A 71,817-nucleotide genomic window follows, 5' to 3' on the forward strand; every position below is an offset into this window, starting at 1 on the left:
TGCTTTCATTGCCCGGCCGCATCGATATAGTCATGTTGCATTCCACTTATGTGTTGCAAACTGGGCATGTCAGCCGCTCTGCCATGTGTCTATGATCTCGTACTTCACTCGTAGGTAATAACGAACGAGCCAAATGTCAGGCAAAAGTCTGTAGCTTTGCAGGAACCTTGACCATCCACAAACGCTTCTATTCGTAACCATGCTGCTTGTGTATTCGTAGAAAAAGTTCTCCTAAAACTTATATTCAATGGTGAACTTGATAACACATTAGCAATGGTACATCTTTATGTCTCGCAATATTTTAAAGAGATGGGTATTGGTTTGCAAGAGATGTCATTCCTAACCAAGTGTCCTCCCAAAAAGCGAGTACTTTCACCACCGCCTAGGAAAGTTTCGAGGAAAACTCCCTCCCCTGGTCGTTCCCTGCGGCGGCCAAAGGGGAGAAAACCTAGCGCCGCCCACCCGCACCCCCTCTCCCCTCCCTCCCTGCCGCCGCCAGCGTGTGCCGCCGGGCAAAGCCCGCGGTGCCGGCGGCGGCGGGACTTCCCTTACCAGGCGCGTGGCAGGTCGTGCGGGGCGGCGCTTCTCCATGGCGATGGTGCTTCTCGGTGGAGGTCGGCAGGGCCTGGCGCGGCGGCGGCCGGCGAGCTGCGTCAGGGGCGTCCTCTCGCACATGGAGGCGGCAGTGGTTGCTGCAGCCACGTGTGGTGGCTGTGGTGATGCTTGGCGGCCGGGCTCGATCTGACCCTATGCGGGCTGACGTGGGCCGCGGCTTCGGGGCGTGGTGGCGGCGCGTGGAGCTCTGTCTCTGGCGTGCTGCGTGGGCGCGGCTGCAGTGGTCGTTGGCCGGCAAGGGTGGCCTCCTCCCTCGGGCTCTTGCTGGCCGCCGGTGAGGCCGGTGGTGGCCGGCACTCCTCTTCGGCGACGGTGAGGCCGGTGTGGCTTCTTGCCTTTCTGGTGGTGGTCCAAGCCGGTGGCTGCATCTCCGTCCAGCGTCTCAAGTTCGCCGCTGGCGGCATCGTGGGTGCGGTGAAGGACCAGGGTGAAAGCCCTGCCCGGTGCTTCTGGTGCGGATCACGGCGACGCCTGAGGGCGCTGATACGTCCAAAACGTATCTACTTTCCCGAACACTTTTGCTATTGTTTTGCCTCTAATTTGTGTATTTTGGATACAACTAACACGGACTAACGCTGTTTTCAGCAGAACTGTTCTGGTGTCTCGTTTTTGTGCAGAAATCCAACTTTCGGGAAAATCCTCGGAATTTATGCAGAAGGCCCTATTTTCCCAGAAAACTGACGGAGCCAGAAGGACAAGTCAGGTGGAGTCCCGAGGGCCCCACACCATAGGGCGGCGCGGCCCAGGGGGGGCCCGCGTGGCCATGTGGTGTGGCCCCCTCGGCCGGCCTCCGACGCCCTCCTTCGGACTATTTATCGGCCTCGACCTAAAAACGCACGGGGAGAAGTCGAAGTCGCCAGAAACCCTCCAGAACGCCGCCACATCGCGAAACTCCGTCGCGGGAGCCAGAAGTCTCCGTTCTGGCACTCCGTCGGGACGGGGAATTGGAGGAGATCATCGCCATCATCACCGCCAACGCCTCTACATCAACCAGCCATGTTTCCCCCATCCATGTGTGAGTAATTCCCCCGCTGTAGGCCGAAGGGGATGGTAGGGATTGGATGAGATTGGTCATGTAATATCATAAGATTGTTAGGGCATAGTGCCTAGTGTCCGTAATTGGTACTTTGATGATATTGTTGCAACTTGTTATGCTTAATGCTTGTCACTAGGGCCCGAGTGCCATGATCTCAGATCTGAACATGTTATTGTTTCATCATGATATTCATTGTTTATGGTCTTACCTATAAGTTGTATACACATGTCGCTGTCCGAAACCGATGGCCCCGAAGTGACAGAAATCGGGACAACCGGAGGGAATGGTAGCGATGTGAGGATCACATGTGTTCACGGAGTGTTAATGCTTTGCTCCGGTACTCTATTAAAAGGAGTACCTTAATATCCAGTAGTTTCCCTTGAGGCCCGGCTGCCACCGGCTGGTAGGACAAAAGATGTTGTGCAAGTTTCTCATTGCGAGCACGCACGACTATATATGGAACACATGCCTATTGATTGCTTTGTACTTGGACACCGTTTTATTATCTGCAAATGCCCTGCTATGATTGTTACATGAGTTTCTCTCATCCATGCAACGCCCGTCATCCGTCCCCGTGCCTACAGTATTTTAATCCTGCTGTTTACTAAAATCACTACTGCTGTCTCTGTCACTCTGCTGCTGTTATTTCACTACTGCTACTGCTATAAAACTGTTACTACTGATAAACTCTTGCGAGCAAGTCCGTTTCCAGGTGCAGCTGAATTGACAACTCCGCTGTTAAGGCTTCCAAGTGTTCTTTGTCTCCCCTTGTGTCGAATCAATAAATTGGGTTTTACTTCCCTCGAAGACTGTTGCGATCCCCTATACTTGTGGGTCATCAAGACTATTTTCTGGCGCCGTTGCCGGGGAGCATAGCTTTATTTGGAAGTTCACTTGGATTAATATTGTTCGCTGCAAATTCTCCATCATGGGTAAACCTCGCGATACTAAGATCGCCATATTACCATCCACTACAAGAAAAGGTACAATCCTGAGTACCTCCGCTACACTTGATTCACCATCTGTGATTGATAAACTTGTTTCACCGCCACATGCTTCACATGCGGGTACTTCTGCTGAATCTGAAAACTCTCATAATATTGATAATATTTCTGATGTGCTTGATGATAGTGGTTCTTTGGGATCTTTTCTAGATGCTACAATTGCTAGGTCTAGACAAATTGAAAATACTGAAACTCCTAATGCTACTACACCTGTTAATTCACCTGAACTTGATTATTTTAGTGATAATCCTGATGAAGATTATGTGGAGCTTAATGATGATTTTATTGAAAAATGCAATGCTACTACTGATGCAAGAAAAATTAAAAAGTTGCTTGCAGAACATGCTGTTAGATATAAACTGTCTCCTGATCCTAAGTTTGCCACATCTCCTATAAACATTAAGGATAAAGATTATGATTTTTCTCTTGATCTATCTCATATAGCTATTGTTGAGAAAACACCCTTTTGTGGTACTGAAAAAGAAAGTGCTGTTGAACACATGACTGAGTTATCTACTCTAAGTAGCTTGTTTTCTGATGATGTCAAGATGCGTACTTACTTTGTTGCTAAAATCTTTCCATTCTCATTAAAGGATGACGCTAAAACTTGGTATAATAATTTGCCACCTAATTCTATTAAAAGTCCAAAAGAGTTGCTTGATACTTTCTTCCGTAAATACTTTCCTGCTAGTGCTCAACATATTGCTTTGCAGAGAATTTATAATTTTAACCAGGAAGATGGAGAGAAATTGCCTGAGGCTTGGGCGAGATTTTGCTCTCTTATTAGAGCTCGGCCTGATCATGATTTGGAAAAGCATGATTTACTTGATATATTTTATAGTGGACTAACCATTGAGTCTAGGGCATACCTGGATAGTTGTGCTGGTTGTGTTTTCAGGAAAAGAACTCCAGACGACGCTGAAGAATTATTGGCTAAAATAGGCCGGAATCATGATGATTGGACTACGCCTGAACCAACTACAACGCCAATATTGAAGAAGAGGGGTTTAATTAAATTGAATGATGAAGATATGAGGGAAGCCAAGAAGTCTCTCAAGGAGAAAGGTATTAAACCTGAAGATGTGAAGAATCTTCCTCCCATAGAAGATATATGTGAGATAATTCCCCCTTCATCCATGATTGAGGTAAACTCCCTTCAACGCTTTACTAGGGAGGATATTCCATATTCGAAACCTCCTGCACAATGCTTAGATGAGTTTGATAATTATATTGTTAAGCAAGAAAATTTTAATATGAGAGTAGAGAATCATTTAATGGAAAATTCTCGAGCTATTAGTGAATTGCATGATATTGTGGAGAGAACCTCCAATGATGTTAAGATGCTTGTTAAACATTTTCATATGATTCAAACTCAAATTGATCAACTCACTAAAGTGCAAAATGACTTGTTGGGGAATAATTCTAAAGAGAAACATGCTTATGAAGTAACAACTAGAGGTGGTGTTTCTACCCAGGATCCTCTATATCCTGAAGGGCATCCCAAAAGAATTGAACAAGATTCTCAACGCATTGAACCTAGTGCTCCTTCTAAGAAGAAAAAGAAGAAGAAACATAAAAATGTTGTAGAATCCTCTGAACCTGTTAATGATCCTAATAGTATTTCTATTTCTGATGCTGAAACTGAAAGTGGTAATGAACATGATAAAGATAATGATAAGAATGATACTCCTGATAAAGAAGAGGTTGAGGAAGAACCTGAAAAGCATGCTAAAAATAAAAAGTACACTAAAGAAGATTTTATTGCTGAGAAACATGGTAATGAAAGAGAACCTTGGGTTCAAAAGCAAATGCCTTTTCCTGCTAAGAAACTAAAATCAAAGGAAGAAGAACACTATAATAAATTTTGCGCTTGGATGAAACCTTTATTCTTGCAAATCCCTTTGACTGATGCTATTAAATTGCCACCTTATTCAAAGTATATGAAAGATATTGTTACTAACAAAAGGAAAATCCCAAATGAGGAAATTTCCACTATGCTTGCTAATTACTCTTTCAATGGCAAAGTTCCAAAGAAGTTGGGCGACCCAGGTATACCTACTATTCCTTGTTCTATCAAGAATAATTATGTTAAAACTGCTCTATGTGACTTGGGAGCCGGTGTTAGTGTTATGCCTTTTTCTCTTTATAAGAGACTTTACTTAGATAAGTTGATACCTACTGATATATCTTTGCAAATGGCTGATAAATCTACTGCTATTCCTGTTGGTATATGTGAGGATGTTCCTGTTCAAGTTACTACTAACTGCTTGATATTAACTGATTTTGTTGTGTTGGAAATGCCTGAAGATGATAATATGTCTATTATTCTTGGGAGACCTTTTCTTAACACCGCAGGGGCTGTTATTGATTGCAATAAAGGAAAGGTTACTTTCAATGTTGATGATAGGGAGCATACCGTTTATTTTCCCAAGAAGATTGAGAAAGCGTGTGGAGTTAATACTATTTTTAATGTGAGAACTATCAAAGTGGGAACTATTGATTGTCCTATATATGAGCCTAAAGAAGAATATCAAACTCTCGTGATTGGATCCATATCAATACAATTCAAGGTAACATGATTGATTTGAGGTTTATTTCTTCTTATGCTATGTAAAATTTATTTGGTGGCAAGACTTGATCAACCTTGTTAACAAATACTTTTTATATGCATAGAGGAGGTAAACAACATCTCTTTCTTACTCCATTTGCTCTAGTTGCTGTAGCATTTTTAATTTGCAAGGTTCCTTAGTTATTTGGAGATTTCAAAATTTTTCCTGGCCAGTAATAATAAATTAAATACCCAGAAATGTGCATTTTTCAAAGTTTTCAAAAATTCACAAAAATTATACCGTTGGTCCTATTTTTCGACGAGGCACCTGGGAGCACCAGAGGATGACCTGTGGGGCACCAGAGGGTGCCACACCACAGGCCGGCGCGGCCAAGGAGGGGGGCGCGCCACCCTGTGGTGTGGGCCCCTCCTTGCCCCACTATCTCATCTCTTCCTCCCAGCACCTTCTCTTTCCCGAAAAAACTCGTACCAGGTTCCTCTCACTCGCGTTTTTGCTCAAGAGCTCCAGATTTCTCGATCTCCTTGCTCAGCCCAGATTTCTTGCTGAAATTTGGCACATTTGCCCCTTGGTATGTGACTCCTCCACCCATCCAAGTAGAATTTTGTTTGGTTGAGTATATCTTGAATATTTTGCTGCTGTAGGTAACATGTTTAGTGAGCTTGCATGCTTGTTCTAAGTGGTAGAAACTAGTTTTGATGCATGATTAGTACTCTAGCAAGTTCCTATGGTAGTTTCCCTCAATTATATGTCACCAAACCAAATTTTATATCACTTGTTGAAAATTTCAGAGAAGAGATGAAGAAGTTCAACTTTGGAGAGTTGTTCAAGAAAGGAACAACCAGCACCAGGAGGCCTTCTAGGGTCGCCACCCGGATTAGGCGATCGTACAATGAGGATATCATCGCGCCTAGCTTCGCGCCCGAAGAGGACAATGGGGCTCCTAATGCTTCGTCTTTTCCATGCTATGATTTTCTGAGGAATGCAGGGATATTGGAGGATTTCTTCACCCTTGTCAACAGGGCGGGCTTAACCACCTATGTGGGAGATGAAAGGGAGCAATACTACATGCTCACCAAAATCTTCGTCGAGAGCTTCAAGTTCCACAACAAGCAATATGAGCCGACAGTTGCATTCAAGATCTATGGTAATCCTGTTACTATGAGATTGGAAGATTTTTGTCGTGCATTGGATATTGCCCCTGTAGGTACAGCAAGTAGGATTGATGACAACCCCCGGGACTTGTTGGAGCTTTATCGAGGGATTACCGATGATGATTGTCGCACCATTCAGCGTGGCAAGATAAGAAACATTCAACTCCCCGCCATTAAGTATTTTGCATATTATATTGCTACTAGCATTCTTGGTAGGGAGAACACTAGCAATATTTCTAGTTACCATCTTGCTTTCTTGAATATTGCACTTACTGGTCAGACATCTTATCATCTTGGTTCTCTTATTGCTCGCCGCCTTACTAACAGGGGGCCTATTTTTGGAGGAACTATTGCACTGCGCATTTTAACATATCTAAGGCTTCCTCTTGATCCTAATGATGTGCCATTGGCCCCTAGGAAACTTGATATTGCTGCTATGAAGAGTCATCATTTTGTTACCGCTGATTCTACTGTAGATAATATGGTCTATAGAATGTTGTTTTCTGACGGGGATGAGAAGGAAATCCCTCTTCCCCAACCAGGTTTGTTCAGTATTGACAGGCAATCATGGTCGTGCACCAAGGAGGAGGTGGATGAACATATGAAGATACAAGACTTCCACCAGCAGCATGACTCCGAGGACGCCGAGCCCTCTTATGACTACACCGTCACGTATCCGGGTGCCTCTTCTAGCACATACCCGGAAGATGATCCATCTTCGTCGTACTACGGAGATACTACCTCATGGGATCGATGGGATTGAACTCCACTTAGGCCAAAAGCCTAAGCTTGGGGGGAGGTATACCGGCATCACTCATTCTTTGCATATTATGATTGCTGGATACTTGTACATACTTGTTTTATTCGTTTGAGTGGTTTTCTAATGAGAGGAAGATGATATTTGGGGAAGTGCTGCCTGAAAACAGATTCTGGACTGTTACTAGAAAACTTCGTGCGCACAGCCAGAGCGTTATTTTGAGCTTCCAATTTTTGTGCAGGTTCCCCAGGTTGTTATCTAACTTTCATTAGTTGAACACTTTTCGAGCTGAGCAACGTAAGATTTTTGTAAAAATCGATTTCTGTACTGCTGTCAGGTTTTGGCAGATTTCTATCATCCTGCTTTTATGTGTTTCTTTTAGTTTGCTATTTCTTGTTTTTGCTTTGTTTCTTTCCCAAAACACAAAAAGACCAAAAATATTTCTGTTGTTTCTCTTCATAATTTGTTTGCTTTGGTTTCTTGCATTTGTTTCGCTTTATTTGCTATTGCTAGTTTGCTATAAGAAAACCCAAAAAGATTTTGCTTTGTTCGCTTGTTTCCTTTTGTTCTTGTTTGTAATTCAAAAACACCAAAAATATTTGCTGTTCTTCTTTGGTTTGTAAAGTTCATCTTGAGTTCAATGGTCTTCGGTGGCTGGAGCGTGGTTTTCATTTCATATTATCCAAGGTACACAAGTGAAAAGCAATAATGACGATCTACGACAATTGGATTGTGGTGAGAGGCTGGTATGAACTCTATTTGTTTTCATTTTTGTACATATACTCATCCATGTGAGCATGCTTAGTTGGTTCATGTGAGGTATATGTTATTTGAGAAAGTCTAGTAGTTCATGATCTCTCATGTTTAGCTCCAATCTATTAATATGAGTAGCATGTCATGGATGTTTGCTTGCATTGTTTTATTCATAAGTAAGTATGGCATTGTGGTATCCTCCTCTGAATAATTCATTTATATCGACTTGGCACATGCTCACGCATGCATATGACTGAACAAAAAGTCAATTAAGCCTCGATGATCTATATTGCTTCAGAGTTCTTGTATCACTTTTATGCCTCCGTTAATTTATTTTGCCGCAAGCATGATTATGACAGTTACTGCTCTCTTGATTTGTCGCTCCCTAGTCTATTGCTAGCCTTCACTTGTACTGAGCGGGAACGCTGCTCGTGCTTCCAAACACATGAAAACCAAGTTACTCTAGAGTGTCCACCATAAATACCTATGCATGGCATTTCAAACCATTCCAAGTAAATTCTCATGCGCTACCTTTAAAACCTTCAAAATGCTTCTCAATTTGTGTTTATGTTTCATAGCTCATGAGGAAGTATGTGGTGTTTAGCTTTCAACCTTGTCATTTACTTTTGACGGACTCTCATATGGACTAGTGGCACATCCGCTTATCCAATAATTTTGCAAAAAGAGCTGGCAATGGGATTCCCAGTCCCGAATTAATTAACTTAATAGACACTCCTCCATGGTTTGTGATTGTTGGACGGCACCCGAAGGATTCGGTTAGCCATGGCTTGTGTAAGCAAAGGTTGGGGGGAGTGTCATCATCATAATAAAATTAAAATAAAAAAGGGGCACTCCTTCATGGTATGAGATTGTTGGCAGGCACCCGAGGATTCGGTTAGCCATGGTTTGTGAAAGAAAGGTTGGAAGGAGTGCCAAATAAATATGCAATAATTCATGGGAGCCACTCTTGGAAGTCCGGTTGGCGAGGTAGTTGGTGTACCCATTACCATTCGTTGACAACAACAAACACCTCTCAAAATAATTTTACTCCTGATTTCAAAAATGAAAAGCTCTAGCGCATGTTAATCCCTGCTTCCCTCTGCGAAGGGTCAATCTTTTACTTTTATGTTGTGTCTCCATTATTTCTTTGAGCACTATCTTGAGAGCACAACTGTCATTCTTAGTATAATATGCTTGTCTCAAAATATGATTGATTGTGGTATAACTTTGATGCTTTTATCTTTGACAATCACTACTTCTAGTCTTTCTATGAACTCGAGAGGTGTCCGGGCATTTATGTTTTGCCAATCAAATACAGGCAAGCGAGATACCACTTTATCATACTCTCTTATGAACATTGCAATCCTGCTTATATACATGATTCATGATGCTTATTATTAATTGTTGGTACCTCTCCATGATTGACATAGCTGTTAGATGATCTTATTTGCATGTATCTCATTATGAACTGCTTAAGTATTAGCCATAGCATGAGAATATATACATCATTTGAGCAAATGTGTTCGTGAAAGTTCTTTTATCGCTCAGTTGTTAACTGAATTGCTTGAGGACAAGCAATAAGCTAAGCTTGGGGGGAGTTGATACGTCCAAAACGTATCTACTTTCCCGAACACTTTTGCTATTGTTTTGCCTCTAATTTGTGTATTTTGGATACAACTAACACGGACTAACGCTGTTTTCAGCAGAACTGTTCTGGTGTCTCGTTTTTGTGCAGAAACCAACTTTCGGGAAAATCCTCGGAATTTATGCAGAAGGCCCTATTTTCCCGTAAAACCGACGGAGCCGTAAGGTCAAGTAAGGTGGAGGCCCGAGGGCCCCACACCATAGGGCGGCGCGGCCCAGGGGGGGCCGCGCGGCCATGTGGTGTGGCCCCCTCGGCCGGCCTCCGACGCCCTCCTTCGGACTATTTATCGGCCTCGACCTAAAAACGCACGGGGAGAAGTCGAAGTCGCCAGAAACCCTCCAGAACGCCGCCACATCGCGAAACTCCGTCGCGGGAGCCAGAAGTCTCCGTTCTGGCACTCCGCCGGGACGGGGAATTGGAGGAGATCATCGCCATCATCACCGCCAACGCCTCTACATCAACCAGCCATGTTTCCCCCATCCATGTGTGAGTAATTCCCCCGCTGTAGGCCGAAGGGGATGGTAGGGATTGGATGAGATTGGTCATGTAATATCATAAGATTGTTAGGGCATAGTGCCTAGTGTCCGTAATTGGTACTTTGATGATATTGTTGCAACTTGTTATGCTTAATGCTTGTCACTAGGGCCCGAGTGCCATGATCTCAGATCTGAACATGTTATTGTTTCATCATGATATTCATTGTTTATGGTCTTACCTATAAGTTGTATACACATGTCGCTGTCCGGAACCGATGGCCCCGAAGTGACAGAAATCGGGACAACCGGAGGGAATGGTAGCGATATGAGGATCACATGTGTTCACGGAGTGTTAATGCTTTGCTCCGGTACTCTATTAAAAGGAGTACCTTAATATCCAGTAGTTTCCCTTGAGGCCCGGCTGCCACCGGCTGGTAGGACAAAAGATGTTGTGCAAGTTTCTCATTGCGAGCACGCACGACTATATATGGAACACATGCCTATTGATTGCTTTGTACTTGGACACCGTTTTATTATTATCTGCAAATGCCCTGCTATGATTGTTACATGAGTTTCTCTCATCCATGCAACGCCCATCATCCGTCCCCGTGCCTACAGTATTTTAATCCTGCTGTTTACTAAAATCACTACTGCTGTCTCTGTCACTCTGCTGCTGTTATTTCACTACTGCTACTGCTATAAAACTGTTACTACTGATAAACTCTTGCGAGCAAGTCTGTTTCCAGGTGCAGCTGAATTGACAACTCCGTTGTTAAGGCTTCCAAGTGTTCTTTGTCTCCCCTTGTGTCGAATCAATAAATTGGGTTTTACTTCCCTCAAAGACTGTTGCGATCCCCTATACTTGTGGGTCATCAGGCGCCACTTCCTTCCTGAAGGCGTGATCTTTGGTCCCAACCGTGCCTTTCCTCTCCTCTTGGTGCCAGGGGAAACCCTATGTCCAGTCCTTCGGGCAAGGCGGCGGCAGCGCCACGGCATCGTTCTCTTCTTGAAGACGTTGTCGAGGCTTCATGGGGAGAGGCCGATGTGTATTTGGAGGCTGGGCATTGTGATGCGCTGCTGGTGTTGGCTGCTGGCCAGGGCATGGGGCTTCAAGGCGCTATGTATGACGTGGTGGATGCAACCAAGTCAGCTGCAATGGTCGTGGACAAGATGAGGAAGATGGTTTGGGTAAGCCCAAGTTCTCTATACCCAAGTTTGAAGGAGGAGCTGATGTTGAAGAATACCTCACTTGGGAGCTCAAGATTGAGAAGTTGTGGAGCTTACATCCACATTATACTGAAGATCGGAAGATCAAGCTTGCTTCTTCCAAATTTGATGGCTATGCTTTGCATTGGTGGGATGCTTTTGTTCGTAACCGCGAAGAGGATCGTGAGCAACCTATACGCACATGGCGTGCTATGAAGGAGGCGATGACTTCTCGCTTTGTGCCTACAAATTACTTGCGGAATATATATGATAAGCTGACTCTATTGAGACAAGGTGTGAAGACTGTAGATGAATACAACATGGAGATGGAGATGCTTGTGCAGCGTGGCCGTGTCCGTGAGTCTCTCGAGATGACAATGCAGCGTTTTCTCAACGGTTTGAAGTATGATATCAAAGGCATTGTTCGTCACTACAGCTACACCAATATGAATCAATTGTTACATCATGCAAGAGAAGCTGAATCACAGTTGGCTGACGAAGCAAAGATCAAAGGTCGAGCTACAGGAGCTGGGCGTTTCACACCCCGCGCGGCCCCATCTACGGCGGTGGCGCCTTCGACGCGCCCCGCACCTTACTCTACTCCGCCTAGTAAGCCGGTCTCCAATGTGTCTAACACAAAGAAGTCCGAATCTTCTGCAAGTACGAGTGGCTCTAATGTGTCTACTACGCGTAACCGTGATATGGTTTGTCATACATGTGGTGGCAAGGGTCACTTCAAGAGAGATTGTCCTAACCGCAAAGTCATGATTATCAATGAGGACAATGAATACGAGACTGGAGATGATGTTAATCCTAATGCTCCACAAGATGATGACTATGACACTGATGGTGAAGATGCATATCCGTCTGATGCTCACACCATTGTTGTGTCGCAGCGTGCTCTTAATGTGTTGCCTAGTGCATCTACTCAGCGCTGCAATTTGTTCCAAACAAAGGCTTTAGTTGGTCCTGACAAGGCTTGCAAGGTCATTATTGATTGCGGGAGTTGCCGCAATTTAGCAAGCAAGGAGCTGTGTACCAAGCTGAAGTTGAAGTATCTACCGCACCCGCATCCATACTATATTCAGTGGTTGAGCGACAATGGTGAGATGAAGGTAAACCACATGGTGCGTGTTGAGTTTTCTATTGGACCGTATAAGGATTGCATTGATTTGGATGTCGTTCCTATGACGGTGTGTCACCTACTATTGGGTCGGCCTTGGCTCTATGACCGTTCTGTGCAACACAATGGCCGTGCCAATACCTATCACTTGGAGTTCAAGGGCAAGAAAATTAATTTACAGCCTATGACACCACAGCAAATTGTCAATGAGTCTCGTCAGAATGTTGAAGTCAACTTGGAGGATGCTTCTTTAGATAGGCGAGAGAATTGTAATGTTGTGAGTGATATAACGAAAAGTGCGAGAGTGAATTCCTTAGTCTCATTAGCCACCAAAGAAGACATGAGAGAATTTAATGAGGATCCTACAGCCATGCCTCTTGTGCTCTTGTACAGGGGTACGGTTTTGATTTCTAACGACATGACCCCTCTTCCTCTTGGTGTTTCTAATGTTTTGCAGGAATTTGGCGACGTGTTTCCGGATGAGGTACCCGCAGGACTTCCACCATTGCGAGGTATTGAGCATCAAATCGACTTGATTCCCGGAGCTTCGCTACCCAATCGGGCACCATATAGAACGAACCCCGAAGAGACGAAGGAGATACAGAAGCAAGTACAAGCGCTACTCGACAAAGGTTATATCCGTATAAGCCTTAGTCCTTGTGATGTTCCTGTTATTCTTGTTCCTAAGAAAGATGGTACATGGCGTATGTGCGTAGATTGTAGAGCGATAAACAACATTACTATTCGATATCGTCATCCTATTCCCCGTTTAGAGGATATGCTAGATGAATTGAGTGGTGCTGCTATTTTCACTAATATTGATTTGCGAAGTGGTTATCATCAAATTAGGATGAAAGAAGGGGATGAGTGGAAAACCGCCTTTAAAACAAAATTTGGTTTATATGAGTGGTTAGTAATGCCTTTTGGTTTGACTAATGCAACTAGCACTTTCATGATACTGATGAACCATGTTTTGCGTGATTTTATTTGCAAGTTTGTGGTTGTGTATTTTGATGACATATTAATTTACAGCCGCAATGAATCTGATCATATTATACATATTCGACATGTTTTGCAAGTGTTGCGTGATAGTAAACTCTATGGTAATCTTGAGAAGTGCACATTTTGCAAAGATAAGGTCATATTTCTGGGTTATGTTGTCTCTAAGAATGGAGTAGAAGTAGACATGTCTAAAATTGAAGCTATTCAAAATTGGCCTACTCCCATGAATGTGAGTCAAGTCAGAAGTTTTCATGGTCTAGCTGGGTTTTATCGCTGTTTTGTGCCCAATTTTTCTACTATTGCTGCACCTTTGAATGAATTGACTAAAAAGGGTGTTGCATTTGAGTGGGGCATTGCCCAAGATCATGCTTTTGATGAACTGAAACGATTGTTAACTTCTGCACCGTTGCTTGCACTTCCTGATTTCAAAAAGCAATTTGAGATTGAATGTGATGCTAGTGGTATTGGAATTGGTGGTGTATTGATGCAAGAGGGTCGCCCAATTGTCGTGGTATCGTCACGGCATATGCCATAGGGTGGCTAATCGAAGTGGTTCCTGAGGGATCTCACGGCGGTATCCGGATGCGGGTATGGGCACGAGCGACACGGCGACGTACCCAGGTTCGAGGCCCTCCGATGGAGGTAAAACCTCTACTCCTGCTATGAGTGTATATGATGATCACACAATACAACGGTGCTCCTAGAGCTGTGTCCGGCTGCTCCTGAGAGGCTAAGGGAGACGATGGTCTCTCTCACAGGGCAGCTCTGTAGGTGGGAGGAAGCAATAAATGATCGATCCCCTGCACGAGAGGGGGTAGTGCGGCTTATATAGGCGCCGGCACTTTACATATAAGACCCTATAGTTTACTGGCCGGCTTGGCCGGCTCCGGCTTCCGCTCCTTCCCGAGGCTGTGACGTCAGGAGCCGTTGAGGCATCGTGGCCTGTCCCATCCGGTCGCCTGCGGTCAGCGGTATGGAGAGGAGGTGTCCCTGTCGCCGTCAGCCACTGTAGCCAGTACGGATTGTCGTAGGCTCTGACGGCCTGTCCGGCGCGTGGCACTATTGCTCCACAGTGCCCCGCGCTTTACGGAAGATGGAGTCAGCGTGGACTTTAGGAACCCGGACCACCAACCCGGTTCCTTCCAGTGCAAGACTCGCCAGCCTCGAGTCGGTCTGAGGTACAAACCCCAGTCGGATATGGCTTGTAGAAGCCGGCCCAGCTACAGCATTGGTGGCCGTAGCCAGGCCGACTAGGACCTAGAGCCAGCCGGCTTCCGGACCAGCTGGCCACGGCGCCAGCCGGCTGCTCCTCAGCCGGCCTTTGCCGCGAGCCGGCCAGCGGCCAGCCGGCTGCTCCGCGTCCATTGCCCTATCCGGGGTCTTCCCCCCGACATTAGCCCCCGAAGCTGGCAAGGTCCTGCGTTTAGAAGGACCTAGGCAGGTTTTCCTGGCTTCTCGAATATATTTGACGGCACTTGGAGGGGCCGACTGAGAATTTCCATTCAGCCGGCTGCGCCCTCATCCGGCTCGTTCCTGCTGGCTGCTCCTAGCCGGCCGCTTTTTATACTTGTACAATTTTTGCTTTCTCGCAAGATCTGATGGCGTCTCCGCCTCGCTGATGAATTTTGGTTCGAGTGGAACTTGTTGTCCGACTCCGGCTTGCGGCGCGCCGGAGTCTCCGCCGCCTCGGGCCCTGCGCCCGACTTGACTGGTCTGACGCCTGGCCTGGCGGTTGGTTCGTCTGGTCACATCAATGTTCCTCCGGATCCGGTGCGGTAGTGGGCGACGTGGTGTGGCCGTTTTCGGTAACCGTCGTGGTCGTGGGAGGAGTTACGGCGCAGTAAATCCTGATCGTGGCCCACGATCGCCACGTGGCCGCGTAACGGGCGCGCCAGGCGGCTATAAATGCCCCCGGTAGCGGTACCGAGGCGCCCTTCTTCTTCCTCGCGTTCTTTGCTCTCTCGCTCAAACTTTCTCCGTCGCACGCCCACGCTTCTCCTCCAGCAACCTCCTGGCGAACTCCGGCGAGCCGCTGCCCCGACGATCTTCTGCCGGGCCGCCGCCGCCGCTCCATCAATCCAGCGCCACGGGGCCGCGCGTTTCGATGGAGCGTCCTCAGCCGCCGTTGTCGCCGCCGCGGTCGCAAGGCTCTTCCTCGCCGTTTCGCCTCTCTTGGTCATCTTCTTCCTCAACCTCGACAATGGCGTCTCCCAGCGGATCGTGGAGGGGCTCGTATATGCGGGAGGATGACATCGAACGACTGGTGCGCCTCCGGCGGATCCCGCAGTCGGTGGTCACGCGGGTGCCCGGCGAGGAGACGGAGCCCGCGCCGGAGCCCGGCGAGCGCGTCGTCTTCGGCGCGCACCTCGATCGCGGGCTGGGCCTGCCGGCTTCGACATTCTTCCGGCAGTTCCTCGACAACTTTGGCCTGCAGCCGCACCACCTGCCGGCCAACGCGTGCGTCCTCCTGAGCTGCTTCGTAGCGTTCATGGAGGCTTACGCCGGCTTGTGGCCCGACATCGACTTTTGGAGCCGGCTCTTCTACTTGAAGGCGCAAACCACCGACGGCCACCTGCGAGCCTGCGGCGCCGCCTCGATCTACACTCGGCCCGGTACGCCTTTCCCCAAAATCCCCACCGTTGACTCGGTGAAGAACTGGCAAATGTCGTTCTTCTATGTGCGCAACGAGGGGCAGCTCGTCGACCGGATCAACTTGCCGGAGTTCAACCCGGCCCCTCCAGTCGGCCGGATCAACTGGAGCTATAACGCCCGCTCGACGGATCCGGACGCTGAGGTGAACCTGCTCTGGGACCTCCTGGCGACAGCCGTTGACAATGGGCTGACAGCCGAAGACCTCCTCTGCACCATCGCCGAGCGCCGGGTGCTGCCGCTCCAGATGCGCACCCACAAAATCGGGCACATGTCCGGCCGGTTCGATCCGAACCGGACGTCCAAGGCGGTGCTCACCAAGGCCCAGGTGGCCAGCCGGGTGAATAACATCACCAAGGCGAACCTGTCGGAAGACTGGAACTACGGGCTGGCGCCCCACGACAGGGACCATCCGCCGGAGCGGGTAAGCCTCGTGTCTTTGCCAATTTCCGGCTTGCGGCTGCGAGGCCGACTTCCTTTTTCTTCTGCCGACTTCCGGCTTGTTATTTGCTCATGCTTTTTCTGTCTTTCTAGCTCTTTGAGCGCCAGAACGCCGAGGACGGCGACCTGGCGACGAGGAGGTGGACGCCGGATCACGTCGATCCGGCTGACCAAGCCGGCGACCAGGCCGGCGACGATGACCTGCTGCAGGCGCCTGATCTAGGCGGCCAGGGGGAGCACAATCCGCCCCCTTCACCAGAGCAGCAGGAGGAGGAGGAGCCGGCGACGTCCGCCACGGGGCCAATCCCCGCCGTGCCCCTTCGCACGAGGCCGCCCAGCACCACGGCGACTTCGGCGCCCAAGGGCACAAAGCGAGCCGGCTCCACCGCCGCCTGGGAGGCGAAGGCGAAGAAGCAGCGCCGGCAGCAGCCGAAGAAGGTTCCGGAGCAGGCCGGGTGAGTTCTCCTTCTTTTTCTTGTTTGATTCCTTTTCTTTCCTTACTTTTATGCTTATCTTTTCTCTGTTTATCCGGCTAGGGCCCCTATCAAGTTTGCCCAGGGCGGCGGCTCCCGGCAAGCTCCACGCGTTGTGTCGCCGCTTCCGCGCCAGAGGAGGGAGCAGACGCCGCAGCCTTCCTCGCGCGCACCTACGCCGCCTCCGCCTGCGGGTACTCCGCCTCCCGCAGGGGCACCTTCCTTTGCCGTGCCGCTGGCCTCAGCGCCTGATCGCGGCACGCGGGCCAACCCGCCGCGGCAGCCGACGCTGGACGATATGTTCCCGCGCCGGACACGTCTTGGACCCAGCCCGCCGGGGCCGGGCGGGGCATGCCGCCTTCAACCGGAGCCGGAGCCCGTGGGGCTGCTCCTGGAACCGGAGCCGGCATTGCTGCGCCGCCTGCGGCCGGAGCCGGCACCCGGCCCAGCGTGGTGGAGCTGGATGAGAGCCGGAGGGGCGCCTGTGCGCCGGAGATGACTGCGCCGGCTGGGCCATCCGCTGCGCCAGGAGCGACGCCACCGCCGGCAGCCGACGACAGAGGAGCCGGCCAGGCAGAATCGGCGAGGGACGAGCCGGCGCGCATGGAGGGCGCCGACTCGCGTGCGCTGGTGAGGACGGAGACCCCATCGGCGTCGCCGCAGGGCCTGCATGTGGCCAAGGGCACACTTCTTCTTCAGGTGCCGTCCGCCTCCGACTCCAGCCTCGGCTCGGCTGCCACCATGGAGCAGGCGTGGCTCCGCGCCGACTCCTACGAGGTGACCAGCCGGGAGGGGAACCCCGGCCAGGCGTCGGTGGAGATGTTCTTCTCCAGCCTGCAGGCCAACCTCAAGGCCAGGGCGGCCGAGGCCGCGGCTAATGTTGCCAAGGTGGAGGAAGCCGGCAAGGTAAGCTTCGTCCGTTTTTGATCTGATTATTATCCTGGTAGCCCTCCGAGGCATGGGCCGGCTGCTTGAAGCCGGCACGGGTTTCGCCTGTGCGACTGACTTTCTCTTTTCCTTAGGCTGTGATGGACCGGCGCACCACTCTGTATAATCGCGCCGTCACCCATTACCACAAGGCCAAGCTGGACCGGGCCGACTTGGCCCGCGAGCTGGAAGCCGCCAAGGGTAAGCTCCTGCTTCTTTCGACTCGATGTCTTATTTTCTTTTTAGTCTTGGTTGGCTGACATTTCTTTCCGGCCGCCTCGCAGTTGAAGCCGCCAAGGTCCCGCAGCTGGAGTCGGATCTCCGAGCCGCTCGCGCCCAGTGCGCCGAGAGCGAGGAGGCGGGCCGATCCGCCGCCGGCAAGCTCAAGCTGGCTGAGCAGGAGTTGACGCGGCTGCGCCTGCTGGAGCAGAACCATCTCGCCGAGCTCAACTCCCTCAGGACGGCGGAGAAGGAGAAGGTGGATGATCTGAGCCGGCGGCTGACGGAGGTGGAGAAGCAGCGGCTTGTGCTGCAGGAGGAGGTCACCGCTAAGTCCACGGAGCTGACGGCTACCGCCAAGCGCTGGACCGACGAGTTTAGCGCGCTTGATCGCGGCTTGGCGGGTGAGTGCATCTCTATGTTCCTTTCCCCTTTGCCGGCTTTCGGCTGTCGGCTGCCGGCTTTCGTTGGCAGTCGGCAGCAGAAACTTCTTTCTTCGCTATCGCCATCTTCGGGCTGGTGGCAGTCGGTTCTTGCCGGCTGCCGCCAGGCTTTTCCTTTTGGCTTAGGACTTCGAAAATTTGCATTTTTCAGCTTATTTCGGCTTTGATGGTTTCTGACTTGCTCCTTCTTGCAGCGGCCTTCCCGGAGACGCAGGACGCGGCTTTAGCAGCCGTTGGCGTCGCGCGCGACTCCAGGAGGCGGGAGACTGGCGAGGGCAGCTCAGAGTACTTCTCCATGGAGGACCACATGGCGTCCATGGCTGCCCGCATCGAGCCCATCACCAAACTCGGCTGGGAGCTTCGGAAGGCGGCTGAAGAGCTGGTGCCGATGCTGTGGCCTGAAGAGGCGGTGCCGCAAGATATCTCCGGCCTCATCTCCTCGATGGAGCGGGCGCCGGACCGCTTCCTCGACTGGAAGGAGTCGGCCACGCGCGCTAGTGCCGACATGGCGCTGTCCTTCGTCCTCTCCTGGTACAACGAGGTGGACCTGGGGCAGCTTCAGTTCCGGCAAGCCGGCGTGGAGGACAAGCTCCCAGCCGAGCTCAAGGCCGCCCGCCTTGCCCGAGCCAGCGCCATCGCCGACTTCGTCGACAAGGGCGCCTTCGTCGCGGACCCGAACCCTCCTCCATCCGATGAAGATTACATGGACGATGAGGAGGCGGAGGACGCGCCCGAGGACGACCCGGCAGCCGGCTCCGCTGATGCCCCTCCGGCTTAGATTTCCTGCTTTTCAGTTGTTCTTTTGCCAAGACAATTTATTAAATCCCCGGGATGCCGGGTGCAGATGTATGAATATTATCGCCCTTTAATTATGTCACACTTTAATGTGTTGGTTATTCATTTGTGTGCCGAGTTGCTTTCTTTCGACTCGTTCGCTTTTTCCCATCTGCCCCACTCTTTGGCTGTGCTCTTGCCGGTCATACGTCCGACTTGCGATCCGTCGCCGGATCAAGAGCGGGCCGCTGGGTGAGGCCGACAGTATTTCGGTCGAACGAGCTGAATTCGGCAATCCGGCACTTATATGAAAAGTTGCAAGTCAACTCGCTCTTACTCTTTCCCTTAGTCGTTTTTCGCGTGCCGGCTCCCTAGGCCTTACTCCCGCCAGCCGGACAGCCGGGTTGCGGTCTGTAGCTGGATCGGAAGCCGGCTGTCGGAAACCGGATCACGTTACTGAGCCGACCGCGTGAGAGGGTTCAAGCCAATTGGCGAAACAAGGTAAAGTGTGCGAAAAACTTGTCGGAAACGGCGCTCTTGGCGCATGCTTTTTCATAGCTTACAAAAGGGATACAAGGGATACATACATTCCTGCTCTCATGTGTAAAATGGGCGGAGTAACCTGACATTCCAGGGACGTTTAGTCTCCTCGTCAGCCTTGTCCGGCTTGTTTTCTCTAGCCTCTTGGGCATCTATGAGATAGTAGGAATCATTGCCTACTGCCTTGCTCACGATGAAGGGACCCTCCCATGGGGATGACAGCTTATGCTGTCCGGCTGTCCGCTGGATCAGCCGGAGCACTAGGTCTCCTTCTCGGAATGCTAAGGGCTGGACCTTCCAGCTGTGATAGCGTCGGAGGCTTTGCTGGTAGATAGTAGATCTAGAAGCAGCCAGCAGCCGGGCCTCTTCGACCAGGTCAACTCCATCTTCGCGAGCTTCTTTGGCTTCGGCTTCTGTGTAGAGCTTGATCCTTGGCGCGTCGTGCTCGATATCAGTCGGCAGGACGGCTTCGGCCCCGTATACGAGGAAGAATGGTGTGAAGCCGACTGAGCGGTTTGTCGTTGTGCGCAGGCTCCACAGCACATTGGGCAACTCTTCAATCCAGCAGCCGGCTGTTCGCTCGAGCGGCTCCACCAGCCGGGGCCGGATGCCGGCTAGGACTAAGCCGTTAGCCTTTTCCACTTGTCCGTTGGACTCTGGGTGCGCCACAGAAGATAGGGCCATCCGGATCCCCATTTCCCCGCAATAGCGAGAGAAGATGCCTTGGGAGAAGTTGCTGCCATTGTCAGTGATGATGGTGTGGGGGTAGCCGAATCTTACAATGATTTCCTTGAGGAATGTGACGGCTGTGGACCCGTCCAGTTTCTTGATTGGCTTGGCTTCGATCCACTTGGTGAATTTGTCAATCATCACCAAGAGATGTGTCATGCCGCCTCGCGCCGTTCTGAATGGGCCTACCATATCAAAGCCCCATACGGCAAATGGCCATGTGATGGGGATGGTTTTCAAGGCGGAAGCCGGCTGGTGTCTCTGCTTTGCGAAGCGCTGACAGCCGTTGCACTTCTTCACCAACTCTTCTGCGTCTCTGAGCGCAGTCGGCCAGTAAAAGCCGTGCCGGAAGGCTTTGGCCACTATGGCTCTGGATGAGGCGTGATGTCCGCACTCTCCTTGATGGATTTCCCGTAGGAGTTCAATCCCTTCAGCCGGCTCGACGCACCGCTGGAACACCCCACTTACGCTGCGTTTGTACAGCTGGTGGTTGATGATGGTATAGGCCTTGGCCCTTCTCTCAATCTGCCTGGCCTGGACTCTATCATCAGGCAGCACACCGTCGGTGAGGTAGGAGAGGAATTCTTGTGCCCATGAAGGTACGCATCTTATCTCGAATACGCTGACCAACAGGGCCTCCTGCGTGGGAGCTTCCGGATTCGACTGTATGGTCGCCGGGTTCGGCTTGCTAGCCGGCGGGTTCGGCTTGCTAGCCCCCGAGTTTGGCGATGAAGCCCCCGGGTTGGACTGAGAAGTCCTCGGGTTCGGCGTGGTAGCCAGCGGGTTCGGCTTGTTAGCCCCCGACTTGGGCGATGAAGCCCCCGGGTTCGGCTGAGCAGCCCCCGGGTCAGCCGGCACGAATATTGAATCCGAGTCCGGTGACGGTATGATGGACGGCTTCTTGAGGACCGCCAAGGCGACACCCGGCGGAATGGCTTGCCGGGTTGAGCCAATCTTGGACAAGGCGTCAGCCGCCTCGTTGTTTGCCCGTGGCACGTGGTGGAATTCGCAGCCGTCGAAGAAGCCGGATAACTGCTGGACATGGAAGCGGTATGAGGCCATGTTGGCGTCCTTCGCGTCCCAGTCGCCAGATGCTTGCTGTATGACCAAGTCAGAGTCGCCGAAGCAAAGTATGCAACGCACGCCAATCTCCTTGGCCAGCTTCAGCCCATGAATGAGCGCTTCATACTCCGCCACATTGTTGGATGCGGCGAAGTGGATCTGCAAGACGTAGTCCAGTCGGTCTCCCTTGGGAGAGGTGATGACGATGCCGGCTCCCAAACCGTTGCGCATCTTCGAGCCGTCGAAGTGCATCTTCCAATGTGTGGAATCCGGCACAGGCGGCAGGTACTGCATCTCAGCCCAGTCGACGAAGAAGTCCGCGAGGATCTGCGACTTGATGGCTGTGCGTGGCTCGTAGAGGATGGTGTGGGCGGCTAGCTCCAGGGCCCACTTGGCAACCCGGCCGTTGGCATCCTTGCTGCCTATGATTTCCACCAAGGGCGCTGTGGCAACCACCTTGATGGGGTGCTCTTGGAAGTAGTGCTTCAGCTTCTTGGCTGCCATGTAGACGCCGTAGGTGACCTTCTGGTAGTGGGGGTAGTTTTGCTTCGACTGGGAGAGCACTTCGCTAAGGTAGTAGACTGGGCGTTGGACCAGCTGCTCCCTGCCGGCTTCTTTGCGCTCCACCACCAGGACAACGCTAACCACTCGGTTGGTGGCTGCGATGTACAACAGCATCGGCTCCATTGAAACCGGCGTTGCAAGGATTGGCGCGGTTGAAAGCACGCGCTTCAAGTCACGGAAAGCCTCATCCGCCTGCGGTGACCAGACGAATTTGTCCGCCTTCTTCATTAATTGATACAGGGGCAGTGCCTTCTCCCCCAGCCGGCTGACGAAGCGGCTCAAGGAAGCCAGGCAGCTAGCAAACTTCTGGACGTCCTTGAGGCACTGCGGCAGTTCCATCTTCTCCAGGGCACTGATCTTGTCCGGGTTGGCTTTGATCCCTCGCTGAGAGACGAGGTAGCCAAGGAGCTGGCCAGACGGCACGCCGAATGTGCACTTGGCCGGGTTGAGCTTCATCCGGAATCTTCTCAGATTGGTGAAGGTTCCTCTCAGGTCATCAAGGAGGGTAGTCGTCTCCTTGGTCTTTACGACGACATCATCCACATATGCGTGAACGTTTCTGCCGATTTGATCCTGCAAGCATTTTTGCATGCACCTTTGGTAGGTGGCGCCTGCATTTTTCAAGCCGAACGGCATAGTCGTGTAGCAGTAAGCCCCATACGGGGTAATGAACGAAGTCTTTATTTGATCATCCGGATTCAAAGGAATCTGGTGGTAGCCTGAATAGGCATCTAGGAAAGACAACAGTTCACAGCCGGCAGTCGAGTCTATAACTTGATCTATGCGCGGCAGGGGGAAGGGGTCCTTCGGGCACGCCTTGTTCAGGCTGGTGTAGTCGATACACATGCGCCAGGAGCCGTTCTTCTTCAAGACCAGGACCGGGTTCGCCAACCAGTCCGGGTGCAGCACTTCCATGATGAAGCCGGCAGCTAGGAGCCGGGCGATTTCTTCACCGATGGCCTTCCTTCGTTCTTCGGCGAAGCGCCTGAGAGGCTGCTTCACCGGCTTGGCTTCAGGCCGGACGTGGAGGTGGTGCTCAGCCAACTCCCTCGGCACACCCGGCATGTCTCTTGGAGTCCATGCGAAGATGTCCCGATTCTCACGGAGGAAGCTGGTGAGCTCGCTTTCCTATTTCTTGCTCAAGCCGGCACCGATGGTGACGAACTTGTCCGGCTGCGCCGGGTCCAGCAGGATCTTCTTGGTGTTGTCGGCCGGCTGGAAGTGAGTCGTCCCAGCCGGGTTGCCCGCAGCCGGCATGTCTGTCTGCGCGGCTTTGGCGAGGGCGACGGCGTCGTGGATGAGCTGCTTCTCAGTGGCGATGACCAGCGTCTGGGCCATCTTGGAGCTCTGCGTGGCGCAGTCTATGGAGCGGCGATAGTCGCCGGCTACGGTGATGACCCCCTTGGGGCCAGGCAGCTTCATCTTCAGGTACCCATAGTGGGGCACCGCCATGAACTTGGTCAGGGCCGGCCTGCCCAGGAGCGCGTGGTAGGGACTCACGAGGTCCACCACCTCGAACTCGATTCTCTCGGTGCGGAAGTGGTCCGGCTTCCCGAACATCACCTCCAGCGTGATCCGGCCGATCGGCTGGCAGCAATGGCCTGGCACGATGCCATGGAAAACGGTGGGGGTGGGGCGCAACTCGGCCTCCTGGATGCCCAGCTTGCGGGCGGTGTCGCGGTAGAGGATGTTGATGCTGCTGCCGCCGTCGATGAGGACGCGCGAAAAACGCACGCTGCGCCGGGTTGTGCCGATGGTGGGGTCGAGGACCATGGCGTAGCTGCCCGGCTTCGGCAGGACAGCCGGTGTATCGCGGCGATCAAAGGTGATGGCCTGCTCTGACCAGTTTAGGTACTGGGGGACCGGCGGTATGACCGCGTTGACCTCAATGGAACGGCGCTCTTGGCTCGTCCTGTCCTCGGGCTCGGAGGTGAAGATGATGTAGGTGGCGTCTTCGGCCAGATATCGGCCACCATGGTGCACTTGGTTAGCCTCGTGGTGCTCGAGGTTGGCGTTCTCTGCGCCGGCTTGGCCACCCGGCCCGCCAGCTGGTGGGGGCGGGGGGGGAGGCGGGAGGGGTTCACCGCTTGTCAGCCGCTTCATGAAGTGGCAGTCGCGGGTGAGGTGGTTGGAGGGGTTCTTGCCGCTGTGGTACTTGCACGGCGAGTCGAGCATCTGCTCAAAGGTGTACTTCGGCTTCCACTGCCGGTCTTGCTTCTGGCGGCGGCTGCCGCCTGCCGCGTTGTCTGCCACGGCGGCTACGTGGGCGGAGCCGTACCGGCGGTCCGGCTGGTCGCTGTGACGCTTGCCGCGGTAGTTATCCCGCCGGCTGCCATGAGAGGCGCCGTCTGCCGGCTTGTGCTCAGCCGACTTGTGATGGTCCCGCTTGGAGGGAGCCGGTGCTGAGTCAGCCGGCGCCTTGCCGGCTTCTTCAGCCAGCGCGTATTTGTCCGCGATGGCCATCAAGGCGGCCATCGACTTGGGGTCACTGCGGCGCAGCTTGTGCCACAGCATGGTGTTTGGCCGGCAGCCTCCCATGAAGAAGCTGATGGCCTGGATCTCGTGCACGCCCTCGCAGGAGTTGCGCATCTCGCACCAGCGCGTCAGGTACGCGCGATCCGTCTCGTCCGGGCCCTGCTTGCACATCTCCAGCTGCTGAGGGCGACCCGGCCGGCGGTAGGTGCCGGTGAAGTTGCTGACGAAGGCCTCTTCGAAATCCAGCCAGCCGTTAATGCTGCCGGCTGGCAGGTTGTTGAGCCAGGTGCGGGCGGAGCCGACTAGCATCAGGGGGGAGTAGCGTACCGCCCACCGCTTGTTGCCCCGCGAGATGCCGACTGCGGTGGAGTAGTCCAGCAGCCAGTCCTCCGGCTTGGCGGTGCCGTCGTACTTGGGCGTGTCGCGGGGAAGCTGGAAGCCGTCGAGCACGGGCTCGTTGGCGATGCGGGGCCCGAAGCACTTGGGGCAAGCCGGCGCCTCCTCTTCCGCGATGCGGGATTCGACCAGCCGGTCGAGGCGGTCTCTGGCGTCGGTGGGCTCGATGCGGGGGCCCAGCCGGGAACGTGCCGGCTGGCGTGTGCCGGCTGCTTCTGGAGCCGGCCGGTGCTGGCGGCGGGGCTCGGAGTCTTGCTCCTGGTATCGGCTTGGTGGAGGCCGGCTGCGGCTGCTGCCGCTCGGCTGGTGGCTCGGCCGGCCCGAACTTGCGTGCGTGGCCCGGGAATCATGGCGCCGGCTTGGTGCTGGGGAGGCGGACTCGGCCGTGTCCCTGGCGCCTTCCCTGTCGTTGCCTGCGGCGCCACGAGCGTGAGAAGCTCTGGGGGCATTGACATACCTGGGGTCGGCGATCCGCTGTTGGCTGCGTTGAGCAGCTCAGTCACCCGCTTGGTCTGGCGGCGTAACTCTTCGCCTTCAAGGCGGTTCAGCTCTTCTGCGGCGGCTTCTGCCGCGCGCATGTTCTTGTCGGGGGTGTTGTAGACGGGCAGCTCTGCGGACGGAGCCGGCGAAGGAGCGCCGTCGCGGGCGATCTCGGCGCCAAGGTCGCGGCCCCTGCGGCGGACGTGACCGGCTCGGCTTGGCTCGTCGCCGCCTGGAGTGAGGCCGTGGGCGCGGTTGTACTCGCGCTGGGTGATCTCCATCTGGCGCTTAGCAGCAGCCAGTTCTTCGGTTTGCTTGAGGAGGAGCTGGCGGTGCGCCTCCAAATCCGCCTCGATAGCTGTGGGGTCTCCGCCAGGCGTGAGCGGCGTGCTCAGCTTTGCCCGGACTTCGTCCAGCCGGGACGGTGGCGGTGGCGGCCTGGCGCCTGAGCCGAAGGCGTTGGGGTCGATGTTGCGCTCCGTGCCGGGGCCACGGGTGCGCGGGTTCTTGACGGGGGGCTCCTCGCCAGCCATCATGACTTGCACGACGGCGGGGCTGGCGGGAGCGCTGCTGCCGGCTCGCAGAGGAGGGCTAGCGCAGCGCAGCACCTGCCGCGGGTAGCGCGGCGGCGCGACGGTGACGACGTAGACGTCGTGGCCGCCGAAGGAGATGACGCTGCCGCCGGCTGGGAAGGGCCGGTCAGCGAAGCAGCCAGCGTTGTCGCTGACGCAGTCGAGGGAGCCGAATCTCCAGATCAAGCCTGAAGCGACTCGCTCGCCGGTGGTGATGGTGAGGCCCGTCCGGATGAAGACACCGGCCGAGGATGCTGAAGGCCCCACGGTGGGCGCCAAATGTCGTGGTATCGTCACGGCATATGCCATAGGGTGGCTAATCGAAGTGGTTCCTGAGGGATCTCACGGCGGTATCCGGATGCGGGTATGGGCACGAGCGACACGGCGACGTACCCAGGTTCGAGGCCCTCCGATGGAGGTAAAACCTCTACTCCTGCTATGAGTGTATATGATGATCACACAATACAACGGTGCTCCTAGAGCTGTGTCCGGCTGCTCCTGAGAGGCTAAGGGAGACGATGGTCTCTCTCACAGGGCAGCTCTGTAGGTGGGAGGAAGCAATAAATGATCGATCCCCTGCACGAGAGGGGGTAGTGCGGCTTATATAGGCGCCGGCACTTTACATATAAGACCCTATAGTTTACTGGCCGGCTTGGCCGGCTCCGGCTTCCGCTCCTTCCCGAGGCGGTGACGTCAGGAGCCGTTGAGGCATCGTGGCCTGTCCCATCCGGTCGCCTGCGGTCAGCGGTATGGAGAGGAGGTGTCCCTGTCGCCGTCAGCCACTGTAGCCAGTACGGATTGTCGTAAGCTCTGATGGCCTGTCCGGCGCGTGGCACTATTGCTCCACAGTGCCCCGCGCTTTACGGAAGATGGAGTCAGCGTGGACTTTAGGAACCCGGACCACCAACCCGGTTCCTTCCAGTGCAAGACTCGCCAGCCTCGAGTCGGTCTGAGGTACAAACCCCAGTCGGATATGGCTTGTAGAAGCCGGCCCAGCTACAGCATTGGTGGCCGTAGCCAGGCCAACTAGGACCTAGAGCCAGCCGGCTTCCGGACCAGCCGGCCACGGCACCAGCCGGCTGCTCCTCAGCCGGCCTTTGCCGCGAGCCGGCCAGCGGCCAGCCGGCTGCTCCGCGTCCATTGCCCTATCCGGGGTCTTCCCCCCGACACCAATTGCATATTTTTCTGAGAAACTTTCTGGATCTAAGTTGAACTATCCAATATATGATAAATAATTGTATGCTTTAATTGGAGTTCTTGAGGTTTGGCAACATTATTTGTGGCCAAAAGAATTTATCACACATTCTGATCATGAAGCTTTGAAATATCTGAAAGCCCAATCTGTTTTGCATAGGCGTCTTGCTAAGTGGGTTGAGTTCATTGAGTCTTTTCCATACATTACTAAGCATAAGAAGGGAAAAGATAATATTGTTGATGATGCTCTATCTAGGAAGAATATGCTATTAACTCAACTTGATGTTAAAATTCCTGGATTAGAAGTGCTATGTGATTTGTATGCTACGGATCATGATTTTGTTGAACCATATCGCTTATGTGCTCTTGGTAAAGCATGGGAAAAATATCACATACATGATGGGTTCTTGTTTCGAGCTAACAAACTATGTGTTCCAGAATCGTCTGTGCGTTTGCTCTTATTGCAGGAATCACATGCTGGAGGTTTGATGGGTCACTTTGGGCGTGAGAAGACACTACTCATGCTCGCTGATCATTTTTATTGGCCAAAGATGAGGCGGGATGTGGACAGGTATGTGAAGAGGTGCATTACTTGCAACAAGTCCAAGTCCAAGCTGAAGCCTCACGGTTTGTATACTCCATTACCGGCACCTACTACACCTTGGGAAGATATTAGTATGGATTTTGTATTGGGTTTGCCGCGTACTAAAAGAGGCCATGATTCTATCTTTGTGGTAGTGGACATATTTTCTAAAATGTCACACTTTATTGCCTGCCACAAAAGCGACGATGCGTCGCATATTGCTAACCTGTTTTCCAGGGAGATTGTTCGACTACATGGAGTCCCGAAGACTATTGTTTCTGATCGTGATGTGAAGTTCATGAGCTACTTCTGGAAGACGTACACTTTGGGGAAAGCTAGGGACAAAGCTACTGTTCAGTACTACTTGTCATCCCCAAACTGATGGTCAAACTGAGGTGGTGAATAGAACATTGTCACAACTGTTGAGATCCATGATCAAGAAGAACCTGAAGGAGTGGGAAGAGTGTTTGCCGCATGTAGAGTTTGCTTACAACAGGGCGGTACATTCTACCATGGAGCTATGTCCTTTTGAGGTGGTGTATGGTTTCATACCCATTACTCCACTTGACTTGTTGCATTTTCCTATACATGAGAGAGTTAATATGGAGGCATCCAAGAGGGCAGATTTTGTGCGAAAAATCCATGTGAAGACTAAAGAGTTGATAGAGAAGAAAGGCAAGAGCAATGCCGCAAGGATGAATAAGAAGCGCAAAGAGATGTTGTTCAAGCCTGGTGATATGGTCTGGGTACATTTTCGCAAGGATAGGTTCCCGAAGCTGCGGAAGTCTAAGTTGAAGCCTCGTGGTGCTGGTCCTTACAAAGTGCTTGCCAAGATCAATGATAATGCATACTCGATAAATCTTCCAGTTGATGAGTTTGGTGTCAGTAATTCTTTCAATGTTGCTGATTTGACACCATATGACAGAGAAGACCTTGGAGCGTCGAGGTCGACGCCTTTTGAAGGGGGGAGATGATGAGGACATCCCTACTACACCACTACCTCCGTCATTGATAAATGAAGATGAACCTGCTGTGAAGCTCAAGTCCAATGAAGTTCGGATTGGACCAATTACAAGGGCTCGTGCGAAGTGATACGTCTCCGACGTATCGATAATTTCTTATGTTCCATGCCACATTATTGATGATATCTACATGTTTTATGCACACTTTATGTCATATTCGTGCATTTTCTGGAACTAACCTATTAACAAGATGCCGAAGTGCCAGTTGCTGTTTTCTGCTGTTTTTGGTTTCAGAAATCCTAGTAACGAAATATTCTCGGAATTGGACGAAATCAACGCCCAGGTTCCTATTTCGCCCGGAAGCATCCAGAACACACGAGAACCGCCAGAGAGGGGACACAGGCCCACCAAACCCTAGGCCGGCGCGGCCAGGGGGGGCCTGCGCCCCCCTATAGTGTGGCCACCCCTTCGACCTTCTGACGCCGCCTCTTCGCCTATTTAAGGGCCCTCGACCTAAAACCTCGATACGGAAAAGCCACGGTACGAGAAACCTTCCAGAGCCGCCGCCATCGCGAAGCCAAGATCTGGGGGACAGGAGTCTCTGTTCCGGCACGCCGCCGGAACAGGGAAGTGCCCCCGGAAGGCTCCTCCATCGACACCGCTGCCATCTCCACCGCCATCTTCATCACCGCTGCTGCTCCCATGAGGAGGGAGTAGTTCTCCATCGAGGCTCGGGGCTGTACCGGTAGCTATGTGGTTCATCTCTCTTCTATGTACTTCAATGCAATAATCTCATGAGCTGCCTTACATGATTGAGATTCATATGATGATAATTGTAATCTAGATGTCGTTATGCTAGTCAAGTGAATTTTACTTATGTGATCTCCGGAGACTCCTTGTCCCACGTGTGTAAAGGTGACAGTGTGTGCACCGTGTGGGTCTCTTAGGCTATATTTCACAGAATACTTATTCACTGTTATGAATGGCATAGTGAAGTGCTTATTTATATCTCTTTATGATTGCAATGTGTTTTGTATCACAATTTATCTATGTGCTACTCTAGTGATGTTATTAAAGTAGTCTATTCCTCCTACACGGTGTAATGGTGACAGTGTGTGCATCCGTGTTAGTACTTGGTTTATGCTATGATTATGATCTCTTGTAGATTATGAAGTTAACTATTGCTATGATGGTATTGATGTGTATTATTCCTCCTACATAGCATGAAGGTGACAGTGTGCATGCTATGCTAGTACTTGGTTTAGTCGAATTGATCTTTCATACACTCTAAGGTTATTTAAATATGAACATTGAATTGTGGAGCTTGTTAACTCCGGCATTGAGGGTTCGTGTAATCCTACGCAATGTGTTCATCATCCAACAAGAGTGTAGAGTATGCATTTATCTATTCTGTTATGTGATCAATGTTGAGAGTGTCCACTAGTGAAAGTGTAATCCCTAGGCCTTGTTCCTAAATACTGCTATCGCTGCTTGTTTACTGTTTTACTGTGTTACTACTGCTGCAATACTACCACCATCAACTACACGCCAGCAAGCTATTTTCTGGCACCGTTGCTACTGCTTATTCATACCACCTGTATTTCAATATCTCTTCGCCGAACTAGTACACCTATTAGGTGTGTTGGGGACACAAGAGACTTCTTGCTTTGTGGTTGCAGGGTTGCATGAGAGGGATATCTTTGACCTCTTCCTCCCTGAGTTCGATAAACCTTGGGTGATCCACTTAAGGGAAAACTTGCTGCTGTCCTACAAACCTCTGCTCTTGGAGGCCCAACACTGTCTACAGGAAAAGGAGGGGGGCGTAGACATCAAGCTATTTTCTGGCGCCGTTGCCGGGGAGGAAAGGTAAAAGGTACTCACACTCCGGATCTCGGCTACCAAGCTATTTTCGCTGTTGTAAGTACTCGAAGCTATTTCCTTTAGATCCTGCAATTGCATCTTTTTGTTTCTTGTTTACACTAGTTTGGCATAATGGACAAGAATGAGCTTCTTATGCTATTTCCTGATTTAAAACATGGATTGTTTGATGCGAAAATTAAAAAACCTATGGAATCTTATTTGCATGCTGGTAGTAATATTAGTATGAACGCTTTGAACACCATTGTTGATAATGATATAGAAAGTTCTAAGCTTGGGGAAGCTGGTTTGCATGATATTTTTAGTCCCCCAAGCATTGAGGAGGAAATTTACTTTGATGATACTTTGCCTCCTATTTATGATGATTATAATGATAGTAGTCTTTTGTTACCGCCTGTTATGGAGGATGAATTTGATTATGATTACAATATGCCTCCTATATTTGATGATGATAATAATAATGATAGCTACTTTGTTGAATTTGCTCCCACTACAACTAATAAAATTAATTATGCTTATGTGGGTAGTAATAATTTTATGCATGAGACTCATGATAAGAATGCTTTATGTGATAGTTATATTGTTGAGTTTGCTCATGATGCTACTGAAAGTTATTACGAGAGAGGAAAATATGGTTGTACAAATTTTCATGTTACTAAAACACCTCTCTATGTGCTGAAATTTTTGAAGCTACACTTGTTTTATCTTTCTATGCTTGTTGCATTATGCTTCATGAACCTGTTTATTTACAAGATTCCTAGAAGCATGTTAGACTTAAAGTTGTTTTGAATTTGCCTCTTGATGCTCTCTTTCGCTTCAACTACTATTTCTTATGAGTGCATCATTAAAACTGCTGAGCCCATCTTAATGGCTATAAAGAAAGAACTTCTTGGGAGATAACCCATGTGTTATTTTGCTACAGTACTTTGTTTTATATTTGTGTCTTGGAAGTTGTTTACTACTGTAGCAACCTCTCCTTATCTTAGTTTTGTGTTTTGTTGTGCCAAGTGAAGCCTCTAATCGAAGGTTGATACTAGATTTGGATTTCTGCGTAGAAACAGATTTCTATCTGTAACGAATCTGGGCTGTTTTCTCTGTAGAAAAATCATAAAAATATGCCAATTTACGTGCGTGTTCCTCAGATATGTACGCAACTTTCATTAGTTTTGAGTTTTCTGATCTGAGCAACGGAAGTATTCATTAAAAATTCGTCTTTACGGACTGTTCTGTTTTGACAGATTCTGCCTTTTATTTCGCATTGCTTCTTTCGCTGTGTTGGGTGGATTTCTTTGTTCCATTACCTTCCAGTAGCTTTGAGCAATGTCCAGAAGTGTTAATAATGATTGTGTCACCTCTAAACATGGGAGTTTTTGATTATGTACTAACCCCTCTAATGAAGTTTATGAGAAGTTTGGTGTGAAGGAAGTTTTCAAGGGTCAAGAGAGGAGGATGATATACTATGATCAAGAAGAGTGAAAGCTCTAAGCTTAGGGATGCCCCGGTGGTTCACCCCTGCATATTTCAAGAAGACTCAAGCATCTAAGCTTGGGGATGCCCAAGGCATCCCCTTCTTCATCGACAAATTATCAGGTTCCTTCTCTTGAAACTATATTTTTATTCGGTCACATCTTATGTGCTGTACTTGGAGCGTCGGTTTGTTTTTGTTTTTGTTTTGTTTGAATAAAATGGATCCTAGCATTCACTTTGTGGGAGAGAGACACGCTCCGCTATAGCATATGGACAAGTATGTCCTTAGTTTCTACTCATAGTATTCATGGTGAAGTTTCTTCTTCGTTAAATTGTTATATGGTTGGAATTGGAGAATGCTACATGTAGTAATTTGCTAAAATGTCTTGGATAATGTGATACTTGGCAATTGTTGTGCTCATGTTTAAGCTCTTGCATCATATACTTTGCACCCATTAATGAAGAAATACATAGAGCACGCTAAAATTTGGTTTGCATATTTGGTTTCTCTAAGGTCTAGATAATTTCTAGTATTGAGTTTGAACAACAAGGAAGACGGTGTAGAGTCTTATAATGTTTACAATATGTCTTTTATGTGAGTTTTGCTGCACCGGTTCATCCTTGTGTTTGTTTCAAATAAGCCTTGCTAGCCTAAACCTTGTATCGAGAGGGAATACTTCTCATGCATCCAAATACTTGGGCCAACCACTATGCCATTTGTGTCCACCATACCTACCTACTACATGGTATTTTCCGCCATTCCAAAGTAAATTGCATGAGTGCTACCTTTAAAATTCCATCGTTCACCTTTGCAATATATAGCTCATGGGACAAATAGCTTAAAAACTATTGTGGTATTGAATATGTACTTATGCACTTTATCTCTTATTAAGTTGCTTGTTGTGCGATAACCATGTTCACTGGGGACGCCATCAACTACTCTTTGTTGAATTTCATGTGAGTTGCTATGCATGTTCGTCTTGTCTGAAGTAAGAGAGATCTACCACCTTATGGTTAGAGCGTGCATATTGTTAGAGAAGAACATTGGGCCGCTAACTAAAGCCATGATCCATGGTGGAAGTTTCAGTTTTGGACATATATCCTCAATCTCATATGAGAAAATTAATTGTTGCTACATGCTTATGCATAAAAGAGGAGTCCATTATCTGTTGTCTATGTTGTCCCGGTATGGATGTCTAAGTTGAGAATAATCAATAGCGAGAAATCCAATGCGAGCTTTCTCCTTAGACCTTTGTACAGGCGGCATAGAGGTACCCCTTTGTGACACTTGGTTAAAACATGTGCATTGCGATAATCCCGGTAGTCCAAGCTAATTAGGACAAGGTGCGGGCACTATTAGTATACTATGCATGAGGCTTGCAACTTGTAGGATATAATTTACATGATACATATGCTTTATTACTACCGTTGACAAAATTGTTTCTTGTTTTCAAAACCAAAGCTCTAGCACAAATATAGCAATCGATGCTTTTCCTCTATGGAGGACCATTCTTTTACTTTTATTATTGAGTCAGTTCACCTATTTCTCTCCACCTCAAGAAGCAAACACTTGTGTGAACTGTGCATTGATTCCTACATATTTGCATATTGCACTTGTTATATTACTCTATGTTGACAATTATCCATGAGATATGCATGTTATAAGTTGAAAGCAACCGCTGAAACTTAATCTTCCATTGTGTTGCTTCAATACCTTTACTAAGAATTTATTGCTTTATGAGTAACTCTTATGCAAGACTTATTGATGCTTGTCTTGAAAGTACTATTCATGAAAAGTCTTTGCTATATGATTCAATTGTTTACTCATTGCATATACATTGTTTTGATCGCTGCATTCATTACATATGTTTACAATATGATCAAGTTTATGATGGCATGTCACTCCAGAAATTATCTTTGTTATCGTTTTACCTGCTCGGGACGAGCAGAACTAAGCTTGGGGATGCTGATACGTCTCCGACGTATCGATAATTTCTTATGTTCCATGCCACATTATTGATGATATCTACATGTTTTATGCACACTTTATGTCATATTCGTGCATTTTCTGGAACTAACCTATTAACAAGATGCCGAAGTGCCAGTTGCTGTTTTCTGCTGTTTTCGGTTTCAGAAATCCTAGTAACGAAATATTCTCGGAATTGGACGAAATCAACGCCCAGGTTCCTATTTTGCCCGGAAGCATCCAGAACACACGAGAACCGCCAGAGAGGGGGCACAGTCCCACCAAACCCTAGGCCGGCGCGGCCAGGGGGGCCCGCGCCCCCCTATAGTGTGGCCACCCCTTCGACCTTCTGACGCCGCCTCTTCGCCTATTTAAGGGCCCTCGACCTAAAACCTCGATACGGAAAAGCCACGGTACGAGAAACCTTCCAGAGCCGCCGCCATCGCGAAGCCAAGATCTGGGGGACAGGAGTCTCTGTTCCGGCACGCCGCCGGAACGGGGAAGTGCCCCCGGAAGGCTCCTCCATCGACACTGCTGCCATCTCCACCGCCATCTTCATCACCGCTGCTGCTCCCATGAGGAGGGAGTAGTTCTCCATCGAGGCTCGGGGCTGTACCGGTAGCTATGTGGTTCATCTCTCTTCTATGTACTTCAATACAATAATCTCATGAGCTGCCTTACATGATTGAGATTCATATGATGATACTTGTAATCTAGATGTCGTTATGCTAGTCAAGTGAATTTTACTTATGTGATCTCCGGAGACTCCTTGTCCCACGTGTGTAAAGGTGACAGTGTGTGCACCGTGTGGGTCTCTTAGGCTATATTTCACAGAATACTTATTCACTGTTATGAATGGCATAGTGAAGTGCTTATTTATATCTCTTTATGATTGCAATGTGTTTTGTATCACAATTTATCTATGTGCTACTCTAGTGATGTTATTAAAGTAGTCTATTCCTCCTACACGGTGTAATGGTGACAGTGTGTGCATCCGTGTTAGTACTTGGTTTATGCTATGATTATGATCTCTTGTAGATTATGAAGTTAACTATTGCTATGATGGTATTGATGTGTATTATTCCTCCTACATAGCATGAAGGTGACAGTGTGCATGCTATGCTAGTACTTGGTTTAGTCGAATTGATCTTTCATACACTCTAAGGTTATTTAAATATGAACATTGAATTGTGGAGCTTGTTAACTCCGGCATTGAGGGTTCGTGTAATCCTACGCAATGTGTTCATCATCCAACAAGAGTGTAGAGTATGCATTTATCTATTCTGTTATGTGATCAATGTTGAGAGTGTCCACTAGTGAAAGTGTAATCCCTAGGCCTTGTTCCTAAATACTGCTATCGCTGCTTGTTTACTGTTTTACTGCGTTACTACTGCTACAATACTACCACCATCAACTACACGCCAGCAAGCTATTTTCTGGCACCGTTGCTACTGCTTATTCATACCACCTGTATTTCACTATCTCTTCGCCGAACTAGTACACCTATTAGGTGTGTTGGGGACACAAGAGACTTCTTGCTTTGTGGTTGCAGGGTTGCATGAGAGGGATATCTTTGACCTCTTCCTCCCTGAGTTCGATAAACCTTGGGTGATCCACTTAAGGGAAAACTTGCTGTTGTCCTACAAACCTCTGCTCTTGGAGGCCCAACACTGTCTACAGGAAAAGGAGGGGGGCGTAGACATCACGAAGCTACTTAAACAACAGGTGAACTTGTTTCTAAATGGTACGTTGATTGATGAGAACTTTATACTGCCTAAGTCCTATTACTTATGTATCATCAGGTACCAAGAGGAGACGGGCATCGCACGAGGAGTAGAGGAGCAGCTGGACATGAAGACGGACGTCAAGATGGACGTGAAGCTAGACATGGAGTTGGACATGAAGATATCTCATGGACGCGCGAGGGAGGAGCAGGAGGCATGCGCGAGAGGAGAAGTTGACGTCCAGGCCGGTCCAGCACCCGGTTGACCGGATGCCAGACCGGCCGGCCCGGTCCGTGGCCCGGTTGACCGGATTCCAGACCGGACCTGTCAACACCCGGATTTTTAAGTCTAGATGCCTATTATGCCATTCCTCGCAATCCCAGGAATATTGTTTTTGCGAGACATAATAGATTGATATCACAACACATCATTCATTACATACCATAATCGTCTTACAAATAAAGGATCACATGATCCAGTCTCATTACAAAAATAGAAGTTCTAATGATCCATTACATAACACATAACGGAAGCGAAATAGCGTAGTAGTAGTCCATCTATTCCACAGGCAACTGTTGATGTCAGGAGTGGTCCTAGTTGTCGTAGACGTCCTGCTGTCCTTCTTCCGGGTTCTGGTACTCTTCTTCATAGTCTGGCCATTTGAATAGCCAGGGACACAGCCATGAGTACTTTAAAGTACTCGCAAACTAATACTAAGGTAAACACTATCAACTATAGTAAAGGGGTTCTAAGCTCTAGTTTCATTTGCATAAAGCCAGTTTTATTTCATAAACACTTTCAATAATCAAAGCCTCTTCAATTAATTAACTCAAGTGGGAACATTGGTGTCATTCCCACAACTCAGTTGTGATTCAAAGTCAAAGTCACCTTTCAATTCAAATCCCAAGTCACCATTCATATTTTTTGAAAAGTTCCGATGACGGAACAGTATGGCCTTTCCAACTGTCCATAACCGCGGACGCGGCTATTCGAATAGGTTTAACTCTGCAGAGGTTGTACACTTGTGCCACAACAATTGCAATAGTTCGTCAGGGGTAACTGGCCCTGATTTATCGTACGCAGTACGCGAACTACCAATCCTAACCTTTCATTTACATACTCTAGTATAGGCACCTCTCCCCATGAGCTTGGCCTCCCGGTGAAAACAAACCGTCAACCCGGGAACTGCACAGGGCTTGGGCCGGACATTCACCTCGTTTCACGTCATTTCACATCACTTCACCAGTATCGGACGCAGCCTCGGCATAACCCCTACGACGCTTGTTCAGAGGGAACCCATACTAAAATACATAAGTTTCCAGCTAAGCCTTACCCAGATTCAGGTATTGTGGGGGTACTTGTAAAATTGGAATGGTATCGCATCCGAACCCAACCATCAGTTTTGGTAAAATTCACCAAGTCATTCACAAGTCATATTCACCTTCAAAATCTTTCAATAGAATGACTCATCATTCCAAGGTTTTCAAAGTCATTTCAATTCACAAGTTCCCAAATAGAGTAGTCACTTTTAATATTGAGCACTAGCAACTAGTTATGAGGGGTGCTAAGTATCTTGGAGCTTGCTAATCTAAGTGTGAGGCTCTTGTACTACTCTATAATCCAACCAAGTAAAATCATAAGTCAAAAAGTAACTTTGATAAATAAAATCAAGTAAAGCTTGTAAAGTAAAAAATACTTGGGATAGGTTCATAAGGTAAAAAGTAATGGTGCCTTGCTCTTGTAGAGCTTTGCACTTTGCAAGAAGATAAACTTGCAACCAAAATAGTTTGCATTATTCTAGCTTGCATTGGTAATATCTTGCCTTGGTTGGTGATGTGATCAAAGTTCTCTTGCTCTTCCTCTTGGTAGAAAACCTCTTCCTCTTGATGGTCTCCGGTACTAGCGTCTATAAACGAATACGAGGATACAATCACCAAACAACACTTAGGTATTCTTAATTAGCCTTAATGGCTCACACAATTGATCTAGCATCACTACCTAACATTTATCCAAAAATTATTCTAGGGTTTCCTTATTTAATATTAGGAAAATAATTTCCTCTCATTGAAAATTGGAATTAGGGTTTCTCTTTGGTTTGGGAGAAATAATTTCCTCTCATTGAATTCTTCTTAAGATTTAATCTTCTCAAATAACCAGGGATGATCCCATGTTGACCAAGGTCAACACTTCACACTTATTATTTGAGAAAAGTGATTTAAATGAGATTCATCATCTCATGTGATTTAAATAACCATTGCAATTTAAAAACTATATTGATTTAAATTCTACGAGTGAGCAATTATGAGCCTATGCAGTATAGGTCATCACATTACTTCATAATACTTGAGAAAATTATTTAAATGAGGTGCTACACCTCATAGATTTAAATTCCTAAAATTTTGATATAGCTTAAATGGACTAGTATTGACTACATAGCCAATATTTTGCTTCTAGCCCATGATCATGTACAGGACCTATATTATATTTTTACCTAGTAAATTAGAGTTGGTGAGATGTGAATTATTTCAATTGGATTCACTTCAAAATTCAAATTGGTTGATTTTTAAGATTTATTTGAATACTGAAAAGTATCTGCTTTGTTATTTTTGCTATTCAAATTCTACACAAGATATGAGGTTGAATCCAGTGGGTTTGGCTAGATAAATTCATAATATTTCCAGAACATTTTGAATCACAAGATTTGGATTTGTAGATTTAAAACTATTCAATTTATAGCACAGACCAGAATTGAATAATTGCTGAAATGGATTAATACAAAGTTTAAATTGTTGGGCTGCGCGGGAAAACAGATGGGCCAAAAAGGTTTGAATAGAGGAACTGGCCCAGTAACGATTCGGGCCAGCTGACAGGGGGTCCCACACGTCAGTGGCTTTGATTCACCGAAGCGGTAAGGGCTCACCTCGTCCGTTGGATTAGATGCAGATCGGGTGGTCGACAGTCGTCGTCGTCGATGGGGGAGAAGAGCTTGCTGCGCCGGCGAGGTAGGGGGTCGGCGGCATGACGGAGGTTACCGCGGGGCTCTGCTGGGTGCGAGGCGATGTTGTCAATGGTGAAGAAGCGTCTGGTAGCGGTGGCGAGGCTCGGGGCGGCGTGAATCGGTGACGGTGACCTGCGGGCTCCGGCGACCGTCGGCTTCAAATTGGAGCAGCTCCGGTGATGTGGTGTCGAATTGATGAGAGGAGAAGGGGCAAGGATGAGAGGGGAGAAGATGGTGTGAAGGAAGAAGGGGCGGGGGAGCTCTATTTATAGGAGGATGAGGAGGCCGTGGGTGCTGTGAAGGGTCGACAATGGCGATGGCGGTCCGAGGCGTGAAAGGGCACGATAGGGGGCGCGTCGTGTAGGCGACGGCTAGGCGGAGCTAACTCGCGTGAAGGGACGGCAGAGGGAGGACGAGAGCGTGCTTGCGACGCTCGAGTGCTTGCAGTACGGGCGCGGCAGAGTTTGCGATGATGTCTTCGTCTACGGCGCAGGCGACGGCCAATGGCGGTGTCTGGCGAGGTCCTGGCATGGTGTGGAGTGTGCACGCACAAGTTGAGGGGAAGAGAAGGACGACAGCGTCCAGGCGAGGCAGTGCTCTGGCGCGTCCAGGGCATTGTCTGGGCGTGCTCACCGCGTGCGTGGCCTGCCGTGGCGAGGTACTGGGCGCGCGTGTTCTGGACCATAGCGTGTGTCTCTTTGCTTGGGGCTGGTACTAGCATGCTTAGGGGAGTGCAGGGAAGCTAGTTGACATAGTGAGGTGGATAGGAGAGGACCAGGGAGAAATGGAGTGAGGGTGGCCGGCATGGAACATGGCATGGATGAAAATTGATCATGGCCTCACTTTCCTCAGGGCTGCAGGGCATAGGATGATGCAGGGATGGTACCAGTAGCACAATGATCAAAGATAGAAAGGGATTTAGGCAAAAGTCCAGAGGTTAATAGCATGTATCAATTTTCCAGATTTGTGCACACAACATGTTTGATGAAATGGCCGCATGAAGAAAATGTAGAAATTTTGCAATTCTTTTTGGTGGAGTTCATTTATATAATTAATGTGATGGAATGGTGGTGTTGGTGTTCATTTTGGTGAAGGTTTGTGAGAATTCAAATTTGGGGTCATCTTCACTTTATTTCAAAGTCACCACTTGTCAAATCTCTACTGGTCAACCTGGTCAAAGTTAGCATGTGTGGTCAACATGAAAGTTGTTCACCTTGACAAGGTCTTGGATGACATGGCAATAGTTGACCAAGTTTGGTTGAGGAACCAGAAGATAAATGGGTGCAAAGTGGTGAAGAAAATAAAAAGGGGACATATGACCATTATCGTATGTGTGATGATTTTGAGATTTTCTTTGGTTTGATTCTTGTTTCTTTGATGAAATTGTGTTTGTTTATCATATATAAGAGTTTTACAAACAATAGATCAAGCAATGTTGGCCTTTGGTGAAGATTTGCAAAATTGGCCTTATGTGTATGTGAGTGAAATTGGGATTTTCTCACTATTTGATTTCTCTCCATTTGATTTGACTTTTCTTGACTCTAATGTGATTTTTATTAGTTTAGAAACATTTTCAAACTATTGAACCTATTCCAAAAGGTCTAGTTCAAAGATTTGCAAAAATGGCCATAACACATAAGAGGTGATGTGTCAAATTTCATTATTCTTGTAAATTGTTCCTCTTGCTTTACTTGTGCATGGGTTAGGGTCAATTTAGTATTAGATTAGGTTTAGAGGTGGTTTCACATCATTTGGTCAAGGTTTAAAGTCATAGAACAAGAATTGGTTATTATGGCTATGAGTCACATATGCCTCTATGCATATGTTGCATTTGAGTTTTAATTTGACTTGGCTTGACCTAATTGGTGTTGTTGAGGGTTGAAATGGTATATAGGATTGATCCAACCATTCACAACAAGTCTTAGGGTCAAGATCCTTAAATTCACATATTTGTTATTTTACTCTCATATGCCTTTATGGCATTTTTAGTTTCTTTTTTATTTTCTTGTGTTTCACTTTGGGTTTGGTTTGCAAAGCACTAGGTAAGGTGTATGAAGGTTTTCCAAACCTCAAAACAAAGTAGAGGAGCTTAGGGTAAAGATTTATAAACATAGCCATAGGCACATATGCCTTTTTTCTTATTTAATTTCCTTTTATTTTATTTTAACTAGGATGGTGAAAAGAGAGGTGAGGTTTAGGGTTTAAGCTCACTTCAAAATACTTTAACAAGCAATCATGGCAATAGCACAAGGATTAAGCATGATCACTATGTATCACACTTAATTTAATAAAAGTTTTTGTTGGTTCCAAAATTTGGAACTAGGGAAATTCATTTGTTTTGTTTTGAAATTTTTGGGATGTTACAAACCCTTCCCCCTTAAACAAATCTCGTCCCGAGATTTTAAGAAAAGTTAGGTTCCTAAGAGAGATTGAGCATTTTATTAACAGGCAGACATACTTGGCATGGTCTGGGGTGCTTCCTGAGCTTCAGTGGCAGTCATGTGGTAGAGACGGCCGTTGTTGTTGTTCTGGTTCCTTCTACCTGCGAAGCGACGCTGTTGCTGAGCAGGTGCAGCGGTATTGGCGGCAATCTTGGCAAGCTTCTTGGGGCACTCGTTGGAGTAGTGACCCACAACTCCACATTCATAGCAGTTGATTGTTGCCTTGTCTTTGGGGATGATGGGGGTGGCATTGCTTCCAGTCCTTGGGGCAGTATTGGCGTTGTTGTTGTTTCCATTGTTGTTGTTGCTGTTGGGGTGGTTGTTGTTGTTGTGGCTGTTGTTGTTGTTGTTGCCTCCGGGCTTCGGGGGTCCTCCGTTGTTGTTGGTGTAGTTGGGGCGATAATTCTGGGCAGGGGGCTTGTTGTATCTTGGGGTAAATCCTCTAGAGGAGTTGTTGCGGTACTTCTGGGTATGGTGGGGTCCATTCCGGTTCATCATTCTGCGCTTGCGGTTCTCATTGGCCTGATGCAGCTTTCCTTCCATCTGTATGGCTGAGTCCACGAGGGCTTCCAAGTCAGCGAACGGAATGTTCACTAACACAGTTTGCATCTCATCGTGCAGTCCGTTCAGAAATCTCTCCTTCCTTTTCTCATTGGTGTCGGTCTCATCCGGGGCGTACCTTGACAGAGTGAGAAACCTGTCGCGGTATTCCACCACGAACATCCTTCCTTGCTTGAGTTCACGAAACTCGTCTCTCATCTTCTTGATCAGTCCTTGGGGCACATGGTACTTGCTAAACTTCAGCTTGAAGTCTTCCCAGGTCATCATTTGTCCCGCATTCATTGCACGGGCACTTGTCCACCAGGCTCTGGCAGGTCCTGACAGATAGTGGGTGTCTGTTATCACCAGAATTTGACCGAATCAGAGGTGGGCCGCGATCAAGATGGGCTTGAAGAATATACATGGAAGAACATACGTGAATCGGCCTTATATGCAAAGTTTGGGCTAGTTTGCCCGTGTATCTGTAATATAGTAGGATACGTGTCGGTTAGTTAGGGTTTGGCTCGTGCACGGTTGGGATTATTCCCACGTTAGAAAGTCTACGGACTATAAATATGTATCTAGGGTTTATGAAATAAACAACAATCATGTTCACCACAAACCAATCTAGGCGCATCGCCAACTCCCTTGTCTCGAGGGTTTCTTCCGGGTAAGCATCATGCTGCCTTGCGATCTAGGCAGTACAAGTTTATTCGTTGTTCATGCGTTGCTCGTACTGAAGCCTTTTTGATGGCGAGCAACGTAGTTATCTTAGATGTGTTAGGGTTAGCATTGTTCATCGTATCATATGCTGTCGTCGTTTAACCCTGAGACATCTAGCCGCCCTTACACCTATCTTAGGTGTAGGGGCGGCACCCCGCTTGATCATTATTTAGTAGATCTGACCCGTTATGATTGCTCCTTGTTCTTCAAGGATTAGTTTAATATCCGCATAGTTAGGCCTTACAAACGGATTGAAGGATCCAGTGGCGCGTAGGGTGTAGTTTTCTAGCCCTAGACAGGATGTTCCGGGGATCAACCTCGTGTTGGTTTTTAGGCCTTGTTTAGGGACGGTTTACGATCACCGTGCGTGGCCGCTAGGCTCAATCACGAGTAGGACGTTCCGATTATGTGGTGAAAACCCTAAATTGTAGTAGGTCGTTTTAGCTTTATATTGATCAAGCAGGACCACCATATATTCGTGCACCTCGTGCGAATCATGGGTGGATCGGCTCTTTGAGCCGATTCACAGGACAACCTGAGAGCCGATCGAGGCTCGTATTTAATGTTTACGTGTATGCCATGCAGGAAAATAAGCGAGGCATCTCCATCACCTTCCTGACCAGGTATAGGTCAGGTGGCACGCCCTTGCACCAGCATCGGACGTGCGTGCCGAGTCTTTGCGGGCTATCGCTCGGAGGGACCAGGGCCAGCCGCAGTCCTGGGAGCCTCCCGGCTCTACTGTGTTGCCCGTCGCTGCTCGCCGGTGGGTTTCTGACCGCAACACATTCTGGCAAGCCCGGTGGGACTGTCTTCGACATCAACCGCATCGCCATCTACATCTGAGATGGCGGACGGCACCCCAGTCACGTACGAGGATCTGACCGAGGAGCTCAAAAAGAAGTATGACGAGGTCAAAGCGATCCTCGAAGCCGACCTCATCGGCTCTTTTCACAGAACCCGCTCACACGGCATCCGGTGGAAAGGGTTCTCACTTGAAGGCGCGCTCGATGGGGTGGACCTGTCCGCCCCGTCAGAAGAATGCACCAGGTCCCTGCGTCAGGAGGTTAACTTCATGGTGGCTCATTCGCTACACCGCCATTCTGAGAGCCTGGTGAACACTTTGGAGCGTGTCGCTCTGCGGGTGATCCAGGAAATCATGAGGCATCAGTACTCTCCGTCAGGACCAGCTCTCGGGACTTACCAAGGAGAGATGCCACTCCAGTCCCGTCCACCGCTGCCATTCGCGTTGGCAGCACCGGAAGTGCCGAGTTCACCGGCATACGTCGTCTACAAGATCGGTGGTGACCCTAGTGACTACCAGTTCTTGCATGAGGCGCCGAAGGAGATCCCTCACGGGTACACGTGCACATACGTGCCAGACTGCAGTAACTGGGCACTCACAAACCAGACTGCAACAGTAGGGACCTCTGGAACAACAGGAGGAACTTCGGGAACAGATCTTGAGAAGCAGAGGTGGCTAGCTAAGTATGCTACTCCGACAAACCTCCAGAGCTCAGCTCCTGCAGTTGGCTCAGAGCTGGAAAAGCAAGCATGGCTGGCTAAGTATGCCACTCCGGCGAATCTTCAGAGTTCGACTCCTGCAGCCAGCACCGCGGATCAGATCAGTACCATCCTGAGAGACCAGTTCGGCATGGTGCCGAAAAGGAGGACAATCGGCTATTCCAAGCCGTACCCCAACGAGTACGAGTTGATCCCGCTACCACCCAAATATCGGCTCCCTGATTTCTCCAAGTTTAATGGATCAGATGGTTCCAGCTCCATCGAGCATGTGAGCCGATATTTGGCACAGCTGGGCACGATATCAGCAGCAGATGAGCTGCGTGTGAGGTTCTTCGCACAGTCCCTCACAGGATCGGCTTTCGGGTGGTACACATCGCTGCCACCAGACTCAATCCCGACGTGGAAGCAGTTGGAAGAGCAGTTCCACATGCAGTATCACTCAGAGGCTTCCGAGGCCGGCATTGCCGATCTAGCACAAGTACGTCAGAAGCGTGGAGAAACTGTGGCAGAATACGTCCAGCGCTTCAGAACTGTTAGGAACCGGTGTTATTCGGCTCGTGTGACTGAAAAAGAAGCAGTCGAGTTGGCAGTGGTGGGCCTTGCATCACCAATCAAGGATATGGCCTCCCAAGCAGACTACCCTTCACTGGCGCACATGGTTCAGAAACTGTCGTTATATGAACAGCGCCACCCAGATTTGTACCAGGACAAATTCAAGCGTGCGGTAGTCCTGGTTGAGGCGGATGAAGACGAAGGCTCTGCGGGAGATCAAGAGGTAGCAGTGGCTGAATGGACTCGGGGGGCAACCCCCGTGTCCTGCAAATGGGTTAAGCCACCAGGTCCGCCCAGAGGGTTTGATTTTGACGTGACTAAAACTGAGCAAATCTTCGACCTCTTACTCAAGGAGAAGCAGCTGAAGATACCCGAAGGCCTCAAAATCCCCACGGTACAGGAGCTGAACGGAAAGCCATACTGCAAATGGCATAACTCGTTCTCCCATACCACCAACGACTGCAGGATGTGGCGTCAGCAGATCCAAATGGCGATAGAACAAGGACGTCTAATTTTCAACCAGTACGCCATGAAAGTCGACACTCACCCCTTCCCCGCCGTTAACATGGTGGAGTGCACTTACCCTGGAGGGTGCCAGCCAAGATTCTCGTTCAACATCAACATGGTAGGACCTGGACACCACTCTGGTAAGGACGGAGACGAGGGCAGCTGCTCTCATAGCAAGGACACAGAGGAAGCCGTTCCACGCGATCGGCTCCGTCACGATGGCAAGCGCTACATCACAGAGGGAGAAGTGAGGAACGTGAGATATCAGCGACCTCTCTCTGATCACCTCCTCAACAAGTATGTGAGTCAATATGACCAACGCCGACGACCCAACGACGATGATGAAAGAGATCGTCTGGCTAGGGACGCCAGGAGACGTCGTCGGCATGATCGCGACGAGGAGAGATATGAGCGCCACGCTAAGGAAAGGTTAAGAGAGCAAGACGACGAGGATAGGCACTGGGACTGCCCCTTCTTCAGACACTGCTGGGATTCAGGAATGAGTCGATTGCCTACAATCGGCAACTGCCCAGAATGTAGACAGAAGAGGAAGGATGCAGCTAACGTGTCCGTGTTCAAACGTCTAGGGCCTCTCCCACCTCGGAACAAGCACACTGAGTCCCCTCGGGTGGAAGATCTCGAGGATTTGGAAGACGATGATGAAGAAGAAGAAGACAGGTACCACCGGCCAAGGTGGTGCCCTGATGGACTCAGCTGTTCCCAAAAGCGTAGGGTTCAGCGACTGCGTGGCTTGGAGGAAGCCGAAAGGTTATACCTGCACACGCTAAGGAAGGCGCGGCCTGATCTGGCCGTGAAAATTCAGCGAACCCTGGATGAAGAGGGTCGACCACAAAAAATGGAGTGGCGCCCCAAGCAAAGGAAAGCCGATGATGAAACATCGGCTGGCACAAACATGGTGTTCATCCTTCCGACGGAGTTTAGTGCTCCAGGATTAGACGAGGCACCCGTGGCACAACTTGATCGTGCCCACGGCCGGTTATCTTTGAGAAGCCACGAGAAAGAAGCTACAGACATCTGAAGGCCCTGTACTTGCGAGGTTATATCAATGGGCAGCCTGTCAACAAGATGCTGGTGGACACCGGAGCGGCAGTCAACATTATGCCATACTCCATGCTACGTCGGTTGGGACGCTCTAGCTCGGATCTGATCAAGACCAACGTGACGCTGAGCGATTTCAACGGCCAAGCGTCTGACGCACAAGGTGTTCTGAACGTGGATCTGACCGTAGGAAGGAAAACCATCCCTACGACGTTCTTTATTGTCGATAGCAAGAGCACCTATGCTGTCCTGCTGGGAAGAGATTGGATCCACGCCAACTGTTGCATTCCATCCACGATGCACCAATGCGTAATACAGTGGGATGGAGATGAGGTAGAGGTCGTCCATGCAGATGACTCAGCCGAGATTTCAATGGCTGGCATGAACGCTTGGGAGACAGCAGGCCAAGAGCCACTCTCAGGCATCAATTTGGACGACTGCGAGCGCATCGACGTGACAAAGGATGGGGTTAGGCTGGTCTTATCCACCGGCCTGACCGTATAGCAAGAACAAACCTATGGACAAACGTGGCGAGGCCGATCCTTGGGATCGGCCCCCAAAGATCTATGCACGAACATTGCAAAACCTTCATTGAGCGCTCCGATCAATGTGGAGGCCGATTCCAGCAATCGGCCAAAATTATCCTCACCACACATTCTGCCTATGTTCAACGTCGATCTAATGGGCAGCGGTTTTACGTCGGCTAATGAGCTAAAAAATCAGCATTGGTCCTACTGGAGCCGACGTTCAAATACAGTGCCTTGACTACTACAGAGCCGATATCTGCAGTTACCTGGCAGATTCGGCTCGGGGGGGCACTTAGTCAGACGAACATGTGCAGATGTGTGCAGTGAAATATTGGGGGCCGATAGAAAAATCGGCCAGTAAAAAAAAATTCTCATGGGTATACAGCCGATGCACGGACATTGACTTTAGAGCTAAGAAACAAAGCCGATGCACAGCCATCGACTCTAGTACAATTATACAAGATCTACCAGCTGCGTGTTCAAGACACGGATTTCGGCCAGGTCGGTTTTCAGTTCAGCCTCAAGGCCAACCTCCAACCTTTTACCCATTAGGCCGTCGGTGTTTCGTCTGCAATATCGGCTTTCAAAGGAAGAAAAGGTGATCGGCTCCGGTGTATCTACCATCGGCCTGGCTAAGTTGGCCACTTTCTCAGCTACGCTCGTGGGAATGACTAGGACCTCTGCATAGTGGCTATCTCAATTGCCTGAGTTCAAGGCCCTTGGACTGAACTGTGTATCCTCGCCACTGTTCTCACCTTAACTGAGGCTCGGGGGGCAGCTGATTTGGTAGGCACTCTGTTTTTGGGAGCCGATTAGGGTTGCATCGGCTGACCCTGCATCATAACCTTCTTCGAAAGCGGTGAGCTGTTGCAGAAGAAGACTACTAGAGCTGTGGAAAGGAGCCTGAAAGGGAAGCCGTCGTCATCTACAGGGTTTGGACCGTCCTGTTGCTGCAAGAAGATGAAGGAGACTGGATTCTCAAAAACAGCCGATGAACAGCCATCGGCTATAGGATTGCAAAGTATTATGGTCAGATATCAAATTACAGTCTGAATTTGAGAAGTGCTTGACTGACGGTCTAATTATTGGGCGTCTGAGGCGAAAAGTCTGATACGTTGCTAACGGAAGACTTGAAATTGGATTAATTGGGAGTCAAATTGGAAGAACAATTCTTATTGATTCAAAGAAGCGGCTTTACAAGAAAGAGCCGATGGCTCTCAAAAGGGGGATCCGATGCCTAGTGCACTGCTACTACTAGTCCTACACTAATTGGCCCTGTTCTAGGGGTCGTCGCTGTCGTCATCGTCGCCATTGTAGCTGCCGTCGGTGCTGTTTCCAGAGAATTCCTCGTCGCTGCTGCCCCAGCCCTCAGCCGGAGCCTCTTCTTCCTCGTCATCATCATCATCCTCGCTGTCCGCCCAAGCGCGGAAGCGCTTCGCCGGCGGATACCCAGCGGAGGAGGAGGAATTATCCTCCTCCTCTTCCTCTTCTTCCTCTGCTTCTTCTTCTTCCTCCTCCTTCTCGTCGGAGGAGGTGGAGTTCGCCCAGGAATGGAGGTCGTCTTCGCTCTCGCTCTTCAGTTCTCCTTCGATAAGGAACTCGAGGTCGTCCTCCCCATCGGTCAGAGGTAAGTCACCATCTGACCCAACGAGTGCTTCGGGTGGGCCATCTGGCACGGGATCAAAGTTCCACTCCTGCTCGCTCGAAGAGGAAGATTGGAGAGAGAGGCCTGAGGAGATGGAGGAAGAGGAAGACATTGCCACAGGGAAAGAGGGTTTTTTAGGTGCCGATGGCCGGAGCCGAGCAAGGGGATGAAGTGGCGAACCGTTCGGCACGGTTAAATAAAGGGGGTATAGTGGAGATTTAATGCCACGGCGGTTTCCGAGGAAGTAGTGCCCAACAAAAAAAAACTGCCAGGTCACGCGGAGAAGTTGGGAAGGCAGGGCATCATGATGATGGATACTGCGACGGTTCTGCCACGACATGACCCGACGGAGGAAAGCAGAGTGATTTTGGAATTATCAATTCCAAAACCAGGGGGGCATGTGTTATCACCAGAATTTGACCGAATCAGAGGTGGGCCGCGATCAAGATGGGCTTGAAGAATATACATGGAAGAACATACGTGAATCGGCCTTATATGCAAAGTTTGGGCTAGTTTGCCCGTGTATCTGTAATATAGTAGGATACGTGTCGGTTAGTTAGAGTTTGGCTCATGCACGGTTGGGATTATTCCCACGTTAGAAAGTCTACGGACTATAAATATGTATCTAGGGTTTATGAAATAAACAACAATCACGTTCACCACAAACCAATCTAGGCGCATCGCCAACTCCCTTGTCTCGAGGATTTCTTCCGGGTAAGCATCATGCTGCCTAGATCGCATCTTGCGATCTAGGCAGTACAAGTTTATTCGTTGTTCATGCGTTGCTCGTACTGAAGCCTTTTTGATGGCGAGCAACGTAGTTATCTTAGATGTGTTAGGGTTAGCATTGTTCATCGTATCATATGCTGTCGTCGTGCAACCCTGAGACATCTAGCCGCCCTTACACCTATCTTAGGTGTAGGGACGGCACCCCGCTTGATCATTATTTAGTAGATCTGACCCGTTATGATTGCTCCTTGTTCTTCAAGGATTAGTTTAATATCCGCATAGTTAGGCCTTACAAACGGATTGAAGGATCCAGTGGCGCGTAGGGTGTAGTTTGCTAGCCCTAGACAGGATGTTCCGGGGATCAACCTCGTGTTGGTTTTTAGGCCTTGTCTAGGGACGGTTTACGATCACCGTGCGTGGCCGCCAGGCTCAATCACGAGTAGGACGTTCCGATTATGTGGTGAAAACCCTAAATCGTAGTAGATCGTTTTAGCTTTATATTGATCAAGCAGGACCACCATATATTCGTGCACCTCGTGCGAATCATGGGTGGATCGGCTCTTTGAGCCGATTCACAGGACAACCTGAGAGCCGATCGAGGCTCGTATTTAATGTTTACGTGTATGCCATGCAGGAAACTAAGCGAGGCATCTCCATCACCTTCCTGACCAGGTATAGGTCAGGTGGCACGCCCTTGCACCAGCATCGGACGTGCGTGGCGAGTCTTTGCGGGCCGTCGCTCGGAGGGACCAGGGCCAGCCGCAGTCCTGGGAGCCTCCCGGCTCTAGTGTGTTGCCCGTCGCTGCTCGCCGGTGGGTTTCTGACCGCAACAGTGGCAAACAGTACTTTTTCTGCGGCTTCAACTCCCGCAACTTCGAGGTTGTTCTCCATGGTCTGGAGCCAGTCATCAGCATCAAGGGGCTCTTCAGTCTTGTTGAATATCAGAGGGTTGGTGTGCTGAAAGTTCTTCAGCTTCGATCCAGGGTGATCGTGGTTTCCATGGCCTTGATTATTCTGAGCTATCTGTTGCAGCGCGGCAATGTTGGCTTGGCGTTCAACTCTCTCGGCTTCTCGGTCTGCCATCATCGTCTGCAGCAGTTGCATCATGGCCTCCTGGGTGGCGTTGCGGGTTGGTGGGGCCATCTGAAGATTGAGGTAGATGATAAGATAAGAGGGAAATTTCTATGGTTTGTTTTGTTAAAGTTTAAAAAGTTCATAACTTGAAAATTTGAGTAGTGTTGCGGGGGTAAAAACCAACAACACTTTTTCATTCATACCAAGCATCATACATTACAAATCTAACACACCGTTGGTTTGAAGAACCATTCATCGCTCTATGATACAAGGGGATCCTGATACAACTCACACATACGAAAGTGCTTTAAATGAAACTACTCTTCAGGGGGGATTCTTCATCTTCACGGGTAATGTGCTTGGCGAAAGGCGAGGGCGTTGTCCAACTCCTTGCGGGTCTTGTACAACATGTAGTCAAGGTAGGCAACACAGTGGTTCATCTCTGGGTGCGGGGGCATGATTATTGGTCTTCCCATGGGGTCATGTCCTGGGTAGTAAATGAAACGGGTATTCTGGAGCTTGTTGATATTCTGTCCGCACAGACGGGCAATTGCTTCTAGCATCGCTCTGACTAGTCCTTCCTTCCAGGTGCTTCCCGTTACAGAAAACCAGATGGTTTCCCATGTTGGGGCTCCAAGCTTTCCTCTCAGATCTGTAGTAACTTCCCACCGAGGTGGTCCTCCTGATGGATTGTTGAGGGGTATTCCGAAGAACTCGGGATACGGGCGTCCTAGATACTCAACCAGTTGTTTCAAATCCTTCTCGAACATGAGGTTTCCTCCGTGGCCAAGCTGATAAGACTTGCAGGTGTACTCCATCTTAGAAGAATTATGATGAGTAAGTTAGAGAAGTGTGTCCAAATATTATGTAGTAGTATAAGAAGAATAGAGCATAACTTTCTTATTTTGAAGAAGATCTCAAGGATAAGAGGGAGAATAAGTTTTCTTAAATAGTCACTTCATTTGTTTTGAAACTAAAATTTTCAGACGTCCATTCTAACTAGGGTCTCCTAAGGTCAACAATGGCTCTGATACCAACTTGTCAACACCCGGATTTTTAAGTCCAGATGCCTATTATTCCATTCCTCGCAATCCCAGGAATATTGTTTTTGCGAGACATAATAGATTGATATCACAACATATCATTCATTACATACCATAATCGTCTTACAAATAAAGGATCACATGATCCAGTCTCATTAAAATAATAGAAGTTCTAATGATCAATTACATAACACATAGCGGAAGCGAAATAGCGTAGTAGTAGTCCATCTATTCCACAGGCAACTGTTGACGTCAGGAGTGGTCCTAGTTGTCGTAGACGTCCTGCTGTCCTTCTTCCGGGTTCTGGTACTCTTCTTCATAGTCTGGCCATTTGAATAGCCAGGGACACAGCCATGAGTACTTTAAAGTACTCGCAAACTAATACTAAGGTAAACACTATCAACTATAGTAAAGGGGTTCTAAGCTCTAGTTTCATTTGCATAAAGCCAGTTTTATTTCATAAACACTTTCAATAATCAAAGCCTCTTCAATTAATTAACTCAAGTGGGAACATTGGTGTCATTCCCACAACTCAGTTGTGATTCAAAGTCAAAGTCACCTTTCAATTCAAATCCCAAGTCACCATTCATATTTTTTGAAAAGTTCTGATGACGGAACAGTATGGCCTTTCCAACTGTCCATAACCGCGGACGCGGCTATTCGAATAGGTTTAACTCTGCAGAGGTTGTACACTTGTGCCACAATAATTGCAATAGTTCGTCAGGGGTAACTGGCCCTGATTTATCATACGCAGTACGCGAACTACCAATCCTAACCTTTCATTTACATACTCTAGTATAGGCACCTCTCCCCATGAGCTTGGCCTCCCGGTGAAAACAAACCGTCAACCCGGGAACTGCACAGGGCTTGGGCCGGACATTCACCTCGTTTCACGTCATTTCACATCACTTCACCAGTATCGGAGGCAGCCTCGGCATAACCCCTACGACGCTTGTTCAGAGGGAACCCATACTAAAATACATAAGTTTCCAGCTAAGCCTTACCCAGATTCAGGTATTGTGGGGGTACTTGTAAAATTGGAATGGTATCGCATCCGAACCCAACCATCAGTTTTGGTAAAATTCACCAAGTCATTCACAAGTCATATTCACCTTCAAAATCTTTCAATAGAATGACTCATCATTCCAAGGTTTTCAAAGTCATTTCAATTCACAAGTTCCCAAATAGAGTAGTCACTTTTAATATTGAGCACTAGCAACTAGTTATGAGGGGTGCTAAGTATCTTGGAGCTTGCTAATCTAAGGGTGAGGCTCTTGTACTACTCTATAATACAACCAAGTAAAATCATAAGTCAAAAAGTAACTTTGATAAATAAAATCAAGTAAGGCTTGTAAAGTAAAAACTTGGGATAGGTTCATAAGGTAAAAAGTAATGGTGCCTTGCTCTTGTAGAGCTTTGCACTTTGCAAGAAGATAAACTTGCAACCAAAATAGTTTGCATTATTCTAGCTTGCATTGGTAATAGCTTGCCTTGGTTGGTGATGTGATCAAAGTTCTCTTGCTCTTCCTCTTGGTAGAAATCCTCTTCCTCTTGATAGTCTCCGGTACTAGCGTCTATAAACGAATACGAGGATACAATCACGAAACAACACTTAGGTATTCTTAATTAGCCTTAATGGCTCACACAATTGATCTAGCATCACTACCTAACATTTATCCAAAAATTATTCTAGGGTTTCCTTATTTAATATTAGGAAAATAATTTCCTCTCATTGAAAATTGGAATTAGGGTTTCTCTTTGGTTTGGGAGAAATAATTTCCTCTCATTGAATTCTTCTTAAGATTTAATCTTCTCAAATAACCAGGGATGATCCCATGTTGACCAAGGTCAACACTTCACACTTATTATTTGAGAAAAGTGATTTAAATGAGATTCATCATCTCATGTGATTTAAATAACCATTGCAATTTAAAAACTATATTGATTTAAATTCTACGAGTGAGCAATTATGAGCCTATGCATATAGGTCATCACATTACTTCATAATACTTGAGAAAATGATTTAAATGAGGTGCTACACCTCATAGATTTAAATTCCTAAAATTTTGATGTAGTTTAAATGGACTAGTATTGACTACATAGCCAATATTTTGCTTCTAGCCCATGATCATGTACAGAACCTATATCATATTTTTACCTAGTAAATTAGAGTTGGTGAGATGTGAATTATTGCAATTGGATTCACTTCAAAATTCAAATTGGTTGATTTTTAAGATTTATTTGAATACTGAAAAGTATCTGTTTTGTTATTTTTTCTATTCAAATTCTACACAAGATATGAGGTTGAATCCAGTGGGGTTGGCTAGATAAATTCATAAGCTTTCCAGAACATTTTGAATCAAAAGATTTGGATTTGAAGATTTAAAACTATTCAATTTATAGCACAGACCAGAATTGAATAATTGCTGAAATGGATTAATACAAAGTTTAAATTGTTGGGCTGCGCGGGAAAACAGATGGGCCGAAAAGGTTTGAATAGAGGAACTGGCCCAGTAACGATTCGGGCCAGCTGACAGGGGGTCCCACGCGTCAGTGGCTTTGATTCACCGAAGTGGTAAGGGCTCACCTCGTCCGTTGGATTAGATGCGGATCGGGTGGTCGACAGTCGTCGTCGTCGACGGGGGAGAAGAGCTTGCTGCGCCGGCGAGGTAGGGGGTCGGCGGCGTGACGGAGGTTCCCGCGGGGCTCTGCTGGGTGCGAGGCGATGTTGTCGATGGTGAAGAAGCGTCTGGTAGCGGTGGCGAGGCTCGGGGCGGCGTGAATCGGCGACGGTGACCTGCGGGCTCCGGCGACCGTCGGCTTCAAATTGGAGCAGATCCGGTGATGTGGTGTCGAATTGATGGGTGGAGAAGGGGCAAGGATGAGAGGGGAGAAGATGGTGTGAAGGAAGAAGGGGCGGGGGAGCTCTATTTATAGGAGGATGAGGAGGCCGTGGGTGCTGTGAAGGGTCGACAATTGCGATGGCGGTCTGAGGCGTGAAAGGGCACGATAGGGGGCGCGTCGTGTAGGCGACGGCTAGGCGGAGCTAACGCGCGTGAAGGGACAGCAGAGGGAGGACGAGAGCGTGCTTGCGACGCTCGAGTGCTTGCAGTACGGGCGCGGCAGAGTTTGCGATGATGTCTTCGTCTACGGCGCAGGCGACGGCCAATGGCGGTGTCTGGCGAGGTCCTGGCATGGTGTGGAGTGTGCACGCACAAGTTGAGGGGAAGAGAAGGACGACAGCGTCCAGGCGAGGCAGTGCTCTGGCGCGTCCAGGGCATTGTCTGGGCGCGCTCACCGCGTGCGTGGCCTGCCGTGGCGAGGTACTGGGCACGCGTGTTCTGGACCATAGCGTGTGTCTCTTTGCTTGGGGCTGGTACTAGCATGCTTAGGGGAGTGCAGGGAAGCTAGTTGACATAGTGAGGTGGATAGGAGAGGACCAGGGAGAAATGGAGTGAGGGTGGCCGGCATGGTACATGGCATGGATGAAAATTGATCATGGCCTCACTTTCCTCAGGGCTGCAGGGCATAGGATGATGCAGGGATGGTACCAGTAGCACAATGATCAAAGATAGAAAGGGATTTAGGCAAAAGTCCAGAGGTTAATAGCATGTATCAATTTTCCAGATTTGTGCACACAACATGTTTGATGAAATGGCCGCATGAAGAAAATGTAGGAATTTTACAATTCTTTTTGGTGGAGTTCATTTATATAATTAATGTGATGGAATGGTGGTGTTGGTGTTCATTTTGGTGAAGGTTTGTGAGAATTCAAATTTGGGGTCATCTTCACTTTATTTCAAAGTCACCACTTGTCAAATCTCTACTGGTCAACCTGGTCAAAGTTAGCATGTGTGGTCAACATAAAAGTTGTTCACCTTGACAAGGTCTTGGATGACATGGCAATAGTTGACCAAGTTTGGTTGAGGAACCAGAAGATAAATGGGTGCAAAGTGGTGAAGAAAATAAAAAGGGGACATATGACCATTATCATATGTGTGATGATTTTGAGATTTGCTTTGGTTTGATTCTTGTTTCTTTGATGAAATTGTGTTTTTGTATCATATATAAGAGTTTTACAAACAATAGATCAAGCAATGGTGGCCTTTGGTGAAGATTTGCAAAATTGGCCTTATGTGTATGTGAGTGAAATTGGGATTTTCTCACTATTTGATTTCTCTCCATTTGATTTGACTTTTCTTGACTCTAATGTGATTCTTATTAGTTTAGAAACATTTTCAAACTATTGAACCTATTCCAAAAGGTCTAGTTCAAAGATTTGCAAAAATGGCCATAACACATAAGAGGTGATGTGTCAAATTTCATTATTCTTGTAAATTGTTCCTCTTGCTTTACTTGTGCATGGGTTAGGGTCAATTTAGTATTAGATTAGGTTTAGAGGTGGTTTCACATCATTTGGTCAAGGTTTAAAGTCATAGAACAAGAATTGGTTATTGTAGCTATGAGTCACATATGCCTCTATGCATATATTGCATTTGAGTTTTAATTTGACTTGGCTTGACCTAATTGGTGTTGTTGAGGGTTGAAATGGTATATAGGAGTGATCCAACCATTCACAACAAGTCTTAGGGTCAAGATCCTTAAATTCACATATTTGTTATTTTACTCTCATATGCCTTTATGGCATTTTTAGTTTCTTTTTATTTTCTTGTGTTTCACTTTGGGTTTGGTTTGCAAAGCACTAGGTAAGGTGTATGAAGGTTTTCCAAACCTCTAAACAAAGTAGAGGAGCTTACGGTAAAGATTTATAAACATAGCCATAGGCACATATGCCTTTTTTCTTATTTAATTTCCTTTTATTTATTTTAACTAGGATGGTGAAAAGAGAGGTGAGGTTTAGGGTTTAAGCTCACTTCAAAATACTTTAACAAGCAATCATGGCAATAGCACAAGGATTAAGCATGATCACTTTGTATCACACTTAATTTAATAAAAGTTTTTGTTGGTTCCAAAATTTGGAACTAGGGAAATTCATTTGTTTTGTTTTGAAATTTTTGGGATGTTACATCATCCGTCCGAGTCTGTCTCGACCAGATCTATTCTGGGTCGGTTATTCTTGTATCTTTTCGACCAGAAGTCGTTCCGGACGCCTATATAAGTGCCCAGGACGCCCCCTAGCTGCTTTAGACCACGTTTAAGATAAACCCTAGTTCTTCGTTGTTTGATCTAGCAAAACTATTGAATCCCTACACCATATTGCTTGATATTGTGTAGATCCTGAAAAAGTCTTGTGTGATCTGCTATTCCATTGGGAATTAGACGGTTGCAACTTACCGCTTCGTGGTCGGCGGCTACGTGCGCAAGTGTGTGGAGTTGCGAATATCTTGCAGGGTTGAGAGCTGTTGCAGTGGCGACAGGGACCAATCGAGAGATCTCGTTGCGTCATACAAGTTATCATCCACTACATCGTCGTGTTTCTCCGATGTCATCACCCCGTGATCATCATCACCACCGTTGCTTACTGAGAAGATCGGACCACCCTATATCACGGCCTCTTCTTCTATGTGATTGATACGCCTTCCAGGACGTATTCTCGAAAAAAAACCACCGCCTAAGATAAAAGATCCTTGATTGAAGAATTTTTGTTTCACAGCCATTAATCCCTTTCAAAAGGGAGAGTCAGTTGGTCTAGACGTGCACACGTAATTGACCTCAGGTAAGAGTCACATGAATTCAATTCTCCTCCTACACATCAATGCTAACTATATCTCCAATTCTTCATTCGTCCCGACTTCAACATGTCACGACCTTCGCAAAGCGGCCTCCAAATCCACGATGCATTGCTCCCTAAACCAGCTGACGCAATATCAGTGTTAGGGAAATATACCGCCTTCAGACCGCTCGTGCTCAATGAGTCGGGCTCCATTAGATTTCTCCATGCATACTTAGCGTACAAGAAGCGCCAAGTTGAACACCTCAATATTTTTGAAGACCATCCTGCACCTATACTTGGGCATCGTCATGGAGTCCCAAGAAACCCACGATAGTTTCTTTACCTTTTTAACTTCCTCACCAGAACTTGCAAACCATAGCCACAATATGATCACATAAACCCCTCCATAGATTAAAAATTTGAAACAAAGAAATTAGGGTGAAACGCATACAAACCCTAACAAGGGTGTGCGTCTGGCCTTTTATATTGATACACACGGGGTACAACCGACACGTACAACACCAATATACATACGCTGACAGCCTTCATCAATCTCAGCTATGGGGAACTTGTGGAGATTGCCCTTGCATTCCTGAAATAATGGAAGTGACGGGTGCTTTGTGAAGATATCGCAGGCTGATTTCTAGAAGTGACAAACCAAAGTTGCAACAACTTCTGAGCAACTCTTTCTCGGGTAAAATGGTAATCAACCTCAACATGTTTTATCCGTGCACATGAGACTGGGTTGGAAGAAAGATATGTGGCACCCATATTATCACACCATAAAACTGGCGGGGAGTCTTGACGAACACCAATTAAGTTCCTTGAGCAAAGCTTCCACCTAAATAAGCTCAGCAGTAGCATTAGCCACAACCTTATAACCAGACTTTATGCTAGAGCGAGCCACAATAGCATGTTCGCGAGCACTCTAGGCAATTAAATTCTCACCAACACAAAAAGAGAGCTACACAATCAAATTCTCACCAACACAAAAAGAGAGCTACACAGTGACGAACGTAGATGAAAATCATGACCAAGAGTATCATTAATAAATCGTAGGATCCTCTTGACAGCTGACCAATGCTCTTCTATAGTGGTTGACAGCAAAAGACAAATCAGGCCAACGTTCAAATCCAGAAGAAATCAAAACTGAAAATAGTTAAAATTCGAAAAAAAAAATCGAATAGTGAATCGTTTGATATGAGTCCTATTACTGCACGCTGCAGATGAGAAATTAGGAATTGCCATCTTGCATCCTCGAATGTAGTGAATCGATTGATGAGTCAGTTTGGCCGTTTGCGATTCTAGTAGGATGTTGTCGCCATCGATGGTCTCGTTGAAATGGCCCAGCTCGATCCTCGCCTCATTCAAAAAACACATCTCCATCTGTCACGAAAATAAGTGCATGCGGCCAATCCGACAAGCTAGACATCTTTTTTTGATAAAGACAAGCTAGACATCTGCATCAACTTCTTGTGGTCACACGCATGGTGCATGCATCATCGGGTCCATTGTCGATGTACATGTGCTGGACACCCCCGTGTTTCATGTCTAGCAAACAATTAATTGTTTATCACGTACGCCAGGCCAGGAGCCGCCCCATAGGAAGCGCTCAATCAGAATTCTAGATATAATCAGATTATACGCCCCTGACGTGGCTGCAGCTCACGCGTGAATGCCCAACACCGTAAGATACGTAGGCTTGATACTTTGATAATACAGTTGAGGTTCTCGACTAGACCGGATTCAAATAAATATCTACACTCCAAACCCCTATCCCAAGTAAAATCCAAGTCAATGGACTCACCGTTTTAGAAGGGTATAATGAAGTAAAAGGATAAGTTCTTTAAATGTGGTTCTTTCAAGGTGGGTAATGGTGAGAAAACATGGTTTTGGGAGAACACGTGGCTAGGTAACACGCCGCTATCTCAATAATATCCTTCCCTATATAATGTAGTACAGAGAAAACAAGATTCGATTGCCAATGTTATGTTTCAAAGGCCTCTAAATATAGGTTTTAGATAGAATCTTATGGGTTTAAGTGGAGATAAATGGTTACCCCTTGGCACCCGTTCGATGGATGTGCAGTTGTTCACTCGGCTAGATGCTTTTGCTTGAAACTTAACAACATCTAATGTTTTCTCGGTCAAATCATTGTATGTAATCAAACTGAACGATCATACAAAAAAAATTGCGAATATATAATTGGATGAAGGTTCCACTAAAACTCGTATTTTTATGTGGTTCCTACTCTGCAAAGTATTGCTTACAAAAATATAATTTAGCAAAAATAAATTGGCAAGGAAGCAAGAGATGTTGTTTTTGTGATCAAAATGAAACAATATAATCTATTCATCATGTCCTTTTGCTAAGATTTTGTGACGAATTGTTTATATGGCTTTCGATATTAGTCTCTAGCTAATATAACAAATTTATTTGGAAATTGGCCGAGAGGGGTTCGTAAGAAAGATAAAGTGCAAATCGGAGCTGGTTTATGCGCTTTACTTTGGGCTATATGGAATACTAGGAATGACTATATTTTTAACAATGCAAAATTAAAATTCTTTTATGCAGGTTATTCCAATAACTACTCATTGGATCTTCTCGAGAAATTCCTACAGTCAATAAAGAAGGCGACATAATTTGGCAACCGGATTGAGAGAGTTGCATGAATTTGTAGAGCCAGTGGAGCTGGCATTTTAATCATAGGATAGCATGCTAGTGCAGAACCACTTTATGTTATCTCTAATTTTCAGATGGTTGATTCATACATCTACCATGTGTAACCCATGATGTTATCTTTTGTAAAACTTCAACTTCAGTATAGTAATAAAAGGCATCAACTGATGCAGAAATAACTAGTGCTTTCAAAGTCGCTGTAAAAAACAGTCCCATATAACTTCAGAACCTATGTAACTGTAAATGATGAGAATGAATTTAGTAGCTATCCTTGTTTTGATATTCGTACATCAAAACGATATCGGTTATTCAGTTTGTCCGGCATCTAGTTTTGCGGTGCAAAATTGTGCCCTCGTGTTTGTCATCCCGCGCAACATGTCTTTTCCCATAATAACTCACGGCCTTGTTGCTTCCACTAGTTGTACATCCAACACGCCGACGGTGTCAAATTAGAGTGCACATATAGAGCAATAGATTTGAGGGTAGGTATGCGGCAAAAATCTTATGAGCTAGCACACACAAGACGCAATGATTTATGCAGGTTCGGGACTGACGCCGGTAACAACCCTACTCTTATGGTGTGTATGATTTGTGTATGGTATGCTCAAGAACAAGTAAGAGCTCATGCCCTGTCTATGGTTGAATGGAATGACGACCGAATGAGACGGATCTTGACCGAGTTCGGGCTTCCCAATCTCTATGCTGTTTGGGAACTCAGAAAGGGTCTTACAACCTTCCTGATTGACTATAATTGATTCCTTGGGGTACTTGAGGATTATATTCCGCGTCGAATATTTGTGCGGGTCGTCGCGTCGTGGCTTTGTTCGAGGCATGATTGCACGCGGTGGCAACCCAAGCTGTACTGGGATGTTTGTCATCGCGCCTTCTTCATGATTGGTTAAAACTTAAAACTTTGGCCACCGGCTGCCGGAAACATGCTTCGGGCCTTCTGGGCATCTGCTAGCTAGCTGCTCGGAGGCCGGAGACTGTATCATGCGCTTGATGTGGCCGGTAGCAATGCTGAGTTAGTCGGCCACTCGGCCTTAATTTTCCGTCAGGCCGATGTAGATTATCCATTTTATGTGTAAATTGACGGTGAGACCGAAGATGTATATAATACAAGGTCCAGAGGAAGAGGAAGAGGCGTGGATTATATCTTAGAACAACATGCCAACCCTCCGAAAACTTATTTTTACAGGCGTCTGTACCTACCGGAGTGACATCAGCAATGACGTCAGCCATGTACTGACCAATTTTTTCACAAAATTGTGAAACAAATTTGAAACATAATAGAAATATAACTGAAACACTAATATTTTTGTGAAACAAACCGTAGTAACGTCAGCAATGATGTCATCGGTTTCACTTTTTATCAGACTGTTTCACAATATTTTCCATGTATCACTTTAGTTTCAAAAAAGTTACACTTGTGTTTCAATTATTAGTTTTATATTAGACAAATGTTACAAGCCTCACCAATCTCAAAGCAGAGTGAATGGTAGATGTGACACCTACACCTACCGGCTCCTTTAAAATCGCCGCTCTAAATCAACAAGGCAACACAGGCCCCCGCGTCGCTCGTCCCCTGGGCGACACGGGCGGCGATACCAGCCTCCAGTAACCACCCCTCCCCCTCCGCCCCCTCCTCCCCTGCCGTCGCCGGTGGTCTCCGCCGGGCAAAGCCCGCGCGGAGCGGCGGCGGCAGGACCTGTTCTCTCTCCGGCCGGCGGAGGCTAGCTCGCGGATTGGGGGAACCGCGGCGGCGGGATGCGACGGGCGCGGGGCGTGCTGCGGCGCGGCGGCGTGCGGCGGGCGCGGCGGCGCGGCGCGCTTCGGCCCGGCCTGCTCGTGGTGGCTGTGCGGGTGTGGTGGGGGCGCGGCGGCGCCGGGAGTGGTCGGGCTCGGCCGGGCCGGATCCGGGCCTTGCGGGCCTGCTCGGGCGCGGGGGTCTGGGCGTCGTGGCGGTGGAGGTGCTGGCCAGCGAGGGGGGCCTGGCCGTGGAGGTGCTGCAGGTTGCAGCGGCTGCTGGTTGGTGGTGGTGTGCCGGGGCGGAGACCCCGGGCAGCGGCGGCGTCATGGTGGGCGAGGTGGTCGACGGTGCTGGCGCGCATGATGGCGTGCTTCGGATTCCCTGCCGGTGAAGGAAGCCTCGGCGGGAGGGTGCTTGCTCCGGGCGAAAGCTCTGCCCGACTTGGTCGGTGCCGAAGATGGCGACGCCTCAGGGCGCCGTTCCCCTTCTTGGAGGCATCGTCGTGGAGCTTCTACCTCTCCTGCCTTCGAGGATTCGTCCCCTCCGGGTGAAAACCCAAGCTCTTGCCTCGGCCGGAGCGGGCGACGGCGGCGGTCTCGTCGCTTCCCTTCTTGGAGGCATCGTCTTTGGAGGGCGTGAACTTCACTCGGCGAGGGTGGTTTGTTTGCCGGACTGCGTTGCCTTACCGTCTGCGTTGGAGGATGCCGAGGCGGCGGCCTCGGGTAGGTGGCTGTGAGCCGGGGCGGCGGCCCCGGAAGGCGGTGCGGCAGCATCTCTATGGTGCAGGGATGCGGCTTGTCACGGCTTGGGTGGCGACCCTGGCTGTGTGGGCGGTAGGGCAGTCGGCTCGGTCGGACGCGTCCTAGAGGGGACGGTCGGACGTTATGTCGGGGCGGCGGCCCCGGATGAGTTGGTGTGATGCCCGTGGTCTGCGTCCCTTTGCCCTGTGCAGCTTGGGTTGCGGGCGGACGGTTCGTGCGGCGTCGCAGCTCGAGAGCGAGCGGTGGTACGTCGGGGCGGCGGCCCCGGAAGGTGGTGGTCTTGGTGGATGCGCAGGGCGCGACGGAGCAGCGGTATGTCGGAGCGGCGGCTCCGAATGTTCGTCATCTTCGAGGGTGCTTGACCTTGGGTCGCTTGGGCGATAAGGTGACTCTCGACGGTGGGCTTGGGCGGCAACGACAATGGCGTTGAGCATGGTTTGGTTGTTGCAAGACCGTGTTAGTCGGCTCCGTCCCGGTGTGTCCGAATATCTTCAGGTTGGCCTCCTCTTGCTGTGAAGTCGAAGCTGCCTTTGGGTGGTGTACGATGACCTTCGAGGGGCGGTTCGACGGTGAAGGTCCTTTTCGGCGCAGGTCTTGTGCATCTCCTCTTCGCGGCTCGTCGTCAGATTCGGAGCTACCGGCCTTTTCTTGGGGAGCCATCTGTTTGGCATAGGCCAACTCGAGCTTCGCGTTTGTGTAGCTTTTGTGGGTAGCCAGGGTGGCTCGGTGTGCCTTCGCGGCGTCGTGTGGGTGGGTGTGGGCTTGGCCCTGTCTTTGTAGGTTTTTGCCCGGTTTTCTCCTAAAAACCGGACACCTTCTACTTAATTAATGGATGAGGCAAAGCTTTTGCCTCCGTTTCAAAAAAAAAAAAAAAAAATCGCCGCTCTCGCCAACCCTCCTGGCTCCTAGCAACACGCTGGGATTCCATACCACGCGCGATGCGCTACCCGGTCCAGCCTAACGCATGTTCCACGCTGTGATAGTATAATCTCCTATCTCTCTCTCTCCCTCTCTCTCTCTCCCTCTCCCTCTCCCTCTCCCTCTCTTAGTATAGTCTCTTCATTGATCCAGTCCACTAGCTCGATCAACCATATCTCTCTCCACTCTCATTTTTCCAGTTTCATTTTCTTTGTTGAAACTGACGTATATTGGAACCCTAGAGGCCGGGCTAGCGCAGATCACAAGGTCTTAAAGTTGTTTATCAGCCTTATGGACTACAAAACTGGTCAACCAAAATGGACCAATAGCAAAAGTCCAGCACTAAAGAAATCTGGCGGCTAGCTTTTAATTCGGAGGTGAGATCATGAGGTTGCAAAGTTGTTTATCAGCCTCATGCGAATTTGACATATGAAAGAACCTTGGAAAAATCCTAAACAGAATTGATCGACGATCTCGGGAAGGCTTAAATCCCCATCAACTCACACATAAGGTGGCGCTTTGATCAGACACTGACACTCTGACACGGTCTCAGGATGTAATCCTGAACACAAGTTTCTGTTATAGTATGACATCGCAAATAAACAAGTATCTAGGTGAGCACGTTTCGGTCAAAGAAACATTGTACATGGGCAAAAAACTCCAGCTTTGCGTGCCCAGAGAAGTTAAACTTAAAAACACGACCTTGTTTTAGAGGAGTTCGTTGTCGAGAACATGTGGTAGTACTTGGATGATCAGACATGATCCACATGGGTTGCTGGTTCTAACAAACAAGATGGCTTTGGTTTGAACGTGACCCGACCCAGAAGATGAGACCAGCTTAGCCCAGATGTGATCTCCCCAGGCCCGTTCTCGATTTTACAGTAAATATAAGAGCCACAGTCTAATAACTGATCTTTCTATTCTTAATAGCTAATCCCATTTTTCTGCACATGAAAGGTATCCACCTCATCAAGCATCACTGAGCAATCATAACCTGCCACCTAAGCAATTCTTCCACGTCATCATGTACATGACCCATGTAGCCATGTACTACTACCGACATTTCTCCTTCCAAACCATGCAAGAAAAAACTTAGCGATGGGGCAAAGGAGGATTGGTCTTCCTATTTTTTTCGATCAAGGAGCATAGCCACAGCCTCTGCATCCAAAGGATGCATACAGCTTTCTTTTTTATTAAATTATTCGTAATGCCTTCAAGGGGAATACAAAGATCAATCTCGAAGCCTCCTTCCTAGCGATAACTCGCTATACCTACGATGAAGGGGGGACCATGAACAAGGCCATACTCCCTGACGGTACACCAACACACATCATCTAAAAAGCAAAACCCTGAGGGTGTGCCATTGCACACATCGCAGAGTTCGCAACCGCCATCTATCTCGAACCCATCTCCAATGAGACCAACGTATTGACCATGCTAGGCCTGCCGTCGATGTCACCATAACACCAAACAGCTCCACCATCCTGCCCGCGTCCAGCAATCCTCGCCCGTCTTCGATACCCCGCAGCTCCACGCCGTTGAGAATCATCGACGGCAACGTGGTAGATGAATACCACTCCACCAAAAACCACCTTCATCTAGCCGCTGCTCCAAAAACGATGCCCCAAGAGGTAGCACGACGCAGGAAGCGCCGCCATCGTCCGATCCTGGCTGGATCTAGGGTTTCCCCCGGAGCAACACGAGTGAGTTCCCGCGGACTACGACGACGATGCCTTCAAGAAGGAAGCGACGCTTAACGCCGCCATCGCCCGCCAATCTTGACACGGTTTTCACCAACAGCCGCGAGTCCCCAACTCGGCAAGAGCAAACGGAGAGGACAACAAAGATGATGCCTTCGCAGGGGAACGACGCCAATAGCGGCCGCCATCACCAACAAAGATTGGTCTTCCTATTGAATCCTTCCTAATTAATGCTGAAAACTGTTACCAATTTGGAGCCTTAATTCCTAATCCTGCTGGCCCTCCTCCTTAATTTCCAGCGTGAGGAATTATCTCTCTCTACTGTTTGCCTCGAGAACCTCTTCATCTCCTCCACGATCTCTCGCGAGAAATAAAAGCGCAAAAATTGGTAAAGGCATACAAGAAAACGTTTCGGCCTTATAAATACCTTGATCTGCCTTGTGCTAGGCTGTGTATCAGTTGGCTGTACGCCACTTCTCATACAACTATCTTCTTTTCTCACCCCACCTTCTCTATCACATCGATGGGGACCAGGTTGTGATGTGTTTGATGTTTCACATGGAAGGCATAGCAAGACGACGGGGGCAACCGTGCTCAAGATTGGTTGAGTAAGGAGTCTGATCAGAAATGAGGTAGATGGCTTGACCGGCGATTACGATAAGTCCTGGTGGAGGCAGATAGAACCCGATCAACGAGCAGAGCTGTTCTTGAGAAATCACAAGATCGGGTCAGCTATATGTTGAATACACCAAGATGGTAATAACATACAAAAAGGTGGTGAAATTTGTTGTGTCATGTTTTGATTGAAAATTAGGTGAGAAAATATTTACAGTACTATTTTGTCCACCCTTTTGCCGTTTAATTCGTTCAAGCATGCCCTTCTGTTTTGTGGGGGATTCCATCCTCGTGACAGAGAAACAACTAGCTGAATTTCCTAATTTATTTGGATTGCAGAGATGACCACAACATGTGATGTGTAACAATGCAAGCAGCTTATCAGTCGTTACAAAGCCATGGCTAATTATTTGGTCCCTGTCATGCTGGTCACTAAATAGAGTTGACATCTATACCATCGCTTGGAACCAATTTTCAGGTGGCTCGGAAGTTCCGTGGTTAAATTTTTATTCATAGCTATGGTAATGGTACCATCATTTGACTAAAATGAAAATATTTCAGCTCCCTGCTCTACTACTCTGTGTACCATCATTCCAAAATAATCAGAACAACCCGATGCACTTCGCCCTTTAATGTTAATCTACACTTCTCACAGGTAATAGCACAACAAAACATATAAGTTTTATGTGTTTGTCATTTTCCAACCTGTTAAATGGAAAAAAAACATCTGCAGATTCGGTAAAGTATGCACTCCATGTGTCAGGAAATAAGACATTTTATATCCGCAGTGTATTTTTATTCCCATCTTCCAATATCACATTTGCTCTTATAAATACATAATTTCTTATTATATATGTAGGCATGCCACTTGCACATCATAACATCCCTATTATGTTTGCGAATAAATTAGCAGTAATAAATTACAAATCGTACAAGTCATGCATTTCATTTCACTATATTTTGAAACTTCAATAACATATTTCACACCTTCATGTACCGTGGATACTGCGTTATTTCATCTATAGATCATATGATATCATGTGTTCATGACTAAGAGCATCTCCAGCCGCGTCCCCCAAAGCGTCCCCCAAAGCAATTTGGGGCGCGCCGGACCAAAAAACCGTTCCAGCCGCGTCCCCCAAACCCGAATTTTGTCCGGCGCGCCCCGATACGGTGTCCGGCGCCCCGAGCCCGTCCCCGTCCCACAGGGGACGTGATACGTCTCCAACGTATCTATTATTTTTGATGTTCCATGCTTGTTTTATGACAATACCTACATGTTTTGTCACACTTTATATCGTTTTGATGCGTTTTCCGGAACTAACCTATTGACGAGATGCCGAAGTGCCAGTTCCTGTTTTCTGCTGTTTTTGGTTTCAGAAATCCTAGTAAGGAAATATTCTCGGAATTGGACGAAATCAACTTCCAGAACCTTATTTTTCCCGGAAGCTTCCAGAGAGCCAGAGAAGGGACCAGAGGGGAGGCCCAGGGCCACCACACGTGGTGGCGGTGCGGCCCAGGGGGGCGCGCCCCCTGTTGTCTGGCTGCCCCGTAGCCCTCCGACTCTGACTCTCCGCCTATAAAAGCCTTCCTGACCTAAAAACTTCGGACGAATAAGCCACGGTACGAGAAACCTTCCAGAGCCGCCGCCATCGCGAAGCCAAGATCTGGGGGACAGAAGTCTCTGTTCCGGCACGCCGCCGGGACGGGGAATTGCCCCCGGAAGGCATCTCCATCAACACCACCGCCATCTTCATCACCGCTGATGTCTCCCATGAGGAGGGAGTAGTTCTCCATCGAGGCTAAGGGATGTACCGGTAGCTATGTGGTTAATCTCTCTCTCCATGTACTTCAATACAATGATCTCATGAGCTGCCATACATGATTGAGATCCATATGCTGAGCTTTGTAATCTAGATGTCGTTATGCTATTCAAGTGGATTTTACTTATGTGATCTCCGGAGACTCCTTGTCCCACGTGTGTAAAGGTGACAGTGTGTGCACCGTGTGGGTCTCTTAGGCTATATTTCACAGAATACTTATTCACTGAGTTATGATTTGAGTTGGATGTCTCTATGAAATTGTGGTGTGTTAGTACCTCCTATGAATGCTCACAGTGACAGCGTGGGGTGTTCATTAGTACTTGGGAATACATCTTTAAGGTTTGCCTACATGATGAATTAGTGTTCGTTATCTTGCCAGAGAGTAATTCAGAATAGCATAGTGAAGTGCTTATTTATATCTCTTTATGATTACAATGTTGAGAGTGTCCACTAGTGAAAGTATGATCCCTAGGCCTTGTTTCTAAGCATTGAAACACCGTTTCCAACAAGTTCTGTTACATGTTTGCTTGCTGCCATCTTTTATTCAGATTGTTATTACCGCTCATATTCATCCATATTACTTGTATTTCACTATCTCTTCGCCGAACTAGTGCACCTATACATCTGACAAGTGTATTAGGTGTGTTGGGGACACAAGAGACTTCTTGTATCGTGATTGCAGGGCTGCTTGAGAGGGATATCTTTGACCTCTTCCACCCTGAGTTCGATAAACCTTGGGTGATCCACTTAAGGGAAAACTTGGTGATGTTCTACAAACCTCTGCTCTTGGAGGCCCAACACTGTCTACAGGAAAAGAAGCCAACAGTAGACAGCAAGCTATTTTCTGGCGCCGTTGCCGGGGAGGAAAGGTAAAAGGCACTCACACTCCGGTCCCAGGTAACTAAGTTATTTTCTGGCACCGTTGTAAGTGCTCGAAGCTATTTCCTTTAGATCCTACAATTGCATATTTTTGTTTCTTGTTTTTCACTAGTTAGGCATAATGGAAAGCAACTATGAGCTTTTTAATCTATTTCCTGAGTTAAGACATGGATTGTTTGATGCGAAATTTAAAAAACCTATGGAATCTTATTTGCGTGCTAGTAATGATATTAGTATGAACGCTTTGAACACCATTGTTGCTAATACTATGGAAAATTCTAAGCTTGGGAAAGCTGGTTTTGATGAGCATGATATTTTTAGTCCCCCAAGCATTGAGAAGAAAATTTTCTTTGATGATACTTTGCCTCCCATTTATGATGATTATAATGATAGTGGTCTTTTGGTGCCACCTACTATGGAGAGTAAATTTTATTATGATTATACTATGCCTCCTACACTTATTAAGAATAGTAATGATAGCTACTTTGTTGAATTTGCTCCCACTATAATTAATAAGAATGACTATGCTTATGTTGGGAGTAGTAATAATTTTATGCATGAGACTCATGATAAGAATGCTTTATGTGATACTTATATTGTTGAGTTTGCTCATGATGCTACTGGATATTATTATGAGAGAGGAAAATATGGTTGTAGAAATTTTCATGTTACTAAAACACCTCTCTATATGCTGAAATTTTTGAAGCTACACTTGTTTTATCTTCCTATGATTGTCACTTTGCTCTTCATTAATTTGTTTATTTACAAGATTCCTTTTCATAGGAAGTGGGTTAGACTTAAATTTGTTTCATATTTGTTTTTTGATGCTCTCTTTTACTTCAACTCTTATTTCTTGGGAGTGCATCATTGAAATTGCTGAGCCCATCTTAATGGCTATAAAGAAAGCACTTCTTGGGAGATAACCCATGTGTTTATTTTACTACAGCAACTTTGTTTTATATTTGAGTCTTGGAAGTTGTTACTACTGTAGCAACCTCTCCTTATCTTTATTTTATTGCATTGTTGTGCCAAGTAAAGTCTTTGATAGTAAGGTTGATACTAGAATTGGATTACTGCGCAGAAACAGATTTCTTGCTGTCACGAATTTGAGTAGCCCCCTCTGTAGGTAACTCAGAAAAATCTTCCAGTTTACATGAGTGATCCTCAGATATGTACGCAACTTTAATTAAATTTGAGCTTTTCCATCTGAGCAAGTTAAGTGCCCCTAAAAAATTCGTCTTTACGGACTGTTCTGTTTTGACAGATTCTGCCTTTTTATTTCGCATTGCCTCTTTTGCTATGTTGGATGGATTTCTTTGTTCCATTAACTTTCAGTAGCTTTGTGCAATGTCCAGAAGTGTTAAGAATGATTGTGTCACCTCTGAATATGTGAATTTTTGATTATGCACTAACCCTCTAATGAGTTTGTTTTGAGTTTGGTGTGGAGGAAATTTTCAAGGATCAAAAGAGGAGGATGATACAATATGCCCTGTGTGCTTACTTGGAGCGTCTGTGTGCTTTTTATGCCCAAGCCAACGCTCGCCGTCGCCTCCCACGCCGTCGGCTTCATCGTCGGAGATGGACGTGGAGCCGGACGTGCTGTTCGAGTTCGTCCTCGTCCTCAAGGGCGACCCGCGCGGCATCCAGAGGCTGCCGAACTCCTTCGTCGACTACGTCGCCGGCGACGACCGCCTGCGCATGATGCATCTGTGGGAGGCTGCGTGCGGCTACTACCGGTGGATCGTCGACGTGATCTACGACGCGCGCGGCAAGATGTATGATGCAGCCCGACCTTCGGTCTTCACCGCATCATGTGCTTCATCGCCAAGACGGCACGCTAAGGTGAATCTTCTCCTTTACGCGTGCCTCGAATCGCCTATTTGGGACGATATACTACTTCATACTCCGACATATCTTGATGATAGGAACTCGACGACAAGTACGGAGAGAAGAGAGGATGCCATGGAGACCCGAGGACGCAAGGCCGATGTCACGGAAGCATGGAAGAGAAGGAGAAAGAGGAGCTGGACGCTCCAGGCCGGAACTTCCGCCCCTGATGGCCGGAACTTCCGCCCAGGACCGGAACTTCCGCCTCGGAGGACCGGAACTTCCGCCCACCGGAACTTCCGCCCAAGTTCCGCCCAAGTTCCGAAAGTCCGTCAAAACCATACTGGATGTTACTGCGAGGAAATGGCGGAATTCCGGAACAAGGCCGGAACTTGGCCGGAACTTCCGGCCCGACCGGAACTTCCGGTCTCCAGGACCGGAACTTCCGCCCAGATGCTTCGAAGATGCTGTCTAAAAGGAATCCAGTCGGAACTTCCGCCCAGAACGACCGGAACTTCCGCCTGACCGGAACTTCCGCCCATCAGGACCGGAACTTCCGCCCCTACGCGTTTCACCACCAAAACTGGCAGATTCAGCTTGTAACTTATCCCTTCGCCCCACCTACTATAAATAGCCTAGTTGGCTCAGATCTGAGATTAGACTTGATGTGAAATTAAACCTGAGCTTAGCTCACCCATGTGGGAACCCTACCTAGATCTATGATCTTGTACCCACCCGGGCTCCTTATCGACTTGTCAAGATCTCTTTGGTGACTTCTACCGTTTGTTTGATCTTTTGCTTGCACTTCTACCTATTTGGTCTTTTGCTTGCACTTCTATCAACCTTCCGGTCTTTTCACCCTTCTAGATCTTGCGAGCTTCGATTTGTCGATCTCTTTGCGGGACTTCTACCGGAAGGTCTTTTCTCGCAACCTCTATCGAGTAGGTGTATCGGGCCTACGAGGGAAAACCGGTTTGTGTGCGTGTGTGTGTGTTGTATCCCCATGATTCCCCCTCGCGTTCTTCGTGTTCATCGCGTTCATCCACCTACCCCCACGAGTTCCACCCAAATCCGTGAAGATCGGGCACATCCTTGGACTTAGTCCACATCATATGGTATCAGCAGCTCTTTGGTTGCCACGGATTTGACCCCCACATCCCCCAATTCCACCAATTTCGCCCAAAAAAATTTCCAAAAATTTTCCCAAAAAATAGCCCCAATTTGGCCTTGGATCGATCTCTCGATTTGTTGAGTTATTTGTGGTTTTGCTCCAATAGAAACTTGCCTTTGGTGTTGATCTGCAATTCCCCCACCTTCCCACAGCTTTTGGTGCCAAATTTTCCTCGAATTCGAAGGATTTCGGCCCGGATTTCCGCCCAAATCGACGAACTGCCCGCAGATCTGATTGCGACCGGAAGTTCCGCCCGGAAATACCGGAAGTTCCGCCCCCGGACCGGAAGTTCCGCCCCTCAGGACCGGAAGTTCCGCCTGGCCAAAATTTTGACAGCAACCTTCGTTTTTCGTTTTGGTACTAACCCCCTTGTGTTTGGACTTCGGTTTGAGTGCCATTTCAGCTACCACAAAGCTTCCGCAACATCGACAACGACGACGGCACCCCGAGGATCCAAGCGGTTCAATTGACACCCCCACCATAGCAAGTTCAAGATCGTCGGCCACCATCATCAAGTGGTATAACTTGCTCCTAACTTGTAGCCCTAGCCTCTTTTGCGTACCTTTCCTATCGAGAGTGGCTTTCTAGTGTTGCGAAGCATTGCGCAAGCGTCCCGACCGTGAGGGTGTGCGTGTGTTGAGCAAAGCTTCGAAGCAAGCTCGTGTGAAAAGATAAGCAAAAGAGTGTGACATACTTACATAGATAGTAGTATCCTTACATAGTGAGAAAAAGAAAGAAAAATACAAAAAGAAAAAGAAAAAGTGTGTGAGTGACACCTATATACAAAAGAGTCCAAAGCTTTTAA

General features: G+C 48.2%; 2 protein-coding genes across 2 annotated transcripts; both read left to right on the forward strand.

Moving 5' to 3' along the window:
- Positions 1 to 15,483: 15,483 nt before the first annotated feature.
- Positions 15,484 to 17,083, forward strand: LOC139831937 (uncharacterized). Its single transcript, XM_071821352.1, has 2 exons — positions 15,484 to 16,883; positions 16,965 to 17,083. Exon 1 carries the CDS (start codon positions 15,539 to 15,541, stop codon positions 16,649 to 16,651), a length of 1,113 nt encoding a protein of 370 aa, XP_071677453.1. The 5' UTR covers positions 15,484 to 15,538; the 3' UTR covers positions 16,652 to 16,883; positions 16,965 to 17,083.
- A 719-nt stretch (positions 17,084 to 17,802) lies between these two features.
- LOC127310414 (uncharacterized) lies at positions 17,803 to 58,119 on the forward strand. Its single transcript, XM_071822197.1, has 4 exons — positions 17,803 to 18,029; positions 18,113 to 18,451; positions 18,685 to 19,057; positions 58,116 to 58,119. The coding sequence occupies exons 1-4, from the start codon at positions 17,930 to 17,932 to the stop codon at positions 58,117 to 58,119; spliced, it is 816 nt and encodes a 271-aa protein (XP_071678298.1). The 5' UTR covers positions 17,803 to 17,929.
- The last annotated feature ends 13,698 nt before the right edge of the window (positions 58,120 to 71,817 follow it).

This window comes from Lolium perenne, chromosome 6 (assembly GCF_019359855.2).
Source record: "Lolium perenne isolate Kyuss_39 chromosome 6, Kyuss_2.0, whole genome shotgun sequence".
In the NCBI taxonomy this organism is placed as follows: Eukaryota; Viridiplantae; Streptophyta; class Magnoliopsida; order Poales; family Poaceae; genus Lolium; species Lolium perenne.

What these genes read in the sequence shown, in the direction of transcription:
- LOC127310414 (XM_071822197.1), top strand. Translation starts at nt 17,930, where the DNA reads ATGGACCGGCGCACCACTCTGTATAATCGCGCCGTCACCCATTACCAC. An exon ending in CGAGCTGGAAGCCGCCAAGG is followed by an intron (nt 18,030 to 18,112) that starts GTAAGCTCCTGC and finishes GCCGCCTCGCAG; the next exon opens with TTGAAGCCGCCAAGGTCCCG. An exon ending in GCTTGATCGCGGCTTGGCGG is followed by an intron (nt 18,452 to 18,684) that starts GTGAGTGCATCT and finishes TCCTTCTTGCAG; the next exon opens with CGGCCTTCCCGGAGACGCAG.
- LOC139831937 (XM_071821352.1), top strand. Translation starts at nt 15,539, where the DNA reads ATGGCGTCTCCCAGCGGATCGTGGAGGGGCTCGTATATGCGGGAGGAT.